At 47.4% G+C, this 69,047-nt stretch overlaps 7 protein-coding genes across 8 annotated transcripts; 3 read left to right on the top strand and 4 right to left on the bottom strand.

The window, feature by feature from the left end:
- Positions 1–4,674: 4,674 nt before the first annotated feature.
- On the bottom strand, positions 4,675–5,800 carry LOC131215182 (uncharacterized). Its single transcript, XM_058209568.1, has 4 exons — positions 5,669–5,800; positions 5,476–5,599; positions 4,841–5,414; positions 4,675–4,782 (listed from the first exon to the last, which is right to left on the bottom strand). The coding sequence occupies exons 1-4, from the start codon at positions 5,757–5,759 to the stop codon at positions 4,675–4,677; spliced, it is 897 nt and encodes a 298-aa protein (XP_058065551.1). The 5' UTR covers positions 5,760–5,800.
- A 15,306-nt stretch (positions 5,801–21,106) lies between these two features.
- Positions 21,107–35,712, top strand: LOC131206451 (serine/arginine repetitive matrix protein 2). The gene is made up of 7 exons (XM_058199005.1): positions 21,107–21,611; positions 28,814–29,133; positions 29,515–29,828; positions 29,890–30,021; positions 30,244–30,669; positions 31,436–34,102; positions 34,414–35,712. Exons 1-7 carry the CDS (start codon positions 21,107–21,109, stop codon positions 34,760–34,762), a joined length of 4,713 nt encoding a protein of 1,570 aa, XP_058054988.1. The 3' UTR covers positions 34,763–35,712.
- Positions 35,713–35,867: 155 nt separating this feature from the next.
- LOC131205224 (general transcription factor 3C polypeptide 3) lies at positions 35,868–38,576 on the bottom strand. The gene is made up of 2 exons (XM_058197238.1): positions 37,098–38,576; positions 35,868–37,034 (listed from the first exon to the last, which is right to left on the bottom strand). Exons 1-2 carry the CDS (start codon positions 38,574–38,576, stop codon positions 35,868–35,870), a joined length of 2,646 nt encoding a protein of 881 aa, XP_058053221.1.
- A 480-nt stretch (positions 38,577–39,056) lies between these two features.
- On the top strand, positions 39,057–45,155 carry LOC131206650 (serine palmitoyltransferase 1). Of its 2 annotated transcripts, none has more exons than XM_058199305.1 (7): positions 39,057–39,390; positions 41,708–41,820; positions 41,948–42,447; positions 42,535–42,862; positions 42,932–43,167; positions 43,245–43,374; positions 43,454–45,155. In XM_058199305.1, the coding sequence occupies exons 2-7, from the start codon at positions 41,770–41,772 to the stop codon at positions 43,628–43,630; spliced, it is 1,422 nt and encodes a 473-aa protein (XP_058055288.1). In that variant the 5' UTR covers positions 39,057–39,390; positions 41,708–41,769; the 3' UTR covers positions 43,631–45,155. The 2 variants fall into 2 exon arrangements, with proteins under 2 accessions (XP_058055288.1, XP_058055289.1); XM_058199306.1 differs by having other exon boundaries at positions 39,252–39,285.
- On the bottom strand, positions 45,103–48,376 carry LOC131206648 (1,4-alpha-glucan-branching enzyme). Its single transcript, XM_058199304.1, has 4 exons — positions 48,279–48,376; positions 47,727–47,896; positions 46,617–47,307; positions 45,103–46,528 (listed from the first exon to the last, which is right to left on the bottom strand). The coding sequence occupies exons 1-4, from the start codon at positions 48,362–48,364 to the stop codon at positions 45,424–45,426; spliced, it is 2,052 nt and encodes a 683-aa protein (XP_058055287.1). The 5' UTR covers positions 48,365–48,376; the 3' UTR covers positions 45,103–45,423.
- A 1,203-nt stretch (positions 48,377–49,579) lies between these two features.
- On the top strand, positions 49,580–53,013 carry LOC131206452 (succinate dehydrogenase [ubiquinone] flavoprotein subunit, mitochondrial). Its single transcript, XM_058199006.1, has 4 exons — positions 49,580–49,708; positions 50,106–51,851; positions 52,009–52,319; positions 52,486–53,013. The coding sequence occupies exons 1-3, from the start codon at positions 49,655–49,657 to the stop codon at positions 52,186–52,188; spliced, it is 1,980 nt and encodes a 659-aa protein (XP_058054989.1). The 5' UTR covers positions 49,580–49,654; the 3' UTR covers positions 52,189–52,319; positions 52,486–53,013.
- A 650-nt stretch (positions 53,014–53,663) lies between these two features.
- On the bottom strand, positions 53,664–55,708 carry LOC131215181 (sodium channel protein Nach-like). The gene is made up of 6 exons (XM_058209567.1): positions 55,269–55,708; positions 54,775–55,210; positions 54,363–54,696; positions 54,102–54,216; positions 53,896–54,005; positions 53,664–53,821 (listed from the first exon to the last, which is right to left on the bottom strand). Exons 1-6 carry the CDS (start codon positions 55,706–55,708, stop codon positions 53,664–53,666), a joined length of 1,593 nt encoding a protein of 530 aa, XP_058065550.1.
- Between the last annotated feature and the right edge of the window lie 13,339 nt (positions 55,709–69,047).

The following is a 69,047-nucleotide window of genomic DNA, read 5'->3' as shown; positions in this document are numbered from 1 at the left end:
ACGTTCCCTTAACGATACGGCGCGGAATCGATCCAACAGAAAGTTTTGCGCCTTGCGTGGTCATTGTAGGTCGTTGCTACGGAAACTCGTTTACAAATGGGTTGTGCGTTTGGTTGCACATAAATTACCGCAATGGCCATGTTGAGCAAGATATTTTAATGCGACGGCTGGCTTAAGAATTTGCTATGCCACGTTATCGGTGTAATGTTGAATTATTGATAAATTGTTTAGTCTAAAAGGCATACCCCATTGGTTCATTGTTAACCTTCGCCGGTTCGGAGTAGCTAGTATTGGCATGGGGATAGTTTGGAAGTCGAACACAGAGCTCAAACCATACGATACAGCTTCCAAGTATTGTGAGGCATTCTCTGCCGTTCGATCAGTCACAAATCATCCCACGCTCCTGCGGACCCCGTTAACGAAGACCATCCCAAGACCCAATAAACTGCATCCGATCGCTCACCACGGTTTGCATGGTGGTGGTTCTAGTGGCGTGGGCGCCATCGGTTACGCCAACCCACCCGGGGGAGGGTTGCTGTTGGGTGGATTGAGCAACAGCGACCATGGAGCGCTGGGGCGCCCTGGTACTACACCGTCCTGGACGCGTGATGGAGAAGAGGTTGCTGATACGCAATGATGATGATATCATATGCTGCTCGACAGGTACCTGAGGCGCATAAACTTTTTTTCCTTCCTTCGGTCACCACCACCTTGGTAGTGGTGGTGGTCGTGGTGACAGAGACGATGCGGAATGTTAACTCGCTCTCCTAAGGCGTGTGTGTCCCGCTCTGATCATCTGGTCAAACGACTGTGCGAGAAAGAGAGAGAGTGAGCCGCGATTGGCCGTGCGATAAAACGAGAAGGCGAACATCATCGCGAGTTCGCGGCCCAGCGAGTGAGAAAACTTCATTCAATACCCGTTTTTACGCCCCAAAGGCTGCGGAGCCCGAGCAGCAGCGCCGCGTGTTTCGCGTGTTTGGTTCGAGCAAACAGACCATCGCCGAACGCGCCTATCCGTGGTCGGTGTCCCAGCGCGGACTTTAAAAACGAAATTGAAACAAAATCGCGCGCGCGAAATGGAAACCCGTCGTTGAGGGAAAAAGAATAGTTGTTTATGTTGCGGTTGCGTTTGTTTGTTCCGTTCCATAGCCCGTACGTGTCCGTGTCGTTCTGCTGACCCGCGTTGCCGCGCGAGGCGCAAAAGCATTCTCGCGCCTACGACTGCGAAGCCAGTGAGTGATCGAAAGCCGACCGCGGGAGATCTGAAATCCACAAAAGTCGAAGCAAGGTGCTGTGATTCGGAATGATCGGGAAATTGGTGCACTATCATGTGAAAATCTGTGACTGTGTGCGATAGTGTGATAACGTGATCGTGAAAAGGGAAGTGTTTGAACGCGTGTTTCCGAAAGCTCCCCAAAATACCGAAATGGATATCGACACCGACTTTGAAAGAACCATCAACAGCGCCATGGAGGCTCTGGAGCATGCGGCCGAAGATAGCTACGACGGTGACTTCAAGGAGCGGTTTGATCGTAAGTTTGTTTACCCAGTCTTCTTCCACCCAGCTGATAGTGAAACATTGGCGCTATTATCGAACGCCGAAATGGCGGGTTTGAGATAACAGGTCCAGGAGAACACGGGTCGGTGGCGTCGGTTGGTGGACCACTTTTTTTGGACCTTGAGATAGCCCTCGCATTTTTTGCCGTGTTTTGTAATCAAACGATACAACGGACAACTGCGTGAGCAGCTGAAATGCTTCCATTTGATAAAAAGGCCACCCCAAAAGAGATAGAAGTTGGGCGAAACGCCCATGACGGACCTTCTGTTTGTTTCATAGATTTTGAGCATTAAAACGGCAGCTCGGTTTTGCGGCTGATGGCATAACCGATAAGCTGCTGGATGGCGATATAAAAATGTCAAACATTGGTACCTTAGAAAGGTAGCTTAAAATTTAAACAATAGTTGCCAATTAGCGAGGTCTTTCCCGTACCGGCCAAATGATGCTTCAATCTTGCTGTTTCGTAACCGACTGGGAGAAGCTTCATCGTTACAGCTCGTTGAGCTTTTGCTTTTGTAAGCTCAAGAAAATGATCTAAAATCGATCGGGATCGGGAAATATCGTTGTCGTGTTACCCCACTCGAGGGTTGTCCAGTTTTGTCTCTTTGGTCAATGGTTAGTTTGCTGCGGCTTTTGGAGGCTATCTGTTTCAAATTAGCGATTCGGCACCATAGTACAATCCATCATTATCTTCGCCACGCTCATTGGCTCGCTTCGTAAGGCTCCGGAACGGTTCGGGGCCGATGGCTAGTTAGCCAGCAAAATAGTTCACCCGTGTGGCTTACAAACGCCGCTCTGCCCATATAGGGCACACTTCCAAGGATAACGGACGGTGACGAAATGTTTCTGATCTTCTAAGGTCCTCTGGACGGGTCTCGTGCACACTAAACGATGGTAAATAGCACCAGAGAGCTGACCACGACCGGCACCGCGTGTACCATAAAAGGGTGCAATATTTGGTTTCCTAATCGCAAGGTGTGCGATCTGCAGAGGGCCAGCGAGCTGGACAGCGAAGTACAGCGTGAGCCGTGTTCGTGAGTTTCTGGTCTGTCTGGGGCCGACACAAGGGCGCAGTCTGAGAGCGTTTTTGATTTGATTAATTCTTTCGCTTCGGTCGCTTCGTGTCCCTACCAAAAAGGCTGGCTTGAACAAAGTACATACGCTACCACGTGGTGGATCGAACAAGGATTTAGGTAGGACCGAAGCGTGTCCGAATACGGTGCTGGCGTCGGAAAATTGGAGTATTTCGCGGTTGCCTTTGCACAGATTTTCGTGACTAGCAACTGCCACTAACGAACGATCGCGGTCGATCTGCGCAGATATTCCCGCCCCCGGATCTAGACCAGGAATGCCATTCGTTAGGCTCTAGACCTGGCCAATCATAGATCTAGTGGAGTGTACGCGCCGCGCATTCACGAGTATGTTTCGCGGCTGATTCCTGCCCTGACCGAAGGAAGAACTATGTGGCGCAGCAGGGCTGAGGTCTTTGCGCCAGTGCACCCTCCGCAAAACAAACATACCATAGGCGACCGTGCCCAAACACGCTCTTTTCCCGGCAAGGAAGCTGGTTTGTCGCTCCCGACGGTGGGCGTCAGCTGTGTGGCTAAGAAATCTTCGGTTGAGATCTTGTGTGCGCCCCCACGCTTGTGCCTCACTGTGTCTATCCCGTTTCGGTCCAAGCGCAACGCGTGCACGGTTTCGTGGTCGTGCCGTGCCGTGGCCGCAGAACACCCTGTGCCGCTCGAAAGCGTTTAAAAAAGTAAAATAAGGTAAACCGGCACCGGTGTGTTATATGGGACTAATTTATGCGCACTGGAAAGGTTGTTGGGGTTTGGTGGAAATAAAATATTTACCCTCACACACCACTACACACACAGGTCCGGGCGGTCGGTTTTTGGTATTTGAGCAGATTTGGTCAGTCTGCCACCGGCCGGTGGTGGTGAAATCAAGGAGAAACTTCCGATTTATCATCACCGCGCCATGTTGCAGAACTGGTTTTTGTCTGCAAAACACCTACCACTTGTTTATGACTGGCCGGGGCGAAAAAAGTGTTACTCGGTTGACATAATTTGCCCACCAGCCTAAGTGACCCAAGAAAGCTTTCCACACATCGACGAGGATGAGATTCCTCCGGTCGATGGTTCAGAAGTGGTATGGATGTTGTAGGAATTGGTTGGCGCTAGATCGAGCGTTCCGATGATTCTGGATGGTCTTCTCAAAGCTTTCGCCAGACTGGACTCAACTTTTGCGTTCTCCAACTTGCACCGACCTTTGCGGTTATTGAATAAACGTTGTTTCCACAAAAAGATAGACTTCTTCGAAAACAGGGTCAGCGGTGGGTGGTGTGATTATTTTTACATTCTTCAAAGCTTAAGAAGACAACGCTTTATTTATGGTAAGCGCGTCCCCCCAAGGCCCAAATAGGGTGGGCAAAGCGTGTAGGTAGCGGAAGAACCGACCGGCATGGAGTGTTTGTGGACTGGAAAGGGAAGATTTGTCATTAGCGAACAGCGGTTCTGGAACGACGACCAGCATCTCAAGTCGCAAACCTAAAACTGACGATGGCACCGAGATAAGCATCACCGGATCCGGCTGAGAAGGTGTTTATTTGTTTGCACTTCTCACCAAGATAAGATAAATCATCCGTGCGCAGTTACCTCTGGGTGTCTGTGGTTAGGTTACGTCAATAGCCGCAGTTTGCCGGCTGCTTCACGCGTCACTCGAGCCCATTAGCCTGTACCGATTGACACTGGGACGAGGAAGCATAAATTGATGGTCAATAAGTACGAGGACAGCACCTGCTAATATGCATGTCCGCTCTGCTACTACTTAGCACATCGGGATCGAACTTAGCTACTTCGGTGCGCGCGTGGACCTTTACCACACGTGCCATTAAACGATTGAACTATTATTTTTAACTAGATGCTAGAACTTTCAAATGCCTTCGACGAAGAGTACATGGACTCAGGGCGTATTTGTGGAATATTTGAACCGGTTGGCTTTTCAAAACAACCGTTGGAATATAATAAAAAATAAAGGATAAAGTACATTTATTGATGTTCCTTAAAAACGGAACGTTCTAGTGATTACATAATCTTGCCTTTAAATCTAGGCCATCAACGGGAAGCGAAACCTGATTCCATAAGACAAATGAGATTGTTTGATATTTCTACAAGTTTCACATCGGAAGATGTGGTCATAGATTTTACCAACTGAATTGGTATCTGAAAATAGAAAAGCACAACTTAAACAGTGTACAATGTTTAATTTGGCAAAGCTAACCTTTTCCGGCAACGCCGAGGGAATGCCTGCTGCCATCGATACCATCAGCAAACGATAAATAATGGCCACAGCAGCACCGACCACATCACTTGGATCGTCCGGTCGAACGCACTTCAGCACCGCGGTCAGCAGTTTCTCTTCGCTCAGTATGAAGTAGGCCACGTTGTCAACCAGCGAGAAGTTGTAGGCAAAAGTTAACGTCATCCGCTTCAGGTACCGTCCAGGGGCAATGCTCCAATGTTCCTGTTCTTGCAACAGTTTCGTTAGAAGCACCAGCCCCGGCTGCCCTTTGGCCAGGAACGAGCGTCCCTCGTCGAAAGCGGCCAGGTTCGTCAGTGCCCCCAGCACGGATATGATGAACACGTGTTCCAAAGATTTCTGGGGAGGAATGACACCGTCGTACGAGCCTAAAAATGATTCAACGATGCCCTGCGAGAGGGCACAGTATTTGTTCATCGTTTCCTCAGCCTCTACCAGCATTTTAACGGTGGTGTGGTTTTTGAACGATTTCCATATCACTTCTCCCATCACGGCGCCAGTTTTCATCATAACTTGATGCTGGACATTGCTAATACTAAAACGAGAAGAACAATCTAGAGGTTTCCATCCCCCAAACGTTAATAATCGGTACAGACGTTTTAGTGTCATCGGTTTGCTTTTCTCTCTCGCTTAGCTGCTGCTCCAGGTACTTAATCTTGCTTTCTGCGGTGAAGGCCCGTTGTTGCCAGCGTGAGATTTCATTTTCCGCAGCATTCAATTCTGCAGCACAACAAAATGTATATTGCCCAGCGGGAACGAGTGGTAAAAATGTGCAAATTCCAAACTTACTCGTTTCCAGTAAAGGGAAACACTGATGAAGAAGATAGTGTTCCGTGCGTCGGTACTGCTGCACAGCACTTAGAAGAGGATCCAAATTCATGGTGTTCACGCCGAAAACCAATAGAGCCGCGTAAAAAGAGTTTTACCAGATTGAAACGGAAACCGTCGATTGAACCGTTTGTCGTTTGCGAAATGCGTACAATTTTTGACAACTTTAACCCTGTGCAAATTCGTACTCCTATGATGAAGCACCATTTTGCAGCCAACGAATCAACCCTACCTGTGCGAAATATTTCAAGGCTCGCGAAATGTTTCACTTTCCAATTTTTAAACATCCTTTTCGAAAGGAAAGTTAATCGTGTTATTTGTAGCGTTTAATTCAATTTATTTATTACTCGGAGGACTTACCGGTGACATATCCGATCGGCTGCCCTTCCCGCTTCAAGTTGCTCTCCCGTTTCGAACGATCGCGCTTCCTGGTGACGTATCCGATCGGCTTCCTTTCCAACTTCCCCTTAGATACATGTCAAAACTCGCATAAGCAGAATGTGGCTCAAATTGCTTGAACTATCCGAGTTTAACCGAAAAAAGGAATTCTGCTGCTTAACGAGGTAAAGAAACCCATTTTTAACCGCTTGTGCGCGCCTTTGGATCACTGTTCGTGCTAGAGTTTCAGAACCGCGCTTATCCCATACCTGGAATTCCGCGATTCTCGAATTCTTCGTAATTACTTCCCCTGAGTCTCACATTTCTTGTTTGTTCACTCTTCGGTTGTCGTTTCTACGTTTGGGCTAATGAATATTTCAACGGTGATGAGCCATGAGCCGACGGAACCTCCTCGAGCGAGGGGCGCCCAGACGAGGGTTGATTGCGCGCGCGTGATCTGTGCACAGGTTCCGGTTTCGCGGTATGTGTCCGCGAACAATCACGTCTATTCATTGACTTCAATCAGGACGGAGCGTCAGGGGCGTCGTTCGTTTGTTTTCTTATAAACCGCGCTCTGGTGGACCATTTTTCAACCTCCACAGGAATGGCTGCTTGAACGGCATTTTGATGAATTTTAAATCAAATTGCCTTTAAGCCGGAGGTGACGCGGCCGGCCTAGGTGCGGAACGGGGTTAAAGAAACGCCAAAGGAGCACACCAAAGGATAAACTGTCACCACCGACGGCCCATCAAATTAGGGGCAATTCTTTCATTTGCTTCGCCTTGGCAGTGCCGCTACAGTGTGCGCGATGATAATAGGCGATGGTGCAGGAGATAAAAACCGGACAAATAAATTAATTAGCATATTATTATCAGCGAAGGTCACAAGACCTACAGCAGCGGTCCGTGGCAACGCCGTCACCTAGGGGTATCCGTGCCATGTGGCACTCCTCTACACGCTGAGCAAAGAAGCTTTTGCACAGGTTTTTGTATGCTGACATTGAGGTGAGAAAAACAATCGCAAACGTGTCACCTTTACGCCACGACCATCAAATGGCAACGGTAGATCTAGCTGTTACGCAACGTGAGACGACTGTCGAAGACCCGGGCTGATATTTTGCCTAACAGGATTTGTTTGGGAAGAAGTTTGAAAGACAAAATTAAATTCTTTTGTTACTGTGGTACCGTTTGATTGGATTTGTCCATTCTACTTTCAGTTTCTAATAAGTTTGACAAGAGCCTGTCAGCGTAATTCATGGGGCTTCGGCCTCGAATTGAACATGTGGTCCGTGTTCGCATATTTGCACTTATAGGTATTTTTTGTTTGAGTTCCCTGTTGTTCGTGTTCCCAGTTTCAGTTGGTGTTATTGTGTCACTCGGATTATTTTTCCAATAAGATGCCGTCATGTTAGTTCTTTCTGGAGAAACCTACCTGTGTATGTTTCCCTCAAAAGCAAAGTATTATTTTCGTCCAGATTATTTCCTACTTCCCCGTAAAATAGCGCGCAAGACCTGTTGAAATACGATATGTCTTTATTTCTTCTCAGTAAATCGCGCATATAAACGACCTATTAACCTGGCCAAAATCGGGTTACGTGTCGGGCAAAAGTGGGAACAAAGCCGGTTTTTCGCAGTGTGCCCGGGCTTCGGATCTTCCTCCTGCGACCCGCGAATGTATCTTTTGGCGTGGACCCGTGGAATCGAACTCCGTTGGATCTGCGCCGTCGGGCCAGCCCACGGAAATACCGCCGGCGGTTCTTTGGCTTGGCACGAAAGAAGCACACATCGATGATCGATGCAACGGATACGCCGAGCCCGTAAAGCGTAATAATTGAACCTACGCAATTGCGCCCGCTTATGGCAGGACCGGTTCGAGCGGCGAGATAATCGACGCGATCTTCGCGAATGGCATGGCTTGGGCTGGTAAAAGGTGGCCTCACATTGCTCAAATTGCTTCCATGCAGCACTCGGGACCGGTTTTGCTTGCTGGGCGCGGACTGGAAACCTAGTGTGCTCCACCGCGGACAACGCGAACTTTGCCCAACTAGCCTACATATGAGAGCCACGCGCATGTTTTGGAGCGACACCCAAAACATCCGGTAATGGTTTTGTGAGCTGCTATGTCCGGTCCCCCGGAGCGGGTTGGGGCTTTACCGGGTGCCAACAGCAGGAAGTGGGTATTTTGTTCGCTAATTCAATTATACGATTAGCTCGTGCTCCGCCATCTGCGGACGGTTTGGCGCCGAACACTTCCGGCCGAATTCGCGCCACGATTGATCGTCGGGATGGATGGATTTTCGGATCCGATTCGTCGCGATTCGATGCTGACATTGTACGCAGCACTCCGTTCGTTACCTACGCAGTGCTGGACTTGCGCCTACACTTGCGCACATCTCCGACGTAGAAACCAGTTCACTGGGACCCCTTGCAAACATGTGGTGTGACCAAGTTTTGAACCGAAACGGAATGTGGAACTATTGTTAGTCCAGAATTTGAATTTTTTTTTGCTTTTGTGAATCGCTCTTTTAAGAACTAGTGGTCCTAAGAGCCAAATTATGTCGGTTTAAAGACCTTTTTCCTTGTTTTGTTCTATATTAAAGCAAGCAGTTAATTTTGTGTAATAATCACGTGATGTTTTACATGTTTTTATTATTTAAAATGCATAATTAAGGGTGGGCAACGGATGAAAAATTCACAAGATGAAGATAAAGTTGAAGATGATAGAAACGTTGAAGTATTGGAAATTAACCGGTAATTAACGTCAAATGGCCATAAATATGAGCTTTAATGATAAAAATAACAAGCAAGATATAGGAGCAAGAAACAACAAAAAACAAGGGTTATGAAAATGAAGGACGTGTTCAAGGTATTGAAGCTGATGAGCTACAACAGGATAATGCACCAACCCACAATGCGCCTGTACCTCGAGGATGATAATATTAATATTTTAAACTACCCACAATCAATCTGGTCGATAATAATATCTGAGGACCGCATGACAAAATCACGGCCAATATATTTTTCTTCCTCGTGATGAAAACCCTCATCCCGTAAAATCTTTTGTTTTTGTTGAAATAAACTTGTTGTATGTCGCCGTATGTTGGTTTGGACCTGTTTAAGTTTCAGGAAGCGGAAACGGGCCACCAGAAAATCCGTCTAATCCTATCTGTCAATACATCGCCACACGCACTTGTCGAATCAAATTTGCACGCGCTAATAATTATGATTGAGAACCGTCAAAACTTCATCGGATCGGATCGAAGTTGTGATCCCAAAGAAGTGGTGCTGCTGTGGACTGAACTAACAAAAACTGAATCGGCACCCAGCCCAGCCCAGGGGTGGCCCTCTGTTGTTGGGTGGTGGTGTGGTCGCGACAATTCGTGCGTTCGTGTTGTTTCATCAACCGGGCGGGCGCGGAGTTCACGAGGCGCTTGATTGAAGTTTAAATATTGCGTTGACGTGCTTACTTTGCGTTAATCGAGTCGATCAAATGCGTTTTTGCCCTGGGGCCTCATTCCGTTCCGAAGCAAAGCTCCGGCTCCGGCGTAAGGTCGGGGTGATGGGTGATGGTGGCGATCAAGACGCCGTACGTAAGGTGGTGTAGTGTCGGCGAGCTTTGATCATTTCTTTGGTCAGCAGTTTTGTTTTTTCTACTTTGTTGACCACCGGACAGGGCGGCGACGAAGCTCGGTGGCGGTCTGCTGCCGCCGAGGTGGTCGCATTGCTGGTGGGCTCCACTTTCTTGGGTTGGTGCCTGAGGGGTTCCAGTGACGTTCGGCGATGGAAGGTTGTCGATGTGTAATGTCAAGGTTACCGCACGTAAACAATCGGATCGAACAGCGAACAGCGAATGAAGGAGGTTTTATGTGCTGGTTCATAAAGTTTTATTTATCGCAAAACTTAAAAAAATGACGGAATAATTACGCATTCAAAGCATCTTTTAATTACAACTTTCTTGTTCGCTGCTCGTCCATTTATATCTGTGACCCATATTACCAACTGAAGGTTTTGACGTTCCTTCGTGGATGCTTTTGCTGTAGTCATGTTTGTTTTGGGGGATTTAAAATTCAACAAATAACTTAGCAGAACGTGCACCTAAAAAAACATGGATACGTTACGTTACTGTGCCAATGTGCAGTAGTAGAGGATTGGAAGACCATTTAACGAGGCCCGGTTGCGCTACATCCTCTGGGAGCATGGTGGAGATGATAGGGGGCAAAAATAACCCGGCCGACGTACCAGGCTGTTCAATAAGTTATGTGCGTCGATGAGAAAAACGCAAGTTTATGCTTATAGGTCTGGAAACAGATGGAAGTCGCTAGAGGATGGAATCTGGTGAATACGGTGGATGCTCCAACAAATCGAAGTTTAAGTCATGAAGTTTTTTCGGGATTTTTGCTAATACGTTCATGGGCGATTTCTGGGCACGAACTCGTTTCGGTGCCGAAAACCAGGTTCACACCACTCTTTAGTCTCTTGTTTTGATTCTGGGTCATTTTTGAGCGTGTTTTAGACTGTTTTTGGAAGTCCGTGACGAGGATCGTCTTCGAGGGTTGTAGGGTAATACATTATCAACATTCGTTCATAAATTTCCTTTGCTTTTAAATCTTCCAAAAAGAAAAATTCAATAACCGCACAATAAATGATTTTTTCCACTGTAAAAAATTACTGCGACATGTCGATACTAAATGGCTTGTAGACAAAGAATGAATTATCAGATTGAAATGAACATACGTTCATATGAAGCGTGTATCAACCTAACAAAATATATTTCGGCTAGTAGCGGCGCCCTCCTGTTATTGAAGCGCAAAACTTATTGAACAACCCAGTAGCTATGCTTGCGGCGTGGTGCCTGAGAGCGACCAGTCTTCGGTTCTCAATCCCTAAAACCCATATGCATCCGTCAAGCGGTGAGTAGTGGGCATACTTAAGCTCGGTTACAAATGTAATACATTAGCGCCGGGGTCAAACAACGGTTAGTCGGAAACCTTTTCACCACCTCCAAATGGAACCGGCGGAACGGCGCTTTTCCAATCCGGCGGCTACATAGCGATGCTACCGAGGCGTGTTTCCGGCTTAGAGCGCGCTGATTGATGACGTTCGGAAGAAAGAGGAAGATTGACTTTTCCTTTCGACTCCTGTCGGTGACGTAGCGGCGTTGTGCTCGCCGAACACGAATTGTTTGTGTTTTGGTAACTAAAGAAATGAGTTGTTGGGACTCCGGCAGTCAGCGAGCGAGCGCGGATTGTTTACCGGATCAGCAGACTCCAACTAAAACAAGAGACCCACGCGTTTTTTTTGTAGCAACCCAGTGTAGGTTTTAATGAACCACTCACCGGCTTAGCTGAAGTCGCATACGATTGGGGTTCGTTTTTCTTTTACTCTCCACGGCCACCGATGTTAATTGAACGTATCCATCCGGTTCCGTACTGGGTAGAGTCTATTGGTTTCGTTTAATATCGGAAAGGTTAATTATAATGACACGATGAACTCAATCATACCGCGACACATGGACTTAATTTAACCCCCTTCACCCAACCTTCGGCCCCAGACGATGGCCATCCTACTAGCACGAGAGTGTCGATGCGATTTATGCATGGGTCGTCGGCAACAGATTGGCCTGATAAAGCCGGTCTGCTGGTGGCGAGACGATCGCCATAAGGTGCTGCTGCCATACTAATAAGGCTCAGGGCCGCACAGAGCTCGCTCCAGCCTACAAATGTCAAATGACACTCGCCCCAACGGCGTCTGGTGTCCTTCGATGTGTGCGCGCGACACACGCGACTTCGTGGGAGGTTAATGAGTGCAGTACCACCACCGCCGGCACCGCGTTACCTGAACCCCATGCGTTCCATGCTGCTGGGCCGCGAAATCGGTGCATCATTTCCGCCCACTCAATCAGCAACATCGAATTGTCATCGGCTCCCACCGACTTTGGCCGGTTGGTCGCGCGCCACGAACCGTTCGCGTAATGAGACGTCAGATTACGCTTTCCCCTCGGGGTCGTAGGCCCTGTGCTGGCGGCGATGCTATTTTAAGCAGTTTGCCGCTATAGGGCTGCGGAGCGTTTGAAGTCGTTTGCATCGCGATGCAGTCCGCCATCACTTGCCGCACACATGGACCGGGTGGCGGGTGCCTTCCGTGCGCGGTACAAAACGTAAACACGGACACTTTCCGGTAACTTTCGACGAGTGTGTCACCAAAACGAAACTGAACGAGGGAGGTACGGAGGCAACTGAATCCAATTAGTTTTTCTCCACCGAGATGAACGCTTCGGCTCTCGAGGACACTGTCAGGCGGTGATTGCAGCACTCGTGTGGTCCAAAAATAGGAACTCCCTTTTTGGGATCTCGAGCCCTCCTTCGGGGACAGTTTTCAGGCGTGTAATTAGTCCAGCCCGATGGCGGGTGTAGGGAACTTTGTTTGAAAGGGTTTGGCAGGCAAATCAAAGGGGATCTTCGGGAAAGTGTGCGGCAATTGCGTACGCTGGCACTGGAATGTGGCTGGCACTAATGGCCCGGTATACGGATGATTCGGTGTCAAATGGATCGAATAAGATCCGTTGTGGGTTGAGCAGTGAGGTACCCATCCATTTGCCCTTGTCACGTTTATTGGGCTACAGGGGATAATGCTTCGAAAGGATGTGTTTTGTAAATGGATACGGTGGGCTGACAATTTATGGTAGGTTGTAAAAGTAATTGTAACTTCAATAAATTCAGCTGTGGTGCAACAAACAGTAGACCAATTGATATACTTGTCGAGTGCTGTTTGGAAGAGCCTATCTGTGAACTATCAAGATAGATAATTATATCTAAAAAAGTCTGTATTCATTCTTCTAATCCCTATGTCTCCTATGTCTCCATTGGTTCCAAATTTTTGAAACGGCCCGAAAAGTTCATGATCTTGTTTGCCTTTAACACATTCTTCATTTCGACTATAAAACGGTGTCCACGGAACAGTCTCTTGAGTTTAGCGAATAGCTTTAGCGACGTCACGTGGTGCTAAGACAGGAGATTACGATGGCTGCGGAGCGATATGAGCCGGGTTTGTGGCGAAAGGATCATGAAAATCCAATGCAAAAACCAAGATTGGATGCTCCATCAACGATTTGCCCTTCCAACAACGGCATAGCGCATACGTAGGTGTGAAGTACTGATTGGTGATCCTAAAGCTGTAAGCTTCATTCTATTGAGGATGAAAGGTTACAACTCATAACTACCTACTCTACGAACGAAATTCGGTCCAAGGTGCTAGCAGCCAACAGGTCCACATTGTAGCTCACAGTCTGAAGAAACTTTTTCGCTCTCATCTCTAAACAATGATCGTAGCTGAGATTAATCTCGTATCTGAGACAAGGACTCTGTTCGAAACTGATGGACCATTCTGAGCTGCATCGGACAGGGAGATGCTTCTCTACATCGATAACTCAAGTCAACTCAAGATAACTCAAGTACTGCGTCTGTGTTTCCAAATATAGTACAATTGGCTTGGCCAAGTTTCAATATAAGGTAATGCATAAGGTGTTTTGGATTTTAAACTACTGATTACTTGACTTTTAAAACGTCACACTTCATTTTGGAAAATGTCAAAATTTAGTAAAAACTTTAACGCTTAGAAAATGCGATACTATACGCTTGCAGAAAATTGGAGAATATTGATAAACATTATTTACAAAAACTGGTGAGTCGTCAATTCAAACTGTACGAATCCTGAAAAGCGCATTTCATTTAAGCTCATTTCCACCTCGGTGGTTATGATGAAGAATGGTCGGATTCGGGGGCTCAGAAAATCCACAAGTCGTTCAAGAAAAGCCAATGCATCCCCAACGAGTGATCTGGTCTGGGTCTAGGTCTGGACCACCCCATACTTGTAAAAGTTCCCAACAACTAACCTCGGTAAGATTGTTTTCGATCAAAGATGATCGTCGCTAAGGTTGAGCCAATTAGCACAGACTTGACAAGGCCGCTGTTAGTCGCTCGTGTTATTAATTTTTCATTGTTTGTTTTCCCGTTACAGATCGCTACGAAGGAAGCTGGACAGGTGAGCTCGTTGACCAATTCTGAAACACCAAATGTAGGGCGTCAATCCTGATGGCAGGTGGGCTAATGGTCCCGTTCGATGCCGTTCGATGCCTAACCAGCCCGTTCGATGTTTGCCATTTAATGGAGCAATTAAACCACAGCGCGCCTCGCGGAAGTTGGTTTGTTCGAACACATAAATCAAATTTATCGACCACCGCACGAGCTTGTCGCAGAAAAGTCGCAGCATAAAATCGGCCCGCGGGGACCGATGTTGGGACACGCGCGCATAACGAGAGCGCACTCCGCCGCGATCGGACGCACTTCACGGTATAAATAGCCCGATCAGACACAGTAGTCGGTGCGTGCGAGGCTTGCACCGGAGACGAAAATGTGCACCGTGCCGTTGTGAAAATGTAGGGCCCCCTCAACTCAACGGGTCCGGTATTTATAGACGTGTGATCTTCCCAGCGTGCAGAGCGTCCCGTTGCATTTGGGGTCCGTCCGTGATTCTATTGCTCAAACGTCGGCCCAGGAGTTCTTGAGGGACACCCGCGACGCGCGCCACGCACACCGTGTCCACGTGTTTGTTTTGCGCACCGCGTGAGACACAATAGAGTATGCCGTAATGCGTGAGAGGCACGATCCGCTCGGGGATCCTTTCTCCGGCAACAATGGGCAACACGCGCGTCGGTTTTGTTGAACGATTTTTTCTCACACCCACGCCGGCAGCATCATCGTCGGTATTGGAAGGGCATAAAAAATTAGTTCGGGAGAGCGCCACGTTTAATCGTTCGCATCGGATCGCAGATCCGGTAGCAGGTGCCCAGCAGAATGGGTGGGAAAACTGGGGGTTCCGGTTGGCAAACAAAAAGCCGCTCACGGAGCCGGATAGGTCGCCCGAAAACTTTCGCCATTTCCACGGTCGCCGCCGTGCCGTAATCGGCGTTCATCGAGGGCCCGGTCCACGCAAGGTTAGGGTTAGCTCCAGGTGGCGCCGTGTTAAAGATCTCCTCCGTTTTTACACCTTTCCGTTGCTGCTTCCTTCGATTGGACGGCTGTGAAGTGACGTGTTGTGGGGTTGTAAATGTTTAGCGAACCGATTTCTCCACGTGAACCCTTGAACCCTATACCGGGGCCCTGTTTACCATTTCTCTGCCTCAGCAGCTTGAAGGCTTGAGGCCCCCATTGTGGGTTGTGGGCACCGTGTTTTCGCCGCTGCAGAGACTGCAGCTTGTTTATGATTCCCGCTCGCTACGCGCGAAGGTACGTGCTTGCTTCTTGCGTTTACTAAATGCCGATAATTGCGGTACACGCATCACCAAGGAAGTCGCTCGGGTCGCTGGTCCGTTGGGAAAACAACGTCTCCCGGGTGTGCGCTGTCCGTGGAAATGTCGACACTGGTGGTGGCAACAAACCGAAGAGAAAAACCAAGCGAAACAAATAGTACAAGAAACATACCGCACCAACATGCTCCACATCCGCTTGCACCACTTCCATCGCCGGTGCGCACCCGGGGATCCCCGGTGGTGGCCCCCACATGCAAATTAATTTTGTACGGAACGGAACGGGAACATGTGTTCTTGGGAAGGCGATAATTTGTATTCCTCTGTTTGGAATACATCTTTCTTCGGTCGGTCCAACGGTTGACAGCTCCTAGGGGTAGGTTTGGTTGGGAAGTTTTTGGCCATTACTTTTCGCTCATTAAAATTGAAAGTGTGGTGCCCACCAGTCATGTGGTAGAGGCGTATGACAACTGACAGTCCTGTTGGTGTTCTGGTCTACTGACCTACTAATAATAGGCAGCCCAGTATCTAAACTCTCTAAATCTCAACTGATTGGCGATGCTGCTCCACTGTGAATCCCCACCGGTCATTGAGAGTATAAAGCACAGGGAGCGCACGGAGACCCTTAGTGTCGGCAAATGGTCCATATCTCGCCATGCGACAGTTACGGGGTAGACGACGAGCTCTCTCCAGCCGACTCGCCGCCGGGCCGGGTGTAATGCAATTGCGGAGATTTGAGAAGATTTATTTTCCGCCCAACGGTAGTCACCCGCCAAGCGGTGTCTGCCGCGTTTCCTATTGGACCAACACCATCGGGGATGACGCGGTATGAGGAATATCTCGGGAGGAGCGACCGGCCCCCATCATCTATCTTCCACGGCGTTATGTAAAGTGTGTGGTCAGGGCGCAGAGGGTACAAATTGTGCAACGCGGTACCAATACGTCCGCAGTTTGTGGTCGGGGCTACTAGGCTGCTCTCCGTGTAGGGTTCGGGTCAATACGAAGGTCCGCGAAGATTTGCAATCTATAAGTTATGTGTTCCGCTTTCCGGTCACGGTTCGCCGGCTTCTTCACCGGGCTGAGTGGCTGTGCCCACGACCAGTTCCACAGTCCGCTGCACGTGTGCCTTCTCCCGAGAAGAACCCATCGAAGTGCACGGCAGTAGTGGGCTTCGGACGTGACTTCCAGGTCAGCTCGATAACTCATGGTCCACACGGGCACGGGCAATTGAATAACTGCTAACGCCTCCACCGAGCGAAGATTATTGCGATAGAGTCGCGTCGTTCTATTTCTGGTATCTCCGCTCACGGATCAACTCTCCGTACGGCGAAAGAGCGGTTCCGCCGCCCGTGGACCGCGCGCCGGTTGACAACATCCAGTGGTGCCGGCGTGGTGGTGGATGGTGCACCCTGGCTGGCTGGGTCTAGAATTTCTTGTTTTGCCTTTTTTCCCGAGCCCCGAGAGGTGGCCCGTAGGCAGACGACTTGGCAGAACGACTACGCCGCTAACGGGAGACGAGAAAATCAAAACACAACATAAACAAACGGGGAAAACGCGGTAACAGAAATGCAACACCAGAAGCGGCCGAGATGCGACTAACGAACCGGGCGAAGAAATGTGAGTGAACGATGTTTCAAAAATAAAATCAAACTCGCATCCGAGATCGCCCGTTGCACCGGTGGGCGCGTGTTTTATTGACGCGCGCAGGATATGGGTGATGTGGTGACGGGGAACTTTCTGGCAAACTGTGTGTTCGGTTGCTCCGGGCTCAGGGCATCACTCCCACGCCACAGTCCGGTTCCGGTGCGGTTTCTAATAGATAGATTAGTGTATCCGAATGGTCCAACACTTGTTTCGGGTGTCGGCATTAAAGTCTTAACATACTTCTGTACCCGTGCGACACCGTTTGCGCAAAGTCCGACTCACATACATTGTCTGATCCTGTTTGAAACCTGTGTTCAATCAATCAATCCGCGATCCGGGGTGATGCTTCTGCTCACAATTCTCTGAGAGCTCTGATCTTTTCATTTACGTCACTGTTCTGGCAAACATAAGCCCCTCGCGATCGGATGGTGTGAAGTCCCGGGTTCTCCTTTCAAGATGTTTCTTCGGGTTACTTCATGTGAAGGGCGTGATCAGCTAGGCACACATAAATGCCGCACATGTGTGCGAATGTCAGTTCGCATAAGATTGCACGACGGGCGAAGGCCAGAGTTGTGTGAGGGACTTCATTCAAGCGAACAATAACTGCATTGATTTGGAAATGTGCCTCTCCGTCGGATGGATGGATGGATTAACCTCACAGTGATCACAAGCGGAGTCGCTCAAGTCAGTTTTCCCATTTCAGCGTACTTGATCTACGCCACTCGAGAGCGATCCTCCTTCGATCGCGCCCGGGTTAATGTGGCAAACATTAAAGAGCCACCGAAAGAACGATCACCAACACACCCGAAGCCGCTTACGCACTCGTCCCCGGCTGTTAGACGGAGAAAGCGGTTCCTCGGAGATGTGCGTCTGAGACGTTCCGCGCAGCCCTCGGCAGCCAGCTGCTCTTGATCTGGTGCGTTGCACTGGCGCCCACTGACACGTGGGCTGAAAAGTCCCGAGTCGAAGAAGGAATTCAAAATCGACTTTCTTCATCAACGTCATCTCCATCAAGAGCCAGATTCTAGCGTCCTTCCAACGTTTGAGAAACACTTTTGTGGAACGATTTATCTTTTCCTTCAAAATAGCCCTCAGTTTCAGTCTCTTCATACGAGCGAAATTGCTTACCGATTGGCATTTTTTTTTTGGGTCTTCGAACTGCCACTAGTCGCGGGGAGTCAAATCTGACGAATATGGTGGACCCGTATTCGAAGTTTAATTCATGTAGTTTGGCCATTGATTTGATTGGCTTGTGACACCGGTCTTGATGAAAACTTTTTTCTTTGCCATATGCGATCATTTCAGAATTGAAATGCTCATAAAACGCTACATAATTTTCACTGTTGATGGTTTTTCCCTTCTCAAGATAGTCGATGAATATTACACCACGCACATCCCAAAATACCGAGACTATAATCTTTCCAATCGATTATTATGCTTTCGGACGCTTTGGACGAGGTTCACCAGTTCCTTTCCACTCAGATAACGTTTTAAAATGGCCAAACACTGGTTAGAATCATCAACAGGTTCTTTCGATGTTTTTGCAATGAGCTAAGCAGCTAACTCACGCAACTTCACTTTTCGATCATTCAAAACGATGTTGTAAATATTTTTAATATTTCCTGGTGTTACCGCCACATTAGGACGTCCACAGAATTCTGCATCAACGATCACGTCTCTATGATCACGCTTGAAATCAACAAACCAATGGTTTATTGTTGTTTCTGATGGAACCGAGTCCTTATAACACATTTCAAGCTATTGCTTCAATTGAAAGGTTTTTTTTTTTCATCAAAAGACAGTGTAAAACAGGAAATTGTATTTGATCCATGGTTTTGAAAACAACAAAAGTAGTGCAACTCTTAGCACAATACCTCTAAAGACTTATGAGTATAATGAAATTTTAATAGCTTTCATTTGAAGGTTAGTAATAACTGAAAAAGCGATGAATGCCTTAAGTGTAGCGCCATCTTAGGCTCGGAACTTTTCAACCCATGCCTTACACGTCGTGAGATCATCTCTTCGCGCGCTCGCGGGATCCTACGAAGCCCCAAATGTTGTTTGCCAAGCGGTGGCGGTGGTGCGTTACAGACATCGGAGAGAGCACAGCATGGCTGGCCACCCCGCGAGGTGGAGAGCAAGAGCGCAAGCGAGAGATAGCGCTCCGGGCGGTTCAACGCATTTTAGTAACATCGTGACTTCAACGGCGTCAAGATCGCCGATAGACGGGGCAGCGCAGCAACCTTCGCTACTTGCGCCGGTCGTTTGAGTGTTTTTCTTAACTCCCGTTTCAGAAGTATGAGTCTGGGGGGTGTCATTCTTGGCCCTTTCTTCAATGTTGCAATGTTTAGGAAGTGTGCAGTGCCTGTGCAAATACGTAACCCATCCGTGGGGACGGAAGTAAACGGCTCGTGAAAAGAGGTGCAACATAAAGTGCCGCGACCCGTAACGACCCGGAGTGATGCTAATAAGCGGTCACTACCTTAGCGGTTCGCGGCTAGAGGATTGGCTTAATAGGTGAAGCCCGAAAAAAAAAAACGGAAAGTGGCATAAAGCAAGCGAACCGAGCCCGTGTAGACCCTGTGATTGATGTGGGGGCCCCTCCAGAGGGCCTCGCGGCGCCCCGAATATTATAGTCATTAGGTGTGCCGGCCGAGGAAGATTAATTTCCTGGCCCCGGTGGAAGCTACTTAGTGGTGGCTCGGCGTCGGTGGAAAAGGTGTGAACAGAGAGACCGTCCCGTCCCGGACGTGGAAAAGTGTGACGCGTGAAGCTTTCCGCATTCCGGTGGCGGGAAAACCGTCGTGTGTGTCGTCGGTGGGAAACGGTGTTCGAAGCCCAAATCGGCGCCGACTTGAAGCAGCAAGGCTTGTGTAACGTCAGAAAGAAATCTTATGGTTTATGGCGATCATGCCGGACCGGATGATCATCTTGCTGACGGATGGCTGCGTATGGCTTTTTTTTATCATTCCCCAATACGTTGTGGTGTGGTTAACGGAAATTGATTTGCATCCATCAACGGCCAGTGTTCGGCCATGATGGGGGTCATAAAAATAGATAGACCCCGGTCGCGGAGGTCAACAAAAAGATTATCAGGGTTTTCGTTTTATGGCTCGTTGATGTTCCCGCCGTCGGTTGCCGACAGTTCCTTGGTGCGTCAGGTGCTCGATGCAATCCCAACGTTCAAATGGGTAGTCGAATTCGGTTTAGGACACTCGGTTGTGTAAGGATTACGCGGTGGAGGGTTATGAAAATCGGCGCCAGCTGGAAGAACCAATCACTGAAGTTTCGGACTAGAAAGTTGTTGGCAGTTGGGGCGCCCCGCAGCAACTAATTAAAATTGGCAGATTGGACGGTGGCCCCGCGCGGTTTTTTCGCTCGCTACTCTGGGACAGTTCCAATTGTTTTACGCTTTATCGGACCCAACTGAAAACCAATTTCGGTGGGCCCCCGGGTGGGACAGAAAAAAAAGAAAAACTGGACCGAAAAAATAGCCTATTAGGGCAGGCCGCAGAAAACCCATAAGGAAATTGATTGAAAATGCTGGCGCCATGCGATGCGGTCGGTTTCGATGAGGTTTCGGAGCTTTCTCGGCCAGCGTGCCGGCGGTTTCTATCCGCTTCCGAAATAAAGTGAAATGAAGGGTGAAATGAGCTGAAAGTAAAGGGAAACTATCGGTTTCGGTGTTAGTCCGGGCCGGGGAAGAGGAAGCGCCAGGTTTGGACGGGAGAGACAGGGCGCAGGTTTGTAAATAGACGCAGACACTTAATTACCATTTTATTGGTGACAGGTGCGATGCGGTGGGCTTTGGGCCCCCACAGGCATGGTTTGTTTTGGGGGACGGTGTCTCGACTTTAATTATAATTGTTTTCTACCAGAAATCAGATGGTTTGATGTCGGTGAAGCTTCCGGCCAGTGTGTAGCTCCTAAAAAACCAGACTAAAGTGATCCGAGACACGATCCCAAAATACGAATGGCTAAAGAACAGTTGACAAGGTAGTGTACAGCGTGTGCTCCCACAGTGAAAGGGGTGGTCTTAATTCGGAACACCACACGAAAGCACCACGCGCCAGCATGTGGAACAAACTGTTCAAAAGTAAATCCAAATCCTCGAAGAACCTCTCGAACCGTTCGTCATCATCCGGAGCGAATGGATTCCCGGAGGCCGGCACCTCACAGTCCTCGGTGGCTCAGTTCGAGCAGTATGGCAGCAACGTCGGTTTGGGACCGGAGCCGGTCCGAATGCGGCCACGACCCGATGCACATGCACTCGATCTGGCCGTCAGCAGCAGCAGCAGCAGCAGCAATCAGCATCGGGACTCGATCGGCGCACAGATGTCCTGCATTCCGATGCGTCGATCGAAGCTGTCGAGTGCGTTCAAAAGCTTCAGCCTGAAGCGAAGTGCATCCAAGAGCCGGCTCAAGCTGCTGGCAACCGCAAGCCCTTCGGGGACCGCGGCCGATGGACCAACAGCCGGCCCGGGACCGACAGCCCCCGGGAGCTCCGGTGCAGCGTGGAACGATGATTACGAGATCCTTACGGCCGGCAAGCGGGCCTCGTTGCGACCTTGCAAATCAGGTACGTTGCCCTCGTTGGAGAAGCACAGGGAAGCGCTTTCTACGGCCACGGGAAAACGCAAGGCACAAGTGCCGGGGAAGAAGGTACGGCAGCCTTTCGCCTTAATTATTGCGTATGGTAAGCGGAGCGCCGCTTGGATCGGCGGTCGGCCGGCCGGCCGGCGAATAGCTATTCGTTATATTTGGAGAAAGTACATCATCGTAACGCTAAAAACCTATTAATCATTCAATCACGACGTGTGCAGGGCTCATTAGGTTGTGGCTTGCAATTAACGATTTGCAAAGCTTCTCGTGCTTAGGAGATAGGCACATTTCAATTTGGTCAAGGGACGGTTAAACTATGCAGCCGCCGCAGCCCCAGCCTCAGACAACGCCAACGCTTAGTCAGTGGCAGTGCTCCTTACGAAATACTTATCGTCCTCGAAAGCACCCGCCTAGGAAACTTTGTTTCCAATTGTTAAGCTTGGTAATGCAATGGGGGGCACTGTACCTTATCAGTTGACAAGCGGCTGAAGCGGCACAATCTGCTGATTGGTGGTAGCATGTCTGACATCACTATTAGCGCGGCGGCCGACACTGATTCACTGCACCAAACAATGCGGTCATTGATAGGAAACCCACCATTTTTCGATTCATGGATTGAAGAATGTGACTAAGATGAGTTGCTAAAGGCGTATTTTTGGCAATATTGGTTCTACGAATCGAACTCGAGGATACCCTTATGGGAGCAAACAAGTACATCATTTAGAAATACCTAAAATAAGACTCCTTGAAGGATTCTAGGAAGGTGTTGTGTGGCCCGTTGTCGCGTCTTGTTGAAATCACATATCTCATAAGTCCATATCTTCAATTGCTGGCCAAAAACAAATGTGTTATCATCGGGCGGTATCGCTCGGAATTGACCGTAGTGGTCCTCCCTTCGTCGTTTTCGAAAAAATAGGGTTCTATGACTCCTCCAGCTCGTAATGCCCACCATACGAGTCATCTTTTCTTGATATGACGGCCTCTCTTCAATCTTGCCTCGTCGCTGAAGAAAATTTTGCTGGAAAAATTAGCCTCTTCGGTCTGTTGTTGAAGAACCCAATTGGCGTGCTGTCTTCCTGGTTGATGGTCAGTAGACGATTCATTTTCTAAAATGGCAGATATTCGACTAAAACTTTAATACTTGGGATGGCAAATATATTCGAAAACGGTAATGTCCTAGCCCTGTGATTTCGAAGCTACGATATGGAAAATCCTGTATTTTATGCTCTGTATTGAGTGCGATCATGTTCTAATATTCTCAAGAATATTGGTTCTTTTTAAATTTCGCAAAGCTGAACCCCTAGTTTTGTTTGCAAAACAAAAAAAGGACAAACAAAACAGTTTTGTTTGCTAACTAGGATGTAGCACGTATACGAGGAAATCCAATGCATTTTCACCTTTTATATGCTTTTATATAAATTTCTATCCACCTTTTTGATTAATTTTGTTTCTATAAATTTTGACCCGTTTTCAACACAAAATTTGACAACTTTACCATTCTTATGGCCGCCTGCTGCGATGGAGATGTCTCAGTGTGCACAACAAGAAGCTGAGCGACACGGGCACTAAGTAAGTTGCCAATGCTTGCTCAGCTCACTGAATAGTACATGCATCGTAAATCCATTAAATGTTCGCCGACAGCTCCGGGAGGGCGATGGCAAATGGAAATAAAACGAGCGCGAAGGGACAAGGAAAAAGGGCACCGCGAGTTCGATTGGTTTCTTTTTCTGAGCTTTCATCTCGACCGACCGACTCCACACGCCGATCGGCGTCAGGTTTTGCGCCTATCAGCGCTCCATGAACGACGCGAAATGGGAATTGTCAAGGTGACAGGCGACTATGCTTGCATGTGGTCTACATTTGCGTCCTCTGGGAGGAATAAAAAAAAAGCAACAACGCAGGACCCACCAACGGAAAAGTACATATAAATCAAAGGCACCCAGCGCAAGTGAATCAGTCGAAACCGTTTTTTGCGCTGGACGCTGTAAAAGGTGTAAAAAGGAATTCAAATCAACACGCTTCGATTAAATTCGATTTCAGAGTGGCGGGCGGCCCATTGGCGATGATGGAGATTTTGTTGTGCGAAAACAAATTCTTCTTCGAACCGGGAAGAAATGGTAGCCACGGGGCGCAGCGCCACATGGTGCATTCGATTGGCGATGGAAGATCCACTGGAAGAAGAGCCCCATTCGGCCGAACATGGGAAGAAGGCCTCGAAGGTGGCTTCACAGGCCTTTCCAACAACGGACATCTGGGTGTGGAGAGCCACCACTGTGGTGAAGAATATTTACATTAGTTCGATTGGTTATGGCCGCTGTTTCAAGGTTAACGAACAACAGGTTGTTGGGGATGAAAAAAAACGCCAACTTGGGGATCCATAATTTCAAAACATAGACCCGTGTTTCGAATGATACATTCCGCGGCATGGAAACTTTTCCATCTTCAGTCAAGTTCCACGGGCTATGATGAGTGAGAATCGCCCGCGAGGGATGCTGAATGTTGTTTACCATTTTGCGAAAAGACGAAACCCAATGCTGGCTGATTATTCCGATAAGCAGAACAAACTTGTTGGTATGTTAATTGCCCCCATCCGAATGTAAGATATTCATGAAATTTTTGTCCATCTGTTTACTGTGGACCTTTCGGTTGCATTTGAACCGGTTCGCTTCTGCGGCCGGCTCGATAATGAATCGCCAAGCAATGGTCGCCCATGGGGTCCCGGGGCGTCATCAAAGTGTATTGTGCGCAAAATGGGCCCCCACCTTGCGGCTTATCGGCGAACAACTTTTTTACAAATTTGCATAAACTCTCCGTCGCGCAGTTTTATGGCGATACCACTTAATTGGGGATCACCGGTTCAGCGATCGTTCGGAGGACTCCGGTTTTTGAACGAAGCGGTATCGAATAAAAAAAAATACGACATTATAAAAATTAAGTGCCCCAACAAATCACATGAGAAATGGTGAAAAAAGCAGCTAAGCCTATTGTAAATATCGTTTTCCTTAAATGAATTCGGTTTCGTTTCGTCTTCCCGATTATTTTATTTTACTCTTTTTACTTTTAATAGTAACCGACCTGTTGATAACATTCAGTAAACAATTTAACGTGGAACATTTTTTTAACAATAAGTACATTGTTGCGCAAACTATCCTTGTCATTTGCTCTCATTCATTCGGTGCGCGGGCTTGCGATTGATTGGATGCAGCCCGCGTTAAACCGGTTGCCTCGCTTAATGCCCAAAATGCTACAAAGTCACCGTTACCATAATGTGCCCTCTTAATTCTTGTACTTCAGCCCCGGGCCACTAGCAGCGTGTGTTCCTAGCCAAAGGCAAGAACTGGAAGGCGCACGTAACATATCCATATTCGTTCGGTCACTACGCGAATGGTTTTTGTAATTCAAAGTGGTAAACCCGCGATACTCGAGTTGCTGTGGGTCGTGTTTCTTCGACTTGGTATGGCTGGATGTCCCGTGGAGCCAGGGCTCGGAAGGGGAGAGAGAAAGAGACGGCACCACGGACGCATAAGCCGGTGTCTGAGTCTCGGATAATTGGGGGGCCCCGGTGGGTCAAAAAGGTAAAAGAGATAAAACACCGCACGATTCGTGGACGATACGACGAGATCGACGTCCCCTTCGGTGGAGCCGTTTGGAACATCGATCCCACGATGGTGTAACACGTTTTCGTCGGAGTGACACGATGAATTCAGCGTTTAGTGTGCTTCAGTCGCCGTCGAATTAACGTTCGAAGTGGATCGCCGGATCGATCACTTCCCGGGCGCCCAGCGGTGCACCTGTTATCATCTTATGTAGTTCGTATAGTTGATTAAAACTGTGACCGCCGTAAGGGTAATTTTTAAATGGATTACATACAGACTTTATTGAAGTGTATCCGTGACGATATATTGCCCGACTTATTTTTAACCGTTTATAGTCATACGTTATAATTAAAGTGAGTTGACTCTTGGTAGGAGTGTCGGCTCGGAACTCCAGACCTTCAGATCGTGGGCGATGATCGTTCCAGCTAACGACTGACATCATTACGCTGCTCTGTTTGTGGGTTTCTAATCAAGAGTGAAAGTGTTCCCAAAGTCAACTCAATTATCACCTCGCACTGTTTGCGTTGGGCAATGGCAACATAGAACAGCTTTGGAACGGCGTTGCCTCGTGTCATGAGCCATCCAGACAGGAACTCAGAAGACCAGACATAACGTGACGGCTGATGTAAACTGTGTACTGCAAATGTTCTTTGTTCGTGGTGTCTTTACGCGTTGGCAGTGTTTACGGTGGGCCCAGCCCAGCTTAGTCATTGACTTTTGACACCCTTTAGCCCCCGAAGTACCAACCATACGCCCAGCTTGTGGGGTGTTCCCTCCGTCTAGCGAGAGTTCTGTTTCTTCTCATATGGCCCCTATGGATATGCTTCAAACGGGTCGCAATACTGCGACAAGAGCAGAAATGAAGTGTAACTTTATACGGCGGAAAAGTGTAGCTCTCTGGGTTTGGAACTTCGTTTTAGGTTCCACGCAGACTTGGTTCCTGGCTGCAATTTGAACCGATGACCTCATTCACATGGGACATTTTGTCGCTAAAATGGACAAGATGAGTCGTTCTCCGTTCCTGAGGGAACAGAGAGGGACAGCGAAAACGCCAACATGTGTCATGTCCATCGCGCGTGTCTCCGTTGGTGGGAAACTACCACGAAGCCACGCAACGATATGCGAAAGTGGATTGACATAATGTGTCGCGATGAACTCGTTCGGGATGATGTTGTGCAGTTTTCGACCGGTTTGCGGAATGAAAACGAAATTTGCCATTTGGCACGTCCCCCAGAGATGCTCGTCTCAGGCAAATAATGGGACTCGTCACTCGGGCTCTTGATAAGTATCGATATTTTAGTTAAGATTTTTATATTGGGCACATCAGGCAAATTGGACAAATGTACAGAACGATGAATAAGCATTATTCTATACTATTAAGTTACGCTCATGTTCGTTCCAAGTTCGTTCCGCCCGAACCGTTTCTGGTATCGTGACTTATCATGCCGGTTTACTGCTCTGCCTGAAGGACATTCAAGGGTATTAGTTTTAAATGTAAGCAGCACGAAGCTCACTAACGCTCAATTCCAGAGGAATGATGTCATCTAGCAAATACCCACCTCGGCTGGAATAGTCACGATCGGTGGAGAAAACGAATACAGCAACGAATCGGCAAATTTAGCAGCTCAAAAAAAAACGTTCTACTGTCCCGCGGTCCCTAAACGGTGGAACAGAATTAAGATAAACTGCTGTACGGTGGTCATTGCGGCAATGGAGCAGCACTCGATGGCTTGCTTCCCTGGACGGAATATTAATCATTTCCAGATCGAAACATGTGACCGTCGGCACGTGTCTGAAAAATAAGTTTGTCCGGCAAGCGTAGCAACTCGGCATGCTATTGGAGGCCAATGAAACCGGGGCATTGAAGCAATGTTTCTACGGAACTGCGGGTCCAAGTACTGCGCAGTGCTCTAATGAGCATTGGCGACCGGTGCGAAGCAGAGACACACTTGTACACACTTGTAATTTCCGTCAGGTGTCTCAATGAATCCATTTTTGGGAGAAATTGGCGTATTAAAGTCAACGTGGTTATTGATTTGAACGACTACACTTGCGGGGCTAACGTGAAACTAAACGCAGCTTAATGGCAACTAGTACATTCAATGAGTCTGGCGTGAGAGTGAGTTCCCAGAAAAGTGATTTATGGAATGCGTCAAAAGTGTAACCGTTGCCCATACAGGGGTTCAACCATTATTTTCTTAGGTAAATTTGTGACCATAAACATTATTGCGCTAATGAAAGATCAACAGCATAACATAAAAACGTGCCGCGCTTCACAGCGCAGAATAATTAAATTTTATTTTGTACAACCGTTAGGTGGTGGAACGAAATTGCTCCTGATATGGGATTGAAGTTTTAAGTTTGTATCTTCAAAAATACTGCTAATGCTACTAACGGTAAGAAGTAGATTCCTGAAAGGAGTTACGAGATGCTAAAATGATTGATACACATGATGTACACGTGTATGTATCGTCGGACAGTGTTTACCCGACTACATCGCATCGAAGTGGTCAAGTAGGTCGATGGAAGATTATTGTCCATTTCTAATCCAGCAACGATAAGCCACTCGAGACGGGTTCTTTAAACGTCGTTATCTTTATCCTTCAAAAATAATCACTCACTTTCAGTAAATGCTGGAAAGGTTTACATAATTTTCTGCTACACTAGAGCTCATAAAGCATTCAGGTGGGCAGATAGTTTAAGAAGCTAATTAATCTCTATCAAGTACGGACAAACGGTGCAGATTTAAATAACGACCGTTGCATTGAGTGAAAGGCATCAGTAATTAGAGGGCCCATCAAAATAAGATGAAACGTACGTGGGGCCACTAAATCGAATTCGCAACCGGTTCCACAGCCCGGTTCAGCGTCGGCGTCTCGTACCCTGCCCTGCATACAAATCTTCCATAACTCCCACAGGCGCCTGTCCGTGACTGGGGGTCGAATTACGCTATCTTGTCTTAGATGGGAGCCATACGATATCCGACAACAACCTTCGGCCGTTTGTTCGTCGCCACTAACGGGCCGAACTGACAGACCGAAACCGTCCGATGTCCGACATGGTTGAGTGATGTTTTAATCATTTGCACCAAGATCGGATGGTATGATTAACAATTCAACCAACTATCCAACGGCTAGCCGAGATCTCCCTGCGATCGTTCTTTTTCTGTGCCGCCGCAAGGGGCCTCCGCCTGAATTAAGTCGGTGAATTGGCCCAATTCACTGACCGAAGGAAGGTGTCAAGAAAATACACTGCCCAAGCTTTGATTTGAAGCGACTTGCTTGTGAGGGAGTAAAGAACCGTGGATATTATTAGTCGTCGTGGACCGGACCATACTCGGGTTCTATATATTTTTGTTTGATTGCTGTGATATTTGGCGCCCGTGGCGATATAATTAATGGGCATGGAATAATGGTTTTCCTCCCGGGTATCGTGCGTGATGATAGAGACGTTGACCTAAGTCATTAATCTACGATCTACGATTGTGAGACAATCAATCACTTTCCACATCAAAGAACATCATTTTGATTTGGATAAATCGGTTTTCATTGAATAACAAATTTTCTTCCGTTTTCTTTTGCAGACAACAACCTCAATGAAAAGCAACAGTACACGGACGGGGAAAAGGAGGAACCTGTCTACATCGAAGAGTGTAACCCATACGAGAAATTCAGTATTCCGAGTGAGCCTCCGCCAAATCTTCAGCTGCAGGCGTGTCCGATCTGTTCGCGAAAATTCGCCACAACCTCCTTGCTGAAACATATCGGAATCTGTGAGCGAGTCCAGACGAAGAAGCGGAAACCGTTCGATTCGTCCAGACAGCGACGGGAGGGAACTGAGCTGGCTTCTTATTTGCCGAAAAATTTTGGGCTGCCCCATAAGACGGTAAGCGGTTCGCATGAGGTGAGTTCTGTGTTGTGTTTTATACTGATTTTTCCATACATCCCGTCCCGGTGCAGGTCTGGTATGCCCTTCTTTATAGATTCCCGAACCAGTTTCAACTAACAGCATGACAAATGCTACTTTGTTAACTTTGCTTTGACTATTTCGCTAAGATTCGTGTGCTATGTGTATTGTCTTGTTTAATTGATGAATTAGATTATTGAAAAAAAAATCTTGCTATAATAAACACAGAATACACTTTTGACCTCTAAGGATGAAGCATAACCGAAAAAACGCTGCTCGTATGTTCTAGATCAAATGAGTGCGAAATGTGCTTAAATAACACGGTTTACCGAGACATTACCGTGTAATTGATTCGTTCGTATATCGTTCCATTTGCAGGCGATTCCGGTGCGGAAGCTGAGCCTCAGCAAAACGCCAACGTTCGAGCGCAAGGAATTCAATGCTACGGCCATGTCCACGTCGATGCCGAGCTCAACGAGCACGCCGAAACCAGCCTTGAAGCGCAGCATGTCGCAGCAGAACGAACCGTGTCCGTACTGCGAGCGATGCTTCGGGATGAAGGCCTACGACCGGCACGTTGAGTGGTGCCGAGAAAAAGCGCTACTGAGTAAGAATGTGAACAACAATCAAAGCATATCGGCAGCCAAAGAAAGACTCCAGGCCAGAATCCAGTACCGGGCACCGCAGCTAAGGTAAGGCGAAACGCTAACTGACCCCAAAGGACGATATGACGATAAATGCGGTTCGTTGTAGGTCGAAGCGCGCCTTCACTCGGGATAAATATTCCGGCAGTTTGAGTTGCGGTGGTTCCACCAACAGCCTGGCGGAACTGGACCTGCACATGCCGCGCCACAACTCCATGAGCTCGTCCGTTTCGAGCGACAAGTAAGTTGCAGTTCTACGTTTTGCTGCAACGAGGAAGTCCGCCCCGTGAAGTTACTCCATTTTCAGCCATACCATGCGAAGACTAATCCACGATTAAATTGCGCTTTTTCGACTATACTTACTAACGAGCATTCACCATTGATCATCGCTTCTCTCTTTTTCCTTCTTCACGCGGCGCTGCAACTGGCGTGCGACCATCAGCAAATGCCTGGGTCCATCTAGTAGAAAGTCCAATCCATCAGCCTCATTGCAGCAACTGTCCTTAACAATCGGCAATAACGCCACCAAGGAAGCAAATGCTAACAAACGGCGCGAGGAGACGCGCAAAGTGACGAAACGGACCAAGACTTTCACGTTCAGTAGCGATCGGTTGCACAGTGATTCGAACAATAACTGCAACAACGCTAACAGTAACTACAGCAATCACACCGGGAACCGCTTGGAGCCCGGTGGCCGGACGCAGACTAGAAATCTTCTGAAACGCTCCACCGTAGACCAGACGACTATGCACAGACAAGATAAGACGCGGACCTGCGAACGCGAGCGCGTCGAAAAGTTTGAAATCATTGGCCATAGTAAGCACGACGAGCGGATGACCCACCACCGGCCGGTCGGCCAGCAAAGCGTACGAACGAGTACGAGCAGCAGGTTCGTTGGTCGTTTATCCGTTTCCATGGCCAGGGCTCTTGATCGTGTGTAAAAAAAAAAGTTCTAGTGGCCACCATCGGAGCCAGGGGGCAGTCCTTCGGTGTGACTCCTGCACTGGCCCCACTAGCTTTCACTTTGCACCGTAGACTGTAGGTTGTGAGTTTCAAACTGCACTTTTGGGGGAAGGACGAACAATAGAAGTACGCCAGAACTACCCGCACGAAGCACTTCATCCAAGCACATCCAACTCTATGGGACGGCTTCGGATAAGTTTAGCAGGAACGTTGAAGTAATTCAAGAGACGAAAGAGAAGCTAGCTGTTTAGATAGATTATTGGTAATATGTTGTGCCTTTTTGTTCCCCAATGTGAGATTTCTCCTAAACGTTGCTTTATTTGTCTATTATTTCCACGAGATCCTCGTTATTCGATCAACATCATTGCGCTGTGTGTAATATTGCCCGCTTTCGGATGTTTTTATATCAAAACATGTCATTTTGTTTGGTACTAGCGGTAATCCTGTCCAAATATCATGCGACAAGTACTCACAAGATCATCCATTAACATGTAACATATGCAAAAGCTTCTCCCGACATCCATCAGCTAACATAATCGGCTTTAACAGTTACCAAGCATTTCAAATCACTAAACAATGATAACCCAAATTAGACTGTCTGTCGACTGGACCAATCGATTGGCCAGTGTGTTCTATAAAGTCGTACTATTTTTTCGTTTGTTCTTTTCCATTCGCGTCCTCTGTCTCCCCAGTGGATACAGCCCTGACCGGTACGATCCATTCCTCTCCGCCAGGAGACAGCTCGAAGAGTTGTTCTCTCCTGCCACCTCCCTCATCCACACGAGTTCTCCGGCGAGTACGACGAGCACCTCGCGGCTGAACCAGACCGCCGGCACCGACACTAAATCGACCGGCGGTGCATCGAAAACGTCTCCCCTGAACTCGAACTTTCGGCGAGCCTATTCGTTGCGAATGCCGCGCAAAGTGTCCCGACCGATGTACATCGAAAAGGCGAAATCGAACATTCAGAAGGGCATCACCGACGACGGGCCGGTTTCGCCCAATTTCCTCAAGTCCTCCGAGTACGACGAGATACCGATTAAGTCGACCTTCAACGCGCTGCAGATGGCCGAGAAACCGAAGCTGCGCGATTCGAGCACGGTGCGGAAGAATCTCAAGCTGGACATCAAGGATCTTAATCACCCGGCGGTGTCACCGGGCGGAGAGCTTCCGCTCTCGAAGACCGACTCGTTGGCCGTATTTTTAAAGTACGAAACCGAGCTGGCACTCAGCGAAAAGGATATGAAAGACAAGAGCAACAGCATCAGCAAACGGTCGTCATCGCTGAGCGCTGAAGCCGCCACACAGGCAAAAAAGCAAGATTGCTCCGCTAATAATAATAATAATGTGCCCGCTGCCGCTGCCCCCCACGGTATAACGGCACCGAAACCCGAAACGCCCACAACGGAGCCGCCGGAACAAAAAATCACCCCACGTAGCGTACCGAGCGCGGAAGAGAATCTCGCCAAGAAGCAAGCGCTCAAGTTGGTCCCAATCAAATTGGAACCGATCAATATAACGTACAGCAGCGGGGGCAGCGCCAGTGAGAGTACGAACCGGCGACCGACCGTAATATCGCTTGACGCGATTATCGGCAAGGGTGGTAGTAACGCGAAACCGAAACCACAATTCGAACGGGAAACCCGCCCCGACGTTAGTTATATCGATCCAAAGCTTATAAATAAATGTGATAACTTACCAATTAATCTTGTAAAGACGGTGACGCTGGACGTGGGACGTATCGGTATCGGTAGGGGCAACACTGTTGCGGAAGTTGCCAAACCAGTGGGCAACAGTTCAGTGCCTGTGGAGACCGATACGAGTCAGAAATCGGACCCCCCAGTACCGCCACCGAGGGCGACGATCAAAGTGGTCAAGAAACAGTTGGAACTGACGACCGAAACGCTCGGCGCAACCCCATGCAACAGCAATAAAGACAACGCTGGTGTCCCGGGCCTAGTACCGGCCAACAGCAGCGATAGCAGTAACAGTAGCAGCACCGCCGCAAGTCCGGTGGATAATCGGAACAGCGCAGAAAGTACAAACATTGACAAGCGGCCACAACTGACACGCCAGGATCGAGAAGATTCGGGTTATCGCACCGGCCAGGATTCCGAGCATGATTCCTGTTGGACCAACAACGATGGGCCACAGCTGAGCAAGAAACATTCGACGTCTTCGACGGCAGCGACTGTTTCTCACACGACCCCATCACCTGGTACCGAGCGTGGCGTTAAGGGTTCTGCCACTCAAGTAACCAACGACCTGAATCGCAAGACCACAGTGGCGACGGCGTTAGTGTCGAATTCAACCAGCATGCTTTCGCCTCGAAGTCATAGCCGAGAACGGCCGTTGGTACCGGATTTGGACGATTTCGATGTGGATGAGTTCATGATGTCGCTGGAGGATCTGCAGCGACGATCACCTGCCACGGCAAAGGACTACAAACAGTCGTTGTTCTGTCGCACCAGTAGTACCGTTACCGGTGGCAGTAGCATCGTCGGTCAAGCCACGAGCGCCGGCAGCAAGCGAAGCAATAGTCTCGATAGTAGCAACAGCCTCACGAACCATTTCGATGGGAGTAGCGGCGTGCCGAGAGTGGATTTGCGTGTGCGGAATGGTAGCGGCACACCCAGTAACCATAATAGTAGCAATAGTAGTAGTAGCATTAGTAGCCCTAGACATTACGGAAGTAGCTTCAATAGTAACGCTTACTACAGCAACGCAATCAATAACAACACCACACACAATCACAGTAACGGCAACGGTGGCAGTTCGTCGAAAGAAGCACCGTCGCCGTCGTCCGAAGCGCTTCGTCCACTCGCTCAGCGTTTGAACTACGCCCGCAATTCGCCGATCCTCAGCCGGCGAGCGAGCCAAGAATCGACACCCTACTCACCATCACCAACGGGAGGAACCAATGGGTCCGTTTCGACGGTACAGAACTTGCCGAACATTCACCAAGCCAGCGGTGGTCAGCATCACGAAAGTGGCACCGCAAACAATAACAACCATTCTGCCACCACCCGACCGTACTACTCAACCCCAAGCCCAGTAAACGGTAGGAGCATTCGCTATAGTAACAGTTCTTACCAAGCTAACTCCGGGGCGCCATCAGCTACTACACCGGCTTCATCCTCCTTGGCAGGGTACTTCCATGAACCGCGGTACCCTCCGGAATCGTTCGATCATCTTGAGCGCGATCTGCTCAAAAGCGTTCAAGAACTGGACCGTATGTGTGGATCGTCCTCCTCGGTGTGTTCGATCGATTCCGAGGAGCTGTACAGTGTGGAGGATTACCCGTTGCACAAGCGACCGTCGGAGCGTTCACAGGCGAGTGCCGATTCAGCGTACCGCAGGTAGGTTACCCCCCGCCGGGCGTAGTGGTAGTAACACTAAAAAGGGTCCAAGCTCTAGGCAAACCGTCTTAACTAGAAAGTTCCCACTATTCTTCTCTAGTGCTCCACTGTCCAATGAGAAGTGTTTCTATGAATCCATCTTTTCACTTATTTTCTCAAAATTTAAACATTGTGGAGTTGACGGTGGTCTTTGGAGCGCAGTAGTTGGCCAACGATCTGTCGTGCATGCGCACCAATTGCATAATCTTTATTGCCCTTCTAACTGCTTCCGATTGCGTTCACTGTCCATTTCCTCCGATGCACCTTCGTAGCAGCCTGTCCACGCAGTCGCCACCGGATTACGCCCCGCCGGTACCGATACGTCAGGGATACCCGGGTTCGCGCAGCTCGACTGGCCATATTCAACCACCGCAATCACTGGATTCATCGGACAGTGCTTATAATGCGCATCATGCACCGACGTCCCTTCCGCCGCTAACTAACCTGGGCACGCCGAAAGCCAGCAAGCCAGAAACCCTTCCGCACAAAGACAGTGAATCCGTCGCTGGGTTGATCCTGAATCCAATGTCCAAATTTTGTCACGAATGTGGGGCACGCTTCATGATAAGCAGCGCCAAATTTTGCATGTCTTGCGGCGTGCGACGAATCATGCTGGAATAGATTCACGCCCCCAGTGCGATGAATTCTTCTCTGTTTCAGTTACTGTAAAGATCCCTTAATTTAACAAACATAACGCGCTTCATAAATCACGACGGAATGCGCAGAACTAGACTAGATTAGTGTTTCTTTTACGTTACCACGCCGAACAATGTAACATACTGTAACAGTTTCACTCACAATGAGGTAATCGATTTGAAATGAAATAGAATAACCTATTGTCAGCAAAGCAGCATACAGTACACCGCATATTAACAAAGACTGAAAATCAATCCTATAAAAATTGGGCAAACAAAGTGAGGTGCGATGGTTGATTATCTTCCCATTTCCGCATTTACTACCATGCTCTAACACAACGATTAGACCTAAGTTGAAGACGAATCCCTGTGGCAAGCTAGTTGAACGAGATTTGTACCGTCAAGCGAAGAAGCCGCGCTTGACCAATACAAGAATATTGCAAAATTGTTTGATAATTTATTTTAGCGTTTCTTTTTGGAGTTCCACCTTCGGTTTCGGACGATACTTTATCAGTTTTAATGTTTTTTAATAGTGTTACAATTTATCCAACAATCATCATCGAGGGTCATGGAGAGAGCACGGACTGTACAGCAGATTTATTCAACACATTGCATTAGAGGTGCGCGCACCGTCTTTAGAAGCATTGTTAAAAATGTTACGCTTTCTACCACAGAATGGCCTTCAAATGATTCGGGTTAAATGGAGTTGGACGAGTTGATTCGCGACAGGAAGGAATGCAATATGATTTTGTGAAATGTGTGTGATTTGGAAGCACTCAACGGAAGAGGTAATGGATCGGAACGTTTGAATGTAAGACGAATCAATCTCGAGAGAAAGAAATTCAGCACTAAAAGCTAACCACGAAAGGGACAGACATTGATAACACAAGGAACGACACTTTTTGTTTTGATAGTTATTTGAAGTGTTAACCTTTTAACAGAGTCAATAAAATAATTTGTACCGATCGGGTTTGTTGTAAGCTCCGTCATGAATCCGAAATTAAGGGAAGAAAACACCCAACTGGTGCAGTGATCTTTTTATCAAAACAAAAATTGCTTAACGTGGAAAAATCAAAATCCAACCTACCCCGTTACACTCGTATGTATTCGTAGAGATATTTGCGAGCGAGCTCCAAGTTTCCACTCTGCTTGTAGATGCAACTCAAATTGTACGCCGTTTCCGCCTTCAGGTCCAAATGTTCGGGACACTCTCTGATGACCGCACTGTCGAAGCTGAGCACGCGCTTGTAGTAGTCCACCGCCAGGTGTAGCATACCGAGTTGGTGGAACATGCGGCCAAAGTTGTAGTACACCTCGTGCCGTATCTCTGCCATCCGCCCCTTCCGATACTGGTCCATGTGTATGTTGGCCTGCGCCACGAGTGTTTGCTTCTTGGGGGTAAACTTTTGGCAAGCAATTTGCGTCAACGTGACGGCAACCATCATCGCGTAAAGTGGATCTTCGGTGGCACGAAAAATTTTGTTGTACTCGTTTAGGGCATACTTGTAGGTGCAGGAGGTGAGATGATAGTTGGCAATAAGGGCTTTCGGTTGAACCGCAATGCTCGGGACGCGATCGAAGAGTCTCGCTAGGTATCGATTGTACCGTACGTCGCCGCTAATGAAAACGACCAAGTTGAACACATTCCACAATCGCGGATGATTGATGTTTTCCGGCTGCAGTGCCAGCAGGGTGCGTATCTGCTCCCGCAGGATATTGTGCCCGAACGTTGGATCTCGGTTAAAGATGCAGGCTGCAAGAGCCAGCTGCAGCAACTCGTACCGGTAACCCTGGAAGCGCTTGGAGGTGTTGAGCGTAAACACCAGCTTCATAAAGTACGGGTAGTTGCGCATCTTTTCCGCGACTCTCAGCAGCCGCAGTACGAGATCCCATTCTGTTTCCAGCTGAAGATCGGACCCACTGACAAAGTCAGGCACGCCTTCGCCGAGCACTCGTTTCTCTGTCTCGTTGGCTCGCATATCGTAAAATCGGACGTACGATACAACCAGCTCCATCTCGTGACGATTTTTCAGCTGATAGCAATTGCGCGCGAGAAGCATGAAGCCCGCCTCGAGAAACTCCTTATAGTAGCCGATCTCTTCGAGCATTAGGCAGCGCTCGTGCAGTACCTCCGGATCGAGATATTCGCGTTCCGGATCCTGCTCCAGAGCTTTCAGCGCGTCAGTGTATTTGCCTTGCTTCTTCAGCAGCGCTGCCAGCGCCAATCGTGCATCCAGATGCTGCGCCAGTGAGACGACCTACGAGCAGAGAAGGGGGTTTGTGAAACATATTCTACGTCAAACAAGCAGAAGCACTCGTACCCGCCGGTAACCCTCGATGGCTTCATCGTATTTTTCAACAAATCGCGAACAGTCGGCGTAACGCAGCCAAACGGCGGCCATAGAAAAGCGATTGCTTTTAATCAACGGCACCAGCAGTCGCAACGCATACCGGTAATACTCTTCCTTCATGAGCGCCTCCGCAATGTCCAGATAGCAGTCTCCACCGTTTTCAGGATCGATATGTGCCATGATGTCATCAATTATGAAGGTAAAAAGATGTTCGCACTTCAGGTGCACCAGCACCATGGCCAGCTTCGTGCGAAGATCCAGTATCATTTCGTCCGGTATCGAAACAGAAAACGTTATCCGTTGTCCGGCGTCAGCTTCTGTGGCCGGGGAGAATGAATCATTCACTGCAACGTTGGCGTGTGTCGCTAGAACGTCCAATGCTCGTTGGTAAAGTCCATTGGCGATCAACAGTTCGAGTAGTAGGTTGATGTCCTCACTTGAGAACTTTTCCGGTACCGTCGCGTATGCGCGATCCATCGCCTCGAGTGCCGCCCCGATGTTGGTTTCTTCGTGGAACTTTTTTGCCACCCGCTTCGCGGTACTGATAAGAAAGTCTCCCTGTTCTTTCGGGACGTGCGGCAGCAGATCATAGTAGTACTTGCACGCTTGCTTCTCGTCGCCCTTGCTTTCGACAAGCTGCGCACGCTTCAGACGAACATCGATATTTTTGGGATCCGCTTTAATCGCACGGGTGTAGCACTTTTGCGCTTGCTCAATGTTGCCCCTTTCGATCGATATCTCCGCCACGCGTACCCAGTGTTCTATATCGGAGGGATTCAGGTGGGCAGCGATCAGCGAACACTCTAGGTACTGTTCCGGATCGTCGGCCTCATAGATCTGGGCCAGCGTAATGAATGGTTCGTATGCCAACGGAACCTGCCGGATGATCTCCAGACACAGGTCCTTCGCCGTCTTCGTGTCGCCTCGGGCATAGCAGAGATTGGCCTCTCCCATCAGGCCCTGAAGGGCTGGCGGCAGGAGACGCCTCTGCCGACGCCGTGGGTTTTTGCCTTCGGAAGCTGGATGCGTCGGGCCCTGAAGATTACCTTTCAAAGCATCTCTTCGCGCTGTTCTGAAGTCCGCCTCGAACCCGAACGACTTGCGGTGACGGTTTCGATCCATTTCGACATCCTCGTCGTCCAGGTCATCGTCCTGTTGCATTCGTTCCTGATACTCGTTGTAGGAAATTTCTCGCGCAACCAACTTCTTGATAAGCGTTTCCCGCTGTTCTGTATTTTCTTCGTCCGTTTCCGACTCCGACGCGGCTGAAGAGCCAGTTCCGACCGTCGCGCTTGATGGACCCGCTTTCGGAGCTGGCAAAGCAGACACCGTGCGCGGCAGATCGTGCACTTCGATAAACTCCTTCAGGACATCTTCGTCCATCTCGTACACATCGACTTCCTCAATCTCCACATCGGAAGCCGCGAAGCCAGCCTCACTTTCCGACATTGTATCCGATTGAAACCCGTTTTTCACGCGACGTTTTGCAATGCACCACGAAAACTAGCCGGCATATCCGCAGTGCGGAAGAAGTAGTTTTGTTTACAAACAAAATGTTACAGCAATGTCGGACCGTCACTTGTCGGAGTACAAATGGCTCGCGATAACCTTCAAAACACCGGCCAAATGCGGTTGGAGAAACAACAAAATCGCTCTTCAAGGGGCTGTTTGAATAGCGTAAAAATAGTTAAACACGCGTTGTGCAGTTTACCGAAAGAATCAGCTAAGATAAAACCCTTTTCGACGAACTACACATCTTTTCTATGGTTTCCGCACGGAGAACAACCACTAGGCAGCGCACAGATAAACTCCGACAGTTCGGCTGTCAGGTGGTCAACGTTGGAGGGGAAAAACATACGATTTCATTTTTCTTTCCGCAGCCTGACCGTTTTGCTAACACACCTTTTCGGTGCGGAGTGCTGGTAAAGATATCGGGGATTGGTTTCCTTCCGGCCGATATTCCGCATAAATCCGGCAACTCAGAGCCCTGGCGTAAGGCGAACGCTGGCCACACTTTTCGCAGTGCATTGTTGCTTAGAAACAGCGGATTGTGGGTTACCGTCTACCCCCGAATCTTTACCACGATCGTGATTTTCGGTGGTGTGACGTGAAAGCCAGTGAAATCTGTTGGCCACCGTAAGAGTGGTGGCGTGAATCGGTTTGTGCAACATTCCGTCGCTCGGTTGTAGAAAAACCGAAGTGAAAACGCCAGGTCGTAAGAAGTATTAGGCCAAATTCAGCGGTACCGAATCCCGCTGAAAAGGTACATATCCTAAGTAGGTTGTTAACCGGTACATGTGTGTGACAAACAGTGCAGAACGACGAGGTAGAGCGGTGGCACGTAGCCTAATGCTAAAAAGAGAAAGAATGAGATGTCGGTTGTAGTTTGTTAGTGTTTTTAAGCAGATTTGGGGAATATTTCAGTGAAACACATGCACCTTCCACAAGCGTGAACACGTGTGCTAACGGAGCCGAATTCCATTAGAGCAATGGTGACTAGTCGGCTACGGAAAACCTCTTAAGCTTGATTGGATCGATCGAATATCATGCAAAGTTTGGAACATTCCGCAGTGCTACGACAAAAAATCACGTCGCGCTGCCACCATATCACGCCAAGCGCTTCACGTGCCTATCGTGCATGAATCAGGCTGGGCGGGAAGGTCCCACATGCTCGGCGTAACATCGTACGACACGACGAAAGAAATTAGTCATGGTCAGGCGACGGAATGTGATAACATTTTTGGACGTCACTCCTCTGGTTCACCTGGCCCGCGGAGTACTACAAACGAATTTCGCCTCGAAAATACTTACAGGCGTGCTACATAATGGAGAAACGAGTGTTCGCCGGACGTCTGTTCCCCATCATCCCTTCTGCGGCGCCCAATGCGTGCCATGCGTGCAAACTATGGGGGCCGTAGCCGTACGAATATTTTATTCGATTCGTGTGGTTCGATGTTGCGAAAAGCCACTAGAAAGGGTGGGAAAAAGTGGACCGGAGCCGCAGCGACTTATGACTTTTTTATGCTGTACGATGTGGTCGGCGTATAAACACCACAAAATCTGGAACAGCGGCCAATCGTTTTGCTGTTAAAACCCCGATTTAGGGCCTCCCATAGAATGCTGCGTGTTTGGTGCGATTATTATAGGCGAGGTTGGCTGAACAGTAACCCCAAGAAGATGTTTATTTTAAGTAAATTTTCGTTACAATTTGTAAGATTATTTGATCTTACTTCGCTTGAGCGAAGAGAAATCGTTTTACGATTACACGTAATAAATAATTGTCTATTTTTTTTTTCATTACATGATAATTTTGACGTTTACCGGCGTTCGTTGTTTGTCCACGTGATTGGGCTAAAAAGATCAGTAATTATGGTTTGCATATTGATCTCACTTGATAAATACAGTTGGAAAAAGAGAAATGATTATGTTAGACGCGTTTCTCACAGTTGTGTTACAAATTTCGCACTCAGTGTGCTTGCAAAAAGTAGTTCAGGGCCATCTATGACTAGTAGAACGGTGCGTTAGTAGAATTATCAACGGTATAGCGTTTGCAGTGGGGTATTTTGCATCATTAATGCGGCTATAAACATGTTGCTTCCGATTTGTGGATAATTATCGTTCGAAAGAGCTGCAGCAACATCCCGTCCCTGCCTGTTTACACCGCCGGAAGTTAACCTTATCGATGACACGGTGCTCATGCAATTTCAAATACGAAAGCACACGTTGTAAGCAGTGTTTCCGACGAAAATGTTTGTCGAAGCGATGAATCACACTTAAATAATTGTCTCCTTTAACCTGATGAGCTTGTCTCTTTAGTGATGCTATCACTAAGTTAGGCCATTTTCTATCTACGGTGTTCATTTCGTTCACCAGGCGATTTTATTACTCTTAGCTCGACTTCAAACACGGCATATCATGTTCCTGTTATCCGATGATAAGATACTGGGAAACCTTAAATCGTGTGCACATGGAGAATTCATCGCCCTATTGGTGAGGCTCGTTGTTGCGTCACGCGCCGAAATCGCTTACCTAGCGGGATATTACTTAATCAGCGTTCCGATAGTAGATGTACGTGAATTTGGCTGTATTAGCAATACAAGTTTTCCATTATCAGGTGCTGGTGACACGACCGAAATCAATCAACATTACGTTGTGAGTCAATTCAGACTTTATAGATTCGGCTTTCCACCTTTCAAACCTCTACCGTGTCACGGCAGATCTGGTTTCTTTTCTCACATCGAATTGGGGACAAAGTTTCTTTTAGACAAAATCCTAAACATTGCTTCCAAGCACCAAATTCCTTATTATCCGATTCATTTCACTATGGTGCGAGTTCTAGATTTGTGAACTTTTTCTGATTGAGCGTGACTTGCTGCTATTCACTTAACCTTGCGTAGAGTTAGGGTCGAAAGACTACCAGAAACGCGCCCCTCCTCGTCGTTCCTCTAGCGGTTACTTTGCCTAAGGAGTGGTTTAGTGCTAGTGCGTCAAGGTGTTTGCCACTTCAGTAGACCATTTGCATGGCAGCGTCACTCCACTGTTGCGTTTAGTTGACCGACCATTTCCTACAATTAACACAGGGTCGAGTGTAGCGTCAACATAGCGACGTAGTGGAACATATTTACGGCCCACAGCGCACAAGATGGTCACCACACCGTACATAATCAACGAAATTTATGACATTCTGCAGAAGGTAATAAAAAATCAATTGTTCAATCTATTGCCACGCCGACAGTGGGCTCCACCCAGTGTTGCAGCTGCACCGATATTGATGGGTGTCGGTTTGATAATGGGTTCTGTTTTCTGTTCCGATTCTCTAGTCCACTCCGTTCGAGCTGACACTGGAAGCGCTCCTAGCACTAGGGGTAATTTGGATAGTGTTCTACAAGCGGACTACCAAAAAACCTAAATCTTTCGCCGCTACAAACTACGAGGATGTGATAGCAAAATGGTCTCCGGAACCACTAGTGGCGGAGGTGTCGGAAGATCATCCAGTACTGCGGACGCGAACCGTGTACGGTACGGTAGGCAAGCGAGTGAACGTCGATGGCAACGAGTGTCTCAACTTGGCTACCCACAATTATCTCGGGCTGGCCGAGGACGAAGACATCAAACAAGCGGCGGTGAAAAGTTTGCGCAAGTACGGTGTCGGATCCTGTGGTCCGCGTGGCTTCTACGGCACCGTGGATGTGCATCTGGAGTTGGAAGAGCGGTTGGCTCGTTTTATGGAAGTCGAGGAAGCCGTCGTCTACTCGTATGCATTCTCAACCATTGCCAGTGCCATTCCGGCGTACTCAAAGCGAGGGGATATTATATTCGTGTAAGTTTCTGATCCTGGGAGGTTACGTTGTGTTTTTAGATTCAGTTCAGTCCAGTCCTAAAACGAAATTCACTTCCCTCTCTTTAGGGATGAGTGTGTGAACTTTGCCATCCAAAAAGGGTTGGATGCGTCGCGCAGTAAGATTTTCTTCTATAAGCACAACGATATGGAGGACCTGGAGCGACTGCTACAGCAACAGACGGCCCAAGATCGCCTCAAACCGGCCAAGGCCAGGAAAACGCGCCGGTTTCTGGTGGCGGAAGCGATCTACATGAATACCGGTGAGATGTGCCCTTTGCCCCGACTAGTGGAGCTGCGTTCACGTTACAAGTTGCGACTATTCCTCGACGAAAGCGTCTCCTTCGGAGTGCTGGGCGCCAGTGGCCGGGGACTTGTTGAGCACTACAATGTTGACGTGAGTTGATATGCTATGCAATTTGTAAGGGGTCAGACTCTGAGGATGCATGTTTTTTTTCGTTTCCAGAAAACCGAAGTCGATCTGATTTCAGCTGGGCTCGAGTGGTCGGCAGCAACGATTGGTGGTTTCTGTGCCGGTTCGTCGTTCATTGTCGAGCACCAGCGACTGTCTGGACTTGGCTATTGCTTCTCTGCCTCTCTGCCACCGTTACTCACTCAGGCAGCAATCAGTGCGCTCGATCGTTTCGAAAAAGATCCACGGATATTCGAAGAACTGCGCGATCGTAGTAGAATGGTTTCGGAGTAAGTGAATAATACACCGTCTTTTGAGGGTTTCTTTAAAACAAATATTTGATTGTCGGTTTTTTCAATTTTTCAAGGAAACTTCCAATCCTTAGCCATTTTCAGTCTAGGGGAGATAGTCTTTCGCCTGTAAAACATTTGTATCTCAAGGAGGCAGCCGAAAGTTGGGCAGCAGAGAAAGCAACGTTGGACAAAATTTGCACAGAAGTGAGAAATGACTGAGCATACGTTCATCCTAGTCTATTAAAGCGTGAAAATCACATACTTAATAATATTTCTATTGCAGTGCATTGCAAACGGGGTTGCTGTGGTTGCGGCCGAGTACCTTGAAGAAATGGAGAAACGGTGTCCACGGCCAAGCATTCGGCTCACGGTTAGTCGTTTGCTGACGGAGCAGGACGTTGATGATGCATTCCGAATCCTGCAAAGAGCGTCGGAGAAAATTCTAACAAGCAAGGGTTGAATGATTGCCAATCCACACTACTAGTGGCTTCACCAAGGCGAGGATCATTGAAGATCGTTAGATTGTTTTAGTAAAAGCTCCAAACAGTAACACTACGAAAACGGGAATTGTCAAATATTTGTGTGTTTTCGGAAAGGATTTCGTAGGAGGTAGCATGCCGTATACGGTTCAACGAAGAAATCTTACATTCAACCAACAAGTTAGGCGATATTTACCGTTAAATCGACAGTAGATTATGTTACACTTTTGCGAGGTTAATGGAAGGCGGGACAAAGAAGCATGAAACTGCTGCCAGCTTGAAATTAGTATTGTACAGTTTAATTGTATTATAGCACAGGTGTAGCGCTTCATACTTTTCTTAAAACATCTTTAAGAAGCCATATTGCATCATGTCAGGAAATGTTGTTTGGTTAGCTAGAAATTACACATTTGTTCCATCGAGTGAGTATTCACAATTATTTACTTTTTCTTTGTTTCTCACAGAACACAAGGTTTATCATGCAATCAAAACTAGTTAGTGTATATTTTTCGTCGCTATTTGAGAGCCTTTTATGATCCGTGTATAAGCAATGTCGTGCACCCAGAGTACGGGTAGAGAAGATCCTATTGGATTTTCATAAACTTTTAGAAAAGCGATTCGAAAAAGGAAACCCGAAGGCCATTCAAAATTCCTTTGGCTTTGTATTCCTGTTTTTGCGCCTAAGGACTGGAGCTGCGTAATGGTACGTAAAACCCGAAGAACAATTACCCTTTCATTATGGCGGGGCACAATATTTTGCATGTACAAAAAACAAAAGTCATAAATTCAATATATTAACTTAATGAACGAACGAACGCTTAAGCATAAGAAAAAAGAAACCATTTATCTATGTAGGCAAGTCTTACCGGGTGGTAAATTGTCGGCAAAACATGGCGACGATACAAACGGTTAGAACGAGTATTAATAGGAACAGACAAACAACGGACAAATAAACCAAATTTTATGAACATGCCACAAGATGGCCGGCCAGTCAAAAGAAGGAATATCGTGGAACAGCGGAGTGCCCAAGAAGCACACCAAGAGGGTGTGTGTTCAGAGCATTTACTAGCAAAGCCTTAAGCTTGAGAAGCAATTTTGTCACTTATGAATAAAGTAAGCATTACCCTTTTTCGCAAAATTGGCTATTTAATAGACTTTGTCCCAATTTGGTGTGTCCTAGCTATTTGCTTTTTCTCACCGCACCGCGGAAAACAAAGCTTTATGGCAAATGTTTCGTTTTTTGTGTTTTGCACTGCCGTTAGCGGTCGTAGGGTTAAGGGTTAAGCCGGAAAGTCATTTTGCTTTCGGAACTAAGGTTAGGTGCTTAATGCAATGAGGTGTAACAGGCATATCGGATTGTATTATTTTTTCAGGTGACCACGCTGTACAGTTCAGGGCGGGGTTTTGCTTTTCAAGCAATAGGTTTATTTTTTTATCACTCGGAATGTGCAGTAACAAAATCAATGGAAAACGGTATCAAAAAATAAAACCAAAACGCTTCCTACAACGCAGACAAACAAAAGTTGAACCAGAGGTTAAGCAAATGAGAAATTTCGAAACTTTTTTAGTGAATTGATAAGACGGAAAGTTTTATCAACATATAAACGAAACAGTCGGTGAGATTTCTAACCATTTTTATTGCAAATTTTCCCCGATAACCGTAAGCTAACCACTAGTATTCTTCGATATGGCAGCTATTCATATAAACTATGAAAAGAAAGTTCAACAATGAAGTGACTGGAACAAGTTTGTTCCTCGATTGCACAGTACGGTCTTACTGTGGTGCTAGGATGCAGGCAGTACGACAGGGCAGATACAGTTGCATATAGTTCCGCCTTCCTGCCCAACCCTCCGGGAATGTGGTGTGCTCGACGTTCTTATCGATTCGATCGAAACCCCCAAACTCACCATCATCTGAGCTGAGCACCACCCGATACTTTCCTGCCAACTCAACTCCTAGTCGATAGTCGGTGAAGCTTTTGCTGCTGTGAAAGTTGAACACAAACAGTAGGTTGTTACGCTCGAATGCGATCACCTTGTCGTCTTCGTGCTTCCAGCTCACATACGCCGGAAGACAGTCGAGCCAATGGTATCGCTCCTCGGTGTGGTGCATCGCGCGATCGAACTCGTTCAGGAAGCGATACTTTAGCAGCTGATCATCAACCAGATGCCACTGGCGGCGCGCGTAGTGGAACGACTCGTTGTTACCGATGCGCGGGAAATCGAGCCACTCCGGGTGACCGAACTCGTTGCCCATAAAGTTAAGATAAGCCTCACCGCCGAGTGCGTGCGTGATAAGACGGATCATTTTGTGTAGCGCGAGGCCCCGATCAATAATGAGGTTCGAGCCCGACACCACGGACATGTGCGTGTACATCTCCTTGTCCATTAGCCAAAACGCGATCGTTTTGTCCCCAACCAGCGCTTGATCGTGCGATTCGGCGTACGCAACGGTGTTCTCCTTCCAGCGCCGGTTGGTCAGCGTGTGCACGAGATTGCCGATGTTCCAATCTTCGTCGCTCTTCGTTTTCAGCAGCTGAATCCACTTGTCTGGAATGGCCATCCCGAGCCGGCAGTCGAAGCCGACACCACCCTCTTCGGTCGGGCGGCAGAGTGTCGGCATGCCGCTGACATCCTCGGCTATTGTGATGACGTTCGGATCCAGCTCGTGTAGGAAATAGTTCGCAATGGCCAGATATATTAGGGCTTCCGTGTCAACGTTCAAGCCGAAGTACTCGTTGTAGTCGCCGGAGAAACCTTCTCCGATGCCGCGTGAGTGGTACAGCATCGAAGTCACACCGTCGAACCGGTAACCATCGAAGTTGTACTCATCGTGCCACCAGCGAAGATTCGATAGCAGAAAGCGCAACACTTCGAACCTTAGGGAACACAAGACGAGGAAAAAGTTTAATTATTCTTGTCTGCTCTATGCTGTGGCTAGTAAATAGTAATTCGGAGGATAGTTACTCGGAATAGTTGAACAATCGGCTATCCCAGAGGGTGTGCTCCCCGCGAGCACCGTCGTGGAAGTAGCAAGCGTTCGTGCCATCGAACTGGTTCAGTCCATCCTGCGTGTTCTTGCTGGCGTGTGAATGCACCACGTCGAGCAACACAAACAGCCCATGTTCGTGGGCCTTGTCCACCATGTACTTCAGTTCATCGGGTGTCCCACAGCGGCTCGACGCGGCGAAGAAGCTGGTAATCTGATAGCCAAAGCTGGCGTAATACGCATGCTCCATGATCGCCATTACTTGGATCGTGTTGTAGCCGAGCTTCGCGATGCGCGGCACAACGTTGTCGGCAAAATTGCGGTACGTCCCGACACCGTACTCCTCGGTTGCAATGCCCACGTGGCACTCGTAGATGCGCAGGGCACGCGGCCGATTGGGTTTCCGATGACGGAACATGTACTTTTCATGTGGCGGCGGGTGCCAAACACGTTGCTGATAGTTGACCCCCAATTCCTTCGGTGGAGGCACGACATAGGTGGCCCACGGGGATAGCCGATCCACGAGTGCTCCATCCTGCTTGCGTATGATCACCTTAATCTCCGACAGATGCCTGATAGCACAGGAGCCGTCCGAGTTCGGGGGAATTTTGAGCTCCCACTTGCCGAAAGGCAGCTTCGTGTACGGTGTCGCCAACCATTGCCAGTTATCTGCCGCGTAGAAATGGAAGAAAAGGTTAAAGATGCATAGTAAAAGAAAACGAAGAGTGTGTTTCGCGATTCAGCCGCATGCGATGGCAAAAGTACGAATGAAGGGCATGCTTATGGGCAAACGTAGCATAAACGACCTGCAATTATATAACTGTTTTGCTAAGAACATGCCCCTTGCTTGGACATGTAGAGAGGACAAACGCACTGTTTGTTGATTGGTCACTGATAACAATATAGTCGATTAGATGCAGCATCAACGCATCAATAATGTTTTTATTACATCTCTCCAGCTGATGCTGTTGATTATGAATGGCGCCAACACTAATTGAATCATTTTGCACACAGACCATCGGGAAATGTGAAGCTCGCAGGAAGGTTCATGGAATGCAGGCCGATGGTTAAAAATAAAATGTACTTACTGAAATCTCCCGTGAGATAGACCTCCTTAGCGCCCGGGGCCCATTCGCGCGCGATTATGCTGTTGTCCTGGGCGATGTGCAATCCGTAGTACTTGTAGCCCTGTGTAAAGTCATTCAGCCCACCTTCCAGCTCGTTCAGACGTTTGATCCATCCCCGAAACTCGGAGTTTCTGTAGCAATCATGAGTGGAATATTTAGTTCACATTTATCATTCTATTCCCGACATGTTCCACGTTTCGGGCGGCGTGGCCAGCTGTTGCTGATAGGAGATGACCGGTACATGAACCCCGCGACGGGTGGTAGGCTGATCTTACACACTAAGTTATCTCGGGCGCATCCGCGCGTCATCCGAAGCGAGTCGCATCGAACGGCAATGACCTTGGCGTGACATTCACCGGCCGCAAGTTAGAAATGTCTTTTTACGAAACGACATTCTTCCGGTTTCGACTTGAATGTGTCCTGCCGGCCGGCCGCCAAGGTTAGGGTTACAAAAGTTTCAGTACTTTGTTGTGTCGCGCGGTATTCAATTTCCGGTTAGACGATTCGACGTACCTGCGACGGATTTCTTTCTCGTGCAATTTGAGATAGGGATCCAACTCGAGGATCGTCTCAATGTTAACTTTCGGTTCGTTCGCCATCGCGCCTTTACACTTTACACAGAAACGATCGTTGCCTTTGAAAGAGTGAGAATCGAGAAATTAACGTCTGATTTTCTGTGCGAACTGCGAAGAACTGCGTCTAAATCTATAATTCGTGTGTACTCGTTAAAGGCCGGACCGGTCGAACATAAACAAAACAAGCGGAACTGACCATTCGGTGAGCATTCTTTGCTCACTCGTGAGAAGGCGAAACATATAAAGACCGGTCCACACGCTACGATTTCTGGCTTCGATTTTTAGCTACGATCTGGCAAAGTCATTTATCGTAGCTGTTTGTGGAACGTCCGTCCAGACGCGACGATTTTTTTTGAACAACGGATCTACCGTTGTCAGTTTTATGGAAACAGTCATGGAAGCAACACTGTGTTGGTTTGCCTTAGCATTGTGCTTTTCGGTTAAAAAGCGAAAAAAGAACGTGCGAAGAGGTTACAGCGTCGAGGAAACAGCTTTCAACGTCGTATACCTCCGCCTTTTTATTGCGATCACTATATATTTTATTTTTTAGTTGCCAAAGACATGGCAGACTTTCGTAAATTTTTATAAATTCAATTAAACACTTTCGCGAACATTGACGAAGCGTCCAAAATATAAATAAGAGGCCAAAAACAAAACATCAACATGTCCAACAAACAAACTGACAGTTGCTTGAAATTTGTTCACAAATTGATGATCGTTTGCTCAGATTTCTAGATCTGCGTCAGTGACATTAATGACGTCTCCGGAGACGTCACTTACGCCGATTATCGTATCGTTATCGTAGCGTGTGGACCGGGCTTTAACCGTTGAGTTGCTACATAATTGTTTCCAGTCCAACAAGTCGTGATTAAAATTCAGTAAAAAGTTATTGTATACTTCGACATATTGCGCGAACGCTTGCGGCGATTAATATTAGGCCGTTTTCGCACTATCTCACATCACCGGCTTTCTTAAGCCCGGTCCACAGATCCGTTGTTCAAAAAAAATCGTCGCGTCTGGATGGACGCTCCACGCACAGCTACGATAAATGACTTTGACAGATCGTAGCTAAAAATCGAAGCCAGAAATCGCAGCGTGTGGACCGGCCTTTATGTGGCACCTCATCGGTTACGACAGTGAACTCACCAGTTCTCTTCGTTGACAGTTCTTCTCACCGGCTCCTCACGGCCTTGTCAAAATGAACATGTGTGAGTGATGCTCGGGCAGATAAAATTAGCAGTTTTTTCATGCGCTTCTCGACGGAGCGGAGGTCGGTCGGCGTTAAAGATTGTCTTTTCGATTCGTTAGTGCAAAATGAGCGGAATGATTCGACTTCCGACGGTGCTGGCCAAAAACGCTCTTTCTGCGGTAAGTTGCTAACGTAGTTGCTGTAGCGGCTGTCGCGCTTTTCAGCCTGTCCAAAGAAAGGCGTGCAAATTTTCCGAGCTCCGTGTGTCCACTCTACGATTACACAACTTTATCCAAGTAAAAGTGCCACCTGAAGAACAGTGGGTTTCCGTCGATCTCTAGTGTTATGTAATGCGCTTAGATAAACTAAATATCAGGTTCCGACCCGTAAACAGGTGTGCATTGCTGAGGAAATCGCCGGGTTTCGTGTCTTGTCGGGGCTGGATCGATTCGGCACCCCAAGATTGCCATTTACTTGTTGTGAACCTTTGCCACCTTTCACCTTTCTGTCAATATTTTGCTTTTGTAGGTTATGTCAATGCACTGTTGCTCGATCTCTTATCTCTTCGATCCGTAGGTACGTGGATTGAGCGTCGGAACCTCGCAACGAAACCTTCACTTCACCGTGGGACAGAACAACGCCAAATCGAATCCGAATGCCATCTCGGGAGAGTACCCCGTGGTGGACCACACGTACGATGCAGTCGTGGTTGGCGCAGGAGGTGCGGGGCTACGGGCTGCTTTCGGACTCGTAGCGGAAGGATTCAAGACGGCCGTCATTACGAAGCTGTTCCCGACACGTTCGCACACGGTGGCGGCCCAGGGGGGCATTAATGCGGCCCTCGGTAACATGGAGGAGGACGACTGGAAGTGGCATATGTACGACACTGTGAAGGGTTCGGATTGGTTGGGCGATCAGGACGCTATCCACTACATGACTCGCGAAGCACCCAAGGCGGTAATTGAGCTGGAGAACTACGGTATGCCGTTTTCTCGAACGCCCGACGGAAAAATCTATCAGCGCGCATTCGGTGGACAGAGCTTGAAGTTCGGCAAGGGTGGACAGGCTCATCGCTGCTGCTGTGTGGCAGATCGTACCGGACACTCCCTGCTCCACACCCTGTACGGTCAGTCGTTGAGTTACGATTGCAATTACTTCATCGAGTACTTCGCCATGGACCTGCTGATGCAAAATGGTGAGTGTGTCGGCGTGATTGCCATGAACCTGGAGGATGGAAGTATTCATCGGTTCCGGGCAAAGAACACGGTGCTGGCAACGGGTGGGTATGGACGAGCCTACTTCTCGTGTACCTCGGCCCACACTTGTACCGGTGACGGAACGGCGATGGTAGCCCGCGCCGGTCTACCGTCGGAAGATTTGGAGTTCGTGCAGTTTCATCCGACCGGCATCTACGGCGCCGGTTGTCTTATCACGGAAGGGTGTCGCGGAGAAGGTGGTTATCTAATCAACTCACAGGGCGAACGGTTCATGGAACGTTACGCGCCAGTGGCCAAGGATTTGGCATCACGTGATGTGGTTTCGCGATCGATGACGATCGAAATCCGCGAAGGCCGCGGTTGTGGACCGGAGAAGGATCATGTTTACCTGCAGCTGCACCATCTGCCTCCGGAGCAGTTGGCTCAGCGCCTGCCTGGAATTTCCGAAACGGCCATGATCTTTGCCGGTGTCGACGTGACGCGTGAACCGATTCCTGTACTGCCGACCGTGCATTATAACATGGGAGGTGTTCCGACTAACTACAAGGGCCAGGTGCTGACAACGGAAAATGGCACCGATAAGGTCGTGCCCGGGCTTTACGCTTGCGGCGAATCTGCCTGCTCGTCGGTGCACGGTGCCAACCGGCTTGGTGCTAATTCGCTTCTCGATCTGGTCGTGTTTGGTCGCGCGTGCGCCAAAACGATCGCGCAGGAGAATCGACCGGGCGAAAAGGTGCAGGAGCTTAAACCGAATGCCGGTGAAGAATCAGTGGCCAATCTCGACTGGGTGCGCAATGCGAATGGAGCCGTTCCGACGTCCACGTTGAGGCTCAACATGCAAAAGACCATGCAAACGCATGCGGCCGTGTTCCGCGAGGAGAAAACGCTTCAGGAAGGTGTGCGCAAGATGAGCGACATCTACAAGACCATCAAGGATGTGAAAGTTTCTGACCGTTCCTTGGTGTGGAACTCGGATCTGGTTGAAACCCTCGAGCTGCAGAATCTGTTGCTGAATGCCAACATGACGATCGTTGCCGCAGAAAATCGTAAAGAATCCCGTGGCGCCCATGCTCGTGAGGACTATAAGGCGCGCAGCGATGAATATGTAAGTATATTTTGTCAAAAGAACTACATTCACACATAATGTACCGATAGGCTAAGGTGCTTGAAAGAAGAAGTAATAATAGACAAGATAATGCAATCTGCGTTCTTTTGGAATCACCAAGAGTAATTTCCAATTGGTTTTCATGTTTTTCAAACAGGACTATAGCAAACCAATCGAGGGGCAACATAAGCGGCCGGTGGAGGAGCACTGGCGCAAGCACACGCTGATATGGATCGATCCGGCGACTGGCGACGTGACAATCGATTACCGACCAGTCATTGACGAAACGCTGAGCGAAGAGTGCTCTACTGTCCCACCAGCTATCCGGTCCTATTAAGTTGCACTCGCAAGAAGTTGCTGTCCCTGCCGCAGCATTGTGATCTATTTTCGGGACCGTAACAACAACCCAAACAAGGTCCGTCTCTGAGAATGAGATGCAGGGTGGCAATCGAAAGTATTATTGACACTGTAAGTATTGCTACTTTTGCTATCAGTTTAACCTTCAGTCTGGCGTCGTGAGCGTAAGTTGCACGTTCGTCGATCGGGATCGGGTGTCATTAATTTTAATTGCATTCACGTTGACGATCACCGTTCTAATCTGTAATGTTTGTGTTTTCTTCTCGTTTTGGTACAGTAACAGCACAGCGGAAGATCACACCAGCACTGCTTATTTATTTCATCATAAATGCTGACATTTTGTTAAGAAAGCCAAAAAATTGATGGTGCAACGGTGGAGATACAGTAAGCGATGGTATGTTAATGTTTGAATCGCATGCCTTACATTGTAACCATTCTGGTGCACGAATGGTCATCGATACTACACAACACACGTGCCACCATATGAAGCAGTCAACCTTTCGACCATCCTAGTGAACGAAACCCAGCGAACGATGCGCCGATACTTTCGACGACGAGAATTATGATAAGGCAGGGCCGGTATTCGACGAGTGAGAATTACGGAAGAGAGAGAGACAGAGTTAAAACATGTATTCTGATTTGTAATATTTATAAAAAACGATTTGTTTAGGTAGAAAATCAGAAAAACAAAAACAATACAAGAACAACGAGTGGTTTGAGTAAATTTGTGTACTTCACTATTTTGTAGTTGTAGATTGTGTTTCTACAAGAAAATTAAAATCGATAATAAATTAAACCAAAAGTAGTTCATAATATAGAAACATTGCATACACCGATGCCGAAATTCGATTCGACTGTTATTGGTTGCAAAAGATGCGCAGACCACGGAAAGCTAGGATGTTCATTTGCTGTTAGGTAAACTTTGGTTTGATTACGTTTGCCGCCTTTCAGGATCTTCATGTTTTCTTCCGTAACAGAAAAGATTGATGTATTTAAAATTAGATTATTTTTTCGTGTAGGTCCTACTAGGTTTGTTAAAATTGAATGAGTCAGATAGCAGGCAAAGTTTGGTCACAAAATCGATCATATTTTTGCGATAAGAAAGCGCAACAACAATAAACGTCAACAATGATAAGCTAAACTGCAAAAAGTCTTGCTTTACTACATATCGACGATTGATGATACAAGATGCTAATATCAATAATGTGCGTTTTATGTAGGGGACATAGCGCACGAAGGAGCGTGGTCCATAGTGATCTTGGGTTCACTTATCGTTTTTAATCTTGGTTATCGTCTTAGTGGAGGCCTCGACAGAAGATTGTGTCCGGCTATAAGTAAGTATGTATTGAATTATTTTTTTTCATTTCTCATGTTTTTACACGATAAAGTAACTATATTGAAATGGTTGTACAACTTATTAAGTTTCGCTCAATGGTTGATGATGCGGCATTTCGATTAGCGTTCAATTGGCGTGAGTAGCTTGATTTTCTGTCCTTGCCGTTGTTTTAGTGAAAGATAGGTTTTACGTAAACGGATTGTACTGAAAAACAGTATCTCACATAGCGAAAGAACGCTAATGCCAAGACACAGACTGAAGACTCCTCCAAGGTTTGCTAAAAGAATGAGAAACACTAATTCAATGGCCGATAAAAAGCCTTAAGTCGCTAATTTTTTTCAGCGCACTTACAAAGTAGTGATATCCACGATACAACGACGATTCTTCTGTTGGCATCCACAACTTGGTTGCTCAGGAAGATGTGAAAGATAAATTCAAATTTAGTCAGGTTGGTTTCCGCACTGAAATGGTACGCAACATGAGTTTAATTACAGGCCTGGTTTGTTTGGAATCTAAGCGGTTTCAGCAAATGGAATGTTTATTCTGGTGGCACTTACTAGAATGGATTTATCGAGAATTGCTGGGCAGAAAAGTCCGTCACAAACGATGTGGTCGTGTAGGTAACGTCGCTACAAGCCGGAAAACAGTCACACTTCAATCGTTTGAACATATCTGAGAAAGAATGTGGATTTCGTATGAACTAGGATATGCTGTATTCATATCTCATTTCTATCCTACGATATATTAAATTAAAGTATATTAACTGAGCTTCTGATTGGTTCACAAAACTGTTACAGTTACTCTCCGGTCATACTCACAGTAGTTTTCTACGAAACAAATTGAATCGTAGACGGTACAGTTACGAATTTTCGTAGCCCGCGGTCTCGGTAAATGGAACGGATGACAACCGCACTTACGGTGAACCTCTTTTCGCACACAGTCCAGCGTGCAGGCCGGCTGGCGATAGTATGCTATCGGTGGTTGGAAGTCACTTCCTATGATACATTTCCGTTGCGATTGGGACAGCGCAAGTACTTGCTCCGAGCAGCGGGAATCGGTTGGCAGCACGTTGACGAAGGTCTCTTTGCCCAAACGTAGCAGCGTTAACGGGGCGTCTTCCACGGCAAAATCGTGAGGATGGTGAACCATTAGCTGGTGGGACATGGGGACTTATTTTCAATCCTATTTCTAGATAAACGAATTAATGCTGAGCGATTCTAAACTACGCACCATGAAGCCTTCCGAGTACAGGGCACCCGATTTTCCGTCGGACGCTTGTGGGTAACCTGTGCCAATGACGCTCAGACCACCGTGCATACCGTACGTATTGACGGCGAATGGAATACTATTTTTCTCCTCATTCGGGTGATAGTTGAGGGAACAACAGGCCCCGTAATGGCTGGTGGATCCGATCCACCCAAGAAAGGCATTCTTGTCGAAACACGGAAACTTCTTACCAGCCCAGTAGCAGCTAACGATGAAGTCCGCACAGATCAGTCCGAGCATATCGATGGCCTTCTCGATGGTGTAGTTGTTCAGTTGCAGCACCTCGTCGACCATTCTCAAGTCCTGCGGCGTAGGGAAGGTTCGCTGGTGTTCGGTGAAGTAGCCAAGCGATGGTAGATTCTTGAGGACATTCTCCTTAGTTGCACCCAGAGGTAGCTTACTGGTATCGGAAACACCAGCTAGAGGTTCAACAGACGGGAGGTCAGTTGCGTACTTACATGCGTTCAACGAAACGTTTCGCCTTATACTCGACTACACTCTGGGGATGGCACAGGGTAACGCCGGGGAACGGTACTTCCACGAGCTTCATATCGGAGGCAATCGTTATCCGTGTCGGGTTGTCGAGGAACTTTTGCCATAGTAAAACTATCAGCACAATGCTGAAGACGAAGAACAACAGGATGATACCGACCCACAGTACCCGTGACGGGCCACGCGTTACGTATCGCTGGAGGTAGTGCACTCCGTGGATTTTCGAAACGGACGTAAAGTCGTGAAACGTTTCCTTAAACGCATTCCACAGCAAGCGTGTCGAATGAACACGCGGGAAACGATTGCCAAGGTTGCCCTTCCAGTGATGGCGCTGCTGGTAGTGAGGTAGTTGCGAAACACGCACAGGCCGTGGTTGAAATACTCCTTGCACCGGAGGGATCTGCATCGTCCGTAATTGCTGCACCGCGCGCCGCGGTTGCTTTGATTAACTGTAGAGGCATCTGAAACGATTTTCTTTATATAGGCGTTCATGTTACGGTCGTTCGGTGTCGGCCATCATAACGGTACGGTAGAACGTTAAACTAAACAAGGCCAAGTGGTGAATAATTAACACGTACTTAGGATGAGCATGAACTTGTCAGCTTAATTGCGCATTTCTGAGTATGGTGGCGACATTGCCTGAGACAGAATGTTAGTAACAATTCCTAAATAGAGAGAGAAAGGGAAGACTGACGATGGATGATGGATACTATGCAAGATATTTTCGCTCGGTTTGCCTACCGATGACTGCTTCTGATTAAAAAAGCTTTTTGTTTCTTGTAACTAAGAATTTAAACAATGTTGATTAAATTGTTGCAATTTTAAATACCGGATCTTTCTTTTATAAGAAGGCTTAACATCGCAGTATTTAGCCTTATTATTTTATAATGATTGCCACGGGATTCTTTTGATTAGTGCTGCACGAATTACCGGATACTGAGGACGGACCACTGTTTTATAAAAACCAGACCTAAGCTTAATCTTTGTAGTTTGCCATTGAATAAAATTATTCGTTGTAGATCACGTTTTAATGCGATGTTGTTTTTCCTAGCAAACGGCGACACATGTTGTGCTCTGATTGTTTTCGACCCGCTCCGCAACCGTACCGAGATTAAGCTTTTCTTTCAATTTGCATCGGACATCCGTTGGAGTGGAAAATTTAAGCAATAAAGACGAAAAATATTGCCCCCAACAGGACGAACGATCGGCAATGTGGTACCGGGTGGAATGTTTTATTAGTAAAATGGAAATAAAATCCTATTGCCAACTGCATCCTCCTTGGCACGGTGTCTATGGGGCCATGGTAACCGAATCCGCATGGATGCCGCGATTTGAATGTAGGTTCTCCGTGAATAAGAAAGGGAACCAAAGTGCATCCCGTGTTCCGGTCCGGATCTGCAGTGGTCGTAATAAATGTCGGTAAGTATTACGTGGTTGCGGTAGAGAACTGCCGGTAGACTCGAGGCGGGGCCTGACTCGAGAATCGGACTGCAACAGGCGACATATTTTCTATTATTTCACGCTTTGATGGGAGATTTTCTGGGAAAAAACAGGTTTCGCAGAGCAACCGGAAGCGGGAAGAGGAATATCGGCTTCTAGGTTACAGCCCGTGCGAGGACATATATTTTCTTTCTACTTGTTGATGTTTCAATAATTGAAAGGGAAAATTTATGTAGTACATTAACACTAAAAAAGGTTTGTTACGAGGCGAGAACCTCCATGTCGTCAATTTTGAAGCGGATTGAATTAGGTTTTAAGTTTGCCCGAAAATTTGGGGTTTCATTTATCGGTTTCTGGAAAACCACAATAATTCCAAAACTTTTGTAATCAAGTGCTGGGAAAAAAGCAAGTTCGGTTTCCTTTCCGAATGTGTATAAAAAATTTAAAGCTATACGTATTCAGGAGCCGTCCGCACCCATAAAAAGAAGGTTTGAAAATTATGGGACAAATCTAGGCTACAACGTGCAAATTATTTTCGCCCATGCTTTACCCAACGGTCCTTCAACGGCGTGGACCAAAGATCAGGTGAACATCCTAATAGCAAGCACCCTGGCCGGAGGTGCTAACGAAGGAAGTCACGTTTATCGATCTTTCAATCTGATAAAATTTATGTAACCTCATTAAACCTATCAACGTTATCTCTATTCCTGCGCTGACCCTTGACGGTTAGATATGGGCATCTAGTGTGTGGGTGTGGGCGGCTGTGGCCGAGATGGTGTGCTTTCGGTGTGCGTGTGTTCTTCTTGGGTCCGAGGGTCCTGCCCGTACTTTGCCCGTCCTTGTTGCATTTGATGCTGTCGGTGCTTTATTTTTCCGTTTCTAGGTTCGTTACGGACTTCGGCTCATTTTACGAGCGATATTCATAAAACGGACGGTCAAAAGCTAGGGCCGTAGGGCTAAGAATCGGAATTCACCGCGCAGTTTCTTGGGTTTTCCGTTTTGCCTCCCTTCTTCGACTGGTCGTTTGCACACTTTTTGCTAGGATACGGTTGGTGTCGGCATGTAAGTTGTTTTTTGTAGTTTTCTGTTAAGATGACGATGCTCTCACGAAAAAGGTCTTTTTGGGTTTGTAATTTTAAAAAGAAAAAATATGACATCGACACTACCACCATAGGAATGTATTTTGAACATTTTTAAACATACTCAGACACATTTAAATTGAACCGTTTAAATAGACCTGTATAATGTGTTGAGTTTGTACATAGCAAACTGAACGATTGAAAAAATTTAATGTAGTCTAATGTACAGCAGTGAACCTAGTTAAAGTTACCAGCATAAGCATTTCATTGTTTCAAAGTAACGAGGGTGAAAACCTTTCCTAATATTTCCATTCCGTATGTTTAAAACAGCAAACAGCTACAACTCGCATTTGGAGAGCTCTATCTGCGGCGCTAAATGACGGTTAGATGTGTCACGGTTATGGGCAACTGTAACTACGTGGTCAAAACCTTTCAAATTTAATAAAAAAAAGGTCGTCATGGAGGTAGGTCGTATCCGAAGGCTCAAACAGCGTAAGATTGAGCCGGCGGACGCTTATGAGAACTCGATTCCTCGAACCTATCGGGAGCCTAGTGTCCCCGTTTCTCAAGCGAACGAAACCCAATTTATCATTGCACGCAGCAGACGCCAACTTGCGGGCTCTCGTGGCTTCGGCGTCGCAGTACCGCCGTGTGAGACCACAACTCCCAGGAGTGCACCATTGCCCTCGTTATCGCAAAACAGGACACCAGGGTCGGCGGCAAAGCCGCTGCGGGCTCTTTTTCCGCCAGCGCACTGTCCGTTGGGGCCGACATTTGTTAATAGGAAATGCCGGACGTACGCAACCGGAGAGTACAGCGAGATCTCCAACTCCCGTGGTGCGCTGGCATCGATCCAGGCGGTTTCGGGTTTCCCGGAGAGTGCTGTCGTTACGATGGGCAATATCGAATGAGTTACGGATGACCGGCGCATTCTTGGCCCTAAAAACCCGATCGATCACTTGCGTCAACCGTGGCTCAGGTTTTCGGGGGTGACGTGGCCCCCGTGAGCTGGAAATGGTAATTTTGTTTTCCGAACTGATTTCTCGCCCAAACGCACCGACGGCGAAGACAAACATAACGACGATGGTCGTCTGGTCCGTCGGTCGCCCTATTTGAAAATGGATAGCAACCGAAATGGCACTCGGTTGGCCTCGAAAGGCCTCGCTACCGAAACCACCGGTAAGTGTGTGCATATTTTGGCGTGCATCGTGGTTGGTGATGAAATCGAAACGGCGGATCAGCCAGCAAATGGTTCCGCTGCTGGACCGATGGTCCCGATGGCCGATGGAAGCCGTAAAATAAACTCCAAAACGGTGCGTCTAATGGACAAACCACACAACTCACACCAATTGGCTGACGGTGCGTTCGTTTCGTTGGTCCCGGTGGTCCCCTTGGGTCGATGAATGTCCCTTTGAGGCATAGGATCCTTCGGGCTCCCAGCGCCACGCACCGGAAAGCCTGCCTAGGGAAAACGGTTGGTTTTAATTGTTTTCGTATTTTCACTGCCGGTTACTCCCGGAAGGTTCGAATTTCACCGAGCATATGTTGTTGTTGGGGAACGTTGTTGGGGAAACAAATTCGTTTGAAGTAGCGGCTCGTTTGCAGCTCGGTTGCGGATATATCAAAATTTCATTACCCAACTCGACTACTTGCCTAGCACCCGGGGAACTCGATAGTGCCAACGCAAACGAACGCATTAACGATGTGGCGATGCATACCAATCAACCGGCGGTACCCGGCGTTGGGTCTCCCAAAATTCCTCGGATTCCGGAGCGTGCCGAAAACACACCCAGCATTTGTAATTATAATTTGATTTTCAATCACATCGCCAAAACAGGGAAAACTACGAGCACAATTGTTTAATTAAAAAGTGGGCCGGACATTGGGATGGAGTGGCCGGAAACGCCGTTGTATGGGCTTGTGTGGATTGTTGATTCGAGTGAGTCCATCGGTGTCCGCGTGTCGAGTGTTTGTTGCTGTCGTTAGAATTAGTTGAAACGTGCGTCGGCGTTGGCACGTTCGAATTCGCCTTCGAAGTGCTGCTTGCCCAACTTAATGCACTATTTCCGCTTCCGTATTTCGATTACTTATGGGAACGTTGTTTATGTGGTAATCGTATTTTGAGCAACTTGCAAAATTGAAGAGGAAGTTTTCGACATCGAAAACGACCCCAATCGACTCAGAATTATTACCTAAAAGAATGATCGATTAAGCTGATCGTTATCTTATACAGTAATGGTAGGTTGTGGGATTTTTTGAATAAATGGAAAGCTAATTATTTTTCCAAATTATTTTGAAAACGAAGCAACTTGTGGTCTGTGCGACAAAGTGCATTTACAATTAGACTGTAAAAAGCACATTAGACAATTATATAGTGCACATAAGAAGAAATCATTGACACCGACTTTTGATAGAATTAACTTGAAACTGTTAATTTTGTCGAGAGGACCCCTTTGGACCGAAAACTGGTCGTGGTCCAAGACTCGAAAAGCAGGGCAGCCCTAGAAAATGTGCTTCACCAACTAAATAATCAAACGAGTAACACTGTGATAAAAAAGTAAGGAGAATTTTGATTTTTAACTTGTTTATGATTTCGATAGGGACAAATAATTTTATTTCGAACTGTCACTTACATCATTGTGAAATTATACGCCAAAGTACTAATTAGTATATGGTTCTTTTTAAAAACAGTTAAAAGTGAATTCCTCTTCTACAACGTGGTTCCATTAAATATTGTGTTCTGAATTAAATGTGAAAATGTTGCAGAAGGCCTTCGATGAGCTCTATTGAAGTCAAGCATTTGTACTAGGTCTATGCGACGAGAATCGGACTTTTAAAAAGATGACTGTACCTGTCGATTGGGACTTCCCAGCTTAGCGGTTCATTAATCAGTATCTTGTGTTGATACAGGTAATTGATTTTAGACCGAAACAAAATTGATTTTGGTTTGTAACCCATCGAAAAGCGACCAAAAATCCGTTTTTCTTATCTAAATGGAGGCGCCCGGTGACCCTTGGTCTGAGGCTTCCATGACCACTATCATATCTCCTGGATGGGAGCTGCTATCGCTCCCCGCGTTATTCTCCAGACTTGGCTCTTTCCGAATATCATTCTTTTTCATCGATGGGACACGTATTGGCTGAGCAACACCTAATTTTTTTACGAGGAATTCGGAATTGGGTGACTAATTAGTTTACTTAAAAAGTGGAAGAATTCTTTCGTCTGGGAATCCATGATTTAGCAGAGAGATAGGAGAAATGTATAGCTAGCGATGGCACATACTTTGAATAAAATAGAAATTTGCATAAACATTTTACAAACATTTTTTGTGTGTTGAAAAAAGTCCGATTCTCCTAGACCTAAAAGACCTAGTCAATAACTCAAACCCACCCAAAAATTATAATTACTGTTCTGGGCAACGCTTTTCTGGAACCCTTACGCTAGTGCACTCTTCAGAGCCCCAAGCTTAAGGCTCTGATTTAGTGCATTCACCTACTTCCGTGTGTGCGTGCGTGTGGGTGCACTTCGTTACGCCACAAAATCACATCCTTACCGATGCCCGGCATTCCGTTCGACCGAAGGATCGCACGGCACGGCCAAGGTACTTCTGAAGGCGCGTAGCAAACAGCGTTTCTTCGCCTCTGTTTGACTGAAATTGATGACACTGATTTAAACTGTAAATCTTTCCGTTCGCACACGTTCGAGCGGACCCGCCGAAGAATTTCGCCACTAGCTAGCTAGTACCCCGGCCCAGGGTGCAAGTGTTTGCGCCGCGCCGTGGACGCCACTGGATGAAACTGTCACCGGATGAAGAATCAGGAAGGCAGCCGGCAAGGATGTCCCTTGTCGCAAATTTTTGTGCCATCCAATTCCGATTCCTCCGTCGGTCACGCCTCTCCGCCCCCGCCCGCCACCGCTAGGTTTCACAAGAGTCCGAAAAGGTGGTCCCGTGCAGGAGCTTTTTCCAACTGTTCCAAGTCGCACAGGGACACACACCGTCGTGCTGATGGTCGAGTCGAGTTTCGTTGCGAAAGATTGCGCTCGGGTAAAAACCACAAATCTCGAGAGCCGACCGGAACTCTTACCCGGACCCGGATCCGTGTGGTGACTAAGGGACACATCGTAGGGGAGGGCGGGTGGCCGTCGGAAAACTTGCTACAACTGTAAATTCAATTCCACTGATGATGATCCTTTCGGCAAGTGGGCAAGCGGACGCAAGCAGCTAGAACAAGTCAAGACAGCCGAGTGCAACGCGCACTACGGAAAGAAAGTGTCCTTTGCCGGGCAGAGCAGAGGCATCCTCCCACGGGAGACCAAGAGCACGGGTGGTGGTTGGCATCGACACGGAACATACCTACCACGCGGACGGTCGCTGAGTTTGTCCTCAACAGCGTCCCGACAGCGGCGGCGAGCGGGGAGACATAATTTATTGCCTCCTGACGCCTTCCGAAGGGAGCGTTGCAGCAAACAGCCAACGAACGCGACGCGACATGCGACAGGTTTTTGCCTCGGACCCACGCTGGACGCTTCGGCGAGGACGTTCGGTGGTGGTGCGATGACAGCTGACTAAGTGCCGCGGCTCGGGGGCAGCTCGGAGGGTTCCGTAGGGCAGGCGACTGACGATTGGCTTTACTCTAATCTTCAGCCTATGCCAAAGGCCACTTCCCGTTTTTTTGGGGTACAGTGCGGGAAATTCACGAGGATGCGAGGCGTATTGCGAAGCGTATTCGTGTAAAAACGCAATAAACGGGAAGACGAGTCGCGCAACTCGGTGGTTGACGGTGAATTTAATTACCGTCCAAATGAACTACTTTCACGGATATATTAATGCTAATAGAAGACATAAATCGTGCGCACGAAACAGGAAGCAAACAGGAAAAGGATAAGTGGCGCGCCACTCTCAGCGCTAAATTCCTTGGAATTCCTCGTCGTCTGGGAATGTGACTGTTAATTGTTCGTACACAGTTAGCTGACAAGGAATGTTGACCAGCGTGTGGTTTGTTTCATTTTTCACCTCATAAAGCTATCCCTTCGATTATTGCACATTCAAGAAATAATTATTCAATTAAATGCTGGATTGGTCAATAAGTTTTGCGATTCAATGACAGAGGGTGCCGCTAATAGCTAATTTTATTATGTTGGTACACTTTTCATATGAACGCATGTGATGTTTCATTTTGATCTGTCCATTCATTCATTATTTACACAGTATTTAGTATCGAAGTGTCATAGTATTTTTGTACAATGGGCAAAAAATCAAGTATCGAGCAGTGATTGAATTTTTAGTTTTGCGAATATTTAAAAGCAAAGGAAATTTATGAACGAATTTTGAAAGTGTATAAGGAATCTTCAATTCAAGGCCTTCAATTAGTACAACAGAAAGATGGGTTGCAGAATTTCAACGTGATCGCCTACAAGTTTTGAAGACGATTCAAGTCAAGGACGTCCAAAAACAGTAGCAACAGCTGAAATCGTAGAAAAAATATACGATATCGTATTAGAAAATCGTCTAGTGAATTAGTAGAAGCCCTGGACATCTCATTGGGCAGTGTAAGCAACATTTTGACGAGCCTTTTAACAATGGATGATAATCTATGAATTAAAGTTCGAATTGTTGGAACATTCGGCGTATTCACCACATTTGTACTCTAGCGACTTCCATCTGTTCCCAGAACTGAAAAAAAATAAAAAATTAAATTAATTAAAAATTATTATACTGAATAATAATATTTCAAACCATACAATTGTGTTTTTCTTATGAAGCGCACAACTTATTGAACAATCTAGAAAAAACTTTTCGCCTATATCGCATTTCACTGAAGGGTCTTTTGCTAGTTTGAAATTTGTGCTTCGAAATTTAATAATATCGTCTCTTTCCCAACGCTTAGGAATAGACTTCCTGACTCATTAACGTATTGGGATTATGTTCGTAATCGTATATTATTTGAATCAATCAATTCGAATGGTTTACAATTTACAGGCATGCTCATTGTTACAAAGGATCAACAGATTTATCAACAACAGATTGTGAACCGTGTTTCGTGTTATGCTTTTAAGAGATTCGATCGGAAGCGTTAAGAAAGGCCACTACCCTAAATACTTCGCTTAGCTTCTATGGAATACCGAGCCTCAGTACAAAATAACTCATCAAACAGTGCTCCCATGCAAATAACCGAACGCCGCCAAAGTGAGCCGCGTCACCGGATGAAATGTTTATGTTTTGCCAATTACTTCTCGAGCAGCTCACGTTCTTCGGGCGAGAGTTAAAGTTGGCAACTCACCATCAGCTGATGGCATTTCCGAAGCATATCGAACAGTGCATTCGCCCCACCAGCGTGCCACCGTCGAAAAGGGCATGCGCCATGGAAAGCCGTCACTGGATGAACAGCAATTCAGTTCATCCAAAGCCAAAATTCGAGTGGGACGAGTCTGGGCTGCACTTGGGCACCGCTCGATTCGCTTGGTCACCCGTTCACGTAAGCTGGCGGACCCTTTTTCCGAAAGGTTGTCCGACAACACGAGCACGTTGCGTGACACCTTGCACTGAGAGGTTCGTGGAGATTTCAGCCGTAGCGACGGAATCCTAACACGGTACGTTGGTTGGTGCTTGCTGGCACCCGAAAGGATGGACCGTTGAAAGTTTAATGCTCGTTTTATGTAATTCCTTTAAATGATCTGCCCTGCAGGTGGCTCTGGTTTCGCCCGGGGAGGCCCGAAAACATAAAGCGTCCGATGTTTATCGACAATCCGTTGGTGAAATTATGTGGAGGACGGAGTAGAAAAAAAAGGACACACGAATTCCACTGCGGGAACTGCGGGCTGCGTTGGTAGGCAAACATCCTCCGCGGCTCGGAGGAGCAGCGAGCGAGGCGTAAAATGTTTACAAAACTCGAGCGAAACGGTGTCGTCGATACGCCGAACCGTGTCGACACAAAATTGCGCATGTCTGGGGGTTTTGACAGCTTTCGTTTGCTTACCCAGGAGCAACCGACCGATAGTCCTTGCAAGGTCAGCGAGATTCGCACCGACGGAGCGGGCCGCATGAGCGCGAGTGTGGCGGCGGCAGTGGATTGCGATGACGTCGGACGGGAAAGAACCAGAGGCTCGTTCGGCAGTTGGCGCGGCGGATGCTTTATCTTTGGCAGACACGAAGACACACTCGCCATCGGAAACTGATGCTCATTTATTTCGAACATTCGAACAAGGAATTTCGTCCGTCCGTCCGTTAACTTATAAGCGCTCCGAGCTGATTGGTTGAAATGTACCGAAAAGGGGGACAAGAGGTAAAAAAACGGCGAGGTCACCGTAGAGGGCAGAAGGCGAAGCGTCTGGAAGAGTTTCTGTATTTGATGGCAAGTGGTTTCGACTTCGGCGCTTTCTAATTAGCTCTGCCGGGCACTCTGCTGAAGAATGGTCGATTCCTTTTAATGTTTTCCCGATCCGGAACGCCGGTTTATTGTGGTAATTAATTCTACCCAAGATATGAACCGACAGTCGCTCAACCGCCGACTGGCCGGTAGACTTTTTAGGGAAAAATCCGTAGGCGAACCGTTGGTTGATGCCCGTGTCGGGTTTTAGCAACAAGTGCATTATTGTTAACTTAAGTTAAATATTGCCCGACGATTCATGCTTCATTTGTCCTGAGCCGGTTCCGCCAAGCCTACCCAGTACATCCAATAGAGAGAGTAAAACAACCACCTGTGATGTTTTGCAGCATTAACAACGCGCTGATGGAGGCGCATGGTGGATGCCATTCGTTGATGGAGGCGCATGGTGGTTCACGGTAATTTCACGTTCAGTGATTACAGACCGTGGGTGCGTTTAGTTGCCGAAGGGCTTCGGTTGTGCCAGTGAGGCTGAACTTCAATCGCAGCAACAATAAATAAACATTACACGAGCATTGCCCACGCAGCTGACATCATAACCCGCTTAGAACCAGCGTGGGGTTCCGTGGCCAAAAAACTCTGCACACCGTGTGGTTTCCTTTTTTTGAGGGCTTATCGTCTACCGCCCAACCGCTTTTGATGCACCACGCCCGAAGAGGCAATATTTTATTCGAACTTTCGAGGATTCGGCTTCCGAGTACTGGTGGCATCGTTTATGCTCTTTTATGTCATCGAAACCGAAAGGATTCTTACATAATAGGCAACGCGTTGTGTTTGTGTTTATTTGAATGTGAAGGTAACAAGAGGAAAAGGATACAGCAGGATTAAGGATGAGTGCATACGGAAGCAGTGCCCCGTCCCCGGGCCTTACTGCCTTTGTTGCGTGTTGTGGGAATGTGAGAGAAACATCCACCACAACACAGCTGCGCTGTGGCGCTGTGTGAAAAGATATTTGTCGTTGCCACGAACGCGACTCTGTTCTGGTTGCAAATTCCTTTTGTTTCTCGACGACCACAAAGGAAAGGTAGCTTTTTTTTTGTTTGTCTCCTCCTCCGTGCGCCGGCCATTGTTTGCCAGCTCCGCCGATTCAGTCCTGTGTTGCCAGGGTAGCCGTGTGCTCCGTATTCTGCCGAATTGGCACTGGTCTGCGGGGCGAGCGCCTTCAGCGAATGTCATTCTGTGGGTTCTGCGTCCGGCGCGGCACAGTTCATTGTGACGGACTTTCTTTTGGGGCACCAAGAAAGTGCTTTCACGTGGCATCACCCCGTGGCATCTGTGCCCAGGAGAGTACGGGGGAACAATGAAAACAAGGTCCTACTTCTAGAAATCGCCATCGCCAACGATGACGGATGGTCGCTGTCCTTGTGCTATTTTGTCCATTTATCTTTGCGTCCAGCCTTTGCGAACCAATTTGGTTCAATGGCCGATGGTTGCGTGTGAAAGTGGAAACAAAAGGCTGCCACAAACAATTGCCCACCGGCACCGGGATTGGGATTGTGGCAAGGAACGGCGGCTGGCCGGAAGCGGAAGGAATTTCAAAATGAAAAGAATTTTGTCGAAATAACAAACAAATCAGTGGAGATTTTCGCGCTCCGGAAGATGTTGTGTTTGCATCCGGCTTGGCAGTTGCTATGCATCCGTGGCCTCGTTCCTCTTCCGATGCTTTCCGATTTTAAGCGCACCGTTGCTCTTGCTGAGCCGTTTGTGGCTTAGTATGCAAATCCGGTAAGACGAGCATGAAAAAATAGGAAATCAATGAAAGTCCGTGATCTGCATGTAGTGGCAGCTCGCGTTTATTTATCACTCTTACTCTACTCTTTTCTATAATTTTAGAAAAATAACAACTGATTTTGATTCACATAATACGCAATGTTCGTGCACTTCTTGTTAGCATAACGAAATGTTTTCAAAATTTAAAGAGACACCATGTTCTAAAATAATTAGCTTTACTGTACGCTTTTTGGGCTCGAATGTCTTGTAGAAAATATACAGTGGATAGCGAGAAGAAGCTTAGCTAGTGAACATTTGACTAATATGTGAACTCATGAGTATATCTTCTTTAGGAATCGCTCTTTTCAGATGTTAAATGTTAGTTTTAGATTTCATGAGCAAAATTATGACGATTAAAAGACATTTTGATTGTGCATGCTAGGGCAACCATTGGAGCAATAGTTCCTTAGTTTTGCTCGGCAATGAAGCAACTAGAGTAGATTTAGTTAATAATTTGAAATAATAACGTGATGTTTTATATGTTTTGTTATTTAAAATGCTACATTAAACTTAAACTGGTTAAGAAAAGGTGTTCTGTATTGAAGTATTATTGATTTGATTCAACTACCCTTACGAGGATTTTAGCTTCTCTTTTATATGGGGTCTAAATCATCATTAGGAAACAAATCACTACGGCATTATGGTTCAGCGATGCCTTGTTTCCATGAACGTTACAAGTTGGTGGCCTTTCCTGGTCTTGATGGTCTGGTTGATGAACAAAAATCATTCATGAAGAAACAAGTCCTATTGATGAAGATTTTACCCCAGGATAGTACTCCACAAATCCTTGGAGATGGTGATGCTGAGATTTTAGACACAGCAGATTTTTTAAATGATTGTTTTTAAAAAACAATCATTGACACATCTTCCATAATGCCGTATTACATCGTATTTCGTAAAATCGGTTGTGTTCTTGAACTAAACTGCCTATCCGTCTGTATGTTAAAGTCAATCGTTATAGTCGATAACGGCCACGGTGTACCAAACCATTCGACGATTGTGAGAAATCATGCCAACACTTGAGTGAACCCGAAGTGAATCATTCGAATGTATGTACCGATAGCCCGAAGAGTCACCGGTTACACCGATAATCGCCCCATATTGATCAAACGTGGGCTATCGAACGATGTACGTGTAGTTGATTATATTTAGCTTCCGCAAATAAATGACCGCAATCTTGAAGATTTTATGAAACTATCTATTTTCATCATAATGCCCTGATAATTGGATGCTTATGTGAAGATCTCCGCCCGCGCGGTGGCTTTGGCCGGCCATTGTAGTCCGCAGGGCCATCGGTCCGGGTCATGAGTCATTGATTCCCTGGCCCCTTCCGACCATCCGACCGGCTCGCCACTGCCTCCCCACCGTGTGGTCGCAATAGTTGACCTCATTTCGCTAAGACGTTGTTCAACGAAAATGATGGCAAGTGGAAAGAATGGAAGCACTCTGAAAGCTAATCTGCTCTCTGTATCGCATCCTTCTTCCTTGCGAGGCCCTCGCCGAGCAGCCGTTTACACAATTCGCTCCGCTTTCGCCCTGCGCCCTAGGGTCTGGAGGGTCGGCGGACGGTGCTCAAGATGACGATTTTATCGAAGGACACGCGCTGCCCGGCGTCGTTGCTCGGTGCCTGTCGCCGTGGTTGGCTTTTCGATGGACACGATAATCGATGTTTACGAGCATTAAGAGTAAAATGTGGTCTCAATGTGGTTGCGAACAACAGGCCCTCGGCCCCAACGCAGAATGCCGAACGCGGGTTAGCAGATTTTTGGGGGTTTTCGGTTGCCGCAGTAGCTTCTAATCTGGCTAAGAATTGTTGATTGGAGCCAATCTTGATTAGCTACAGTAGGCTACAGTTTGATGGCACCGTGCGAATGGATATTTAATGCGGTCAGGTTTATCAACATTTGTGGCGAATTTCTGCACCGTAACTTAGCAGCTACGTTTCTTGAGCACCCGGTTCAGCTGCTGGATTTCTTTAAGGAGCACCGAAAAGAATTAGCAAATAAGGTGCTACGCTTACGGCTCGCCAACGGGAACACGTTTCGATGAGACATTTATTGGGTTCTATGAA

This window comes from Anopheles bellator, chromosome 1 (assembly GCF_943735745.2).
Source record: "Anopheles bellator chromosome 1, idAnoBellAS_SP24_06.2, whole genome shotgun sequence".
NCBI classification, from domain to species: domain Eukaryota; kingdom Metazoa; phylum Arthropoda; class Insecta; order Diptera; family Culicidae; genus Anopheles; species Anopheles bellator.
Note: the sequence above shows the minus strand (reverse complement) of the source record. Positions and strands in the feature narration are given on the sequence as shown.

Bases quoted from the DNA above. Each gene is read 5' to 3' on its own strand.
- LOC131215182 (XM_058209568.1), bottom strand. From the start codon at position 5,759: ATGAATTTGGATCCTCTTCTAAGTGCTGTGCAGCAGTACCGACGCACG. The intron at 5,600-5,668 runs GTAAGTTTGGAA...GTTGTGCTGCAG, and splicing joins TTTCCCTTTACTGGAAACGA to AATTGAATGCTGCGGAAAAT. The intron at 4,783-4,840 runs GTTAGCTTTGCC...TTCTATTTTCAG, and splicing joins CCTCGGCGTTGCCGGAAAAG to ATACCAATTCAGTTGGTAAA.
- LOC131206451 (XM_058199005.1), top strand. From the start codon at position 21,107: ATGTGGAACAAACTGTTCAAAAGTAAATCCAAATCCTCGAAGAACCTC. The intron at 21,612-28,813 runs GTACGTTGCCCT...TTTCTTTTGCAG, and splicing joins GTTGCGACCTTGCAAATCAG to ACAACAACCTCAATGAAAAG. The intron at 29,134-29,514 runs GTGAGTTCTGTG...TTCCATTTGCAG, and splicing joins CGGTAAGCGGTTCGCATGAG to GCGATTCCGGTGCGGAAGCT.
- LOC131205224 (XM_058197238.1), bottom strand. From the start codon at position 38,576: ATGTCGGAAAGTGAGGCTGGCTTCGCGGCTTCCGATGTGGAGATTGAG. The intron at 37,035-37,097 runs GTACGAGTGCTT...CTCTGCTCGTAG, and splicing joins CCATCGAGGGTTACCGGCGG to GTCGTCTCACTGGCGCAGCA.
- LOC131206650 (XM_058199305.1), top strand. From the start codon at position 41,770: ATGGTCACCACACCGTACATAATCAACGAAATTTATGACATTCTGCAG. The intron at 41,821-41,947 runs GTAATAAAAAAT...CCGATTCTCTAG, and splicing joins TTTATGACATTCTGCAGAAG to TCCACTCCGTTCGAGCTGAC. The intron at 42,863-42,931 runs GTGAGTTGATAT...TTTCGTTTCCAG, and splicing joins TTGAGCACTACAATGTTGAC to AAAACCGAAGTCGATCTGAT.
- LOC131206648 (XM_058199304.1), bottom strand. From the start codon at position 48,364: ATGGCGAACGAACCGAAAGTTAACATTGAGACGATCCTCGAGTTGGAT. The intron at 47,897-48,278 runs GTACGTCGAATC...TGATTGCTACAG, and splicing joins GAGAAAGAAATCCGTCGCAG to AAACTCCGAGTTTCGGGGAT. The intron at 46,529-46,616 runs GTAACTATCCTC...GTGTTCCCTAAG, and splicing joins CGATTGTTCAACTATTCCGA to GTTCGAAGTGTTGCGCTTTC.
- LOC131206452 (XM_058199006.1), top strand. From the start codon at position 49,655: ATGAGCGGAATGATTCGACTTCCGACGGTGCTGGCCAAAAACGCTCTT. The intron at 49,709-50,105 runs GTAAGTTGCTAA...TTCGATCCGTAG, and splicing joins CCAAAAACGCTCTTTCTGCG to GTACGTGGATTGAGCGTCGG. The intron at 51,852-52,008 runs GTAAGTATATTT...TTTTTCAAACAG, and splicing joins AGGCGCGCAGCGATGAATAT to GACTATAGCAAACCAATCGA.
- LOC131215181 (XM_058209567.1), bottom strand. From the start codon at position 55,708: ATGCAGATCCCTCCGGTGCAAGGAGTATTTCAACCACGGCCTGTGCGT. The intron at 55,211-55,268 runs GTAAGTACGCAA...TTCCGATACCAG, and splicing joins AAACGTTTCGTTGAACGCAT to TAAGCTACCTCTGGGTGCAA. The intron at 54,006-54,101 runs GTAAGTGCCACC...GTACCATTTCAG, and splicing joins TTCTCGATAAATCCATTCTA to TGCGGAAACCAACCTGACTA.